Source organism: Phoxinus phoxinus (genome assembly GCF_949152265.1).
Source record: "Phoxinus phoxinus genome assembly, chromosome: 7".
NCBI classification, from domain to species: Eukaryota; Metazoa; Chordata; class Actinopteri; order Cypriniformes; family Leuciscidae; genus Phoxinus; species Phoxinus phoxinus.
In genome coordinates this window covers 1,807,525-1,879,613 of record NC_136882.1, presented here as the reverse complement: position 1 = coordinate 1,879,613, position 72,089 = coordinate 1,807,525, and the positions used below count along the sequence as shown (strand labels likewise).

Sequence of the window (72,089 nt, the reverse complement as noted above, 5' to 3'; positions counted from 1 at the left end):
CTTTTTGCCTTTTCAGAAGTGTTGAGGGAAAAACAGACACATTTATAGAATGTATATAAACACATTTATAGAATGGGTCGAAATACTCAGTCAGACGGACACCGAAAAAGTCAGATAAAGCTTGAGAATTAGACAACCAAATTTCAGGGACATGATAGCGGCAGCGCAGATGAGGAATGAAAACCTTTGTTATGGATTTAAAAGATCTCCTGGTTTGCCTACGCAATACAATTGTCATGTGGTTACAATGTGATTCAGAAATGCATTAACCATGAAAATCCTTTACAAATTGTAAATCCATCACATCTCACAAATCAGCTAAAATGGCCACTTTGCCTTCAGATAGTCTTTAAAGAGACTCAATTAAATGAAAAGGAATTTGAAATCTAACAAAGAAAAAAGAGAAACAGTGAATGTGCCCTGAGCCAAAAAACCTTTTCATATTCAACTATATTGACACGAGAACGAGCAGAGATTTGGCCATGCATTTAGCATGTTGTAACGAGGTTCGTTGTTATGGGAAGAAGGAGGCGGGAACCGGCGAACATTCAACACTTTTAATAACAAAATAAAACAAATACAAAAACTAAAGTTTTAGCCAGCAGCCCCTGGCGGACGACTGCTGGCCACACGAAACAGAAACAAAACACAAGTCCAGGCCTGTTCCTCTCTCCATCTCCACTGTCCTCCGGGAGAGACACGAGACCGGTGCGCCGCGCAGGTGTCCGCATTATCAATCACGCCACCGGCCCCGCGCCGTTCTCTCCCACGGCCCTCGGCCTCGTCCTGCTCGCCACATGTGTGCTTGCGGTTCATTGTGTATTAACAACAACAGAGTTCCTCATTGGCTATCAGCCTCACCGTTGTTGTACATACAATGCTCTCTCTTCTGGCTCTCAACGAAGGCGGTCGCATTTTCTCTCCCTCTCCTCCCCCTTACCCTCCCTGCTTCGCTCCTCTCGTCTAGTCTTATGTCTTAACTTTGAGAGAATCTCTTCGCACTGCTCTCCGAACTAAAAATAATGGATTTGATCAACTGGTCTCTCAACGCAATTGACACCATCTTCTCTACGAGAAGCTTGGGTTCGGGGGAACCTGACTGCCCTGCCGGAACGTTCACAGCTGGCTACACGATGGACGCATGGGAGAGGTGGCGGGTCGTGTGTCTGGCGGCTCTTTCCGTGGAGGACATTGAAGATATCTATCTATTCGGAACCATGATAACAGGTCTTTTGCTGACTGGATTAGGCATTGCCCTGGTTTATCAAGAAATTAAGAAGACGGTGACAGCTGTCCAAAGCCCCACAATGCTGCCCGGAATGATTGAAGCAGTGGGCAGAGCGGTCAGCACTCAGGCACTCTTGCGTTCCTTCCCCAATTTCTCACAGACTCCTGCTGATTGTTGACTCTGTTTGGGACCTAATCAAGGCTGTCTCCATGGCAACTTGCTGTGCTTACGCTATAACATCCTGCGGACAGAGGCACCGAGATTTGGATGCCAGGCGGAGCGAATCTCCAGGCCTACACATACACAAACTCTTACATATATATACAGATATGCAATCACCCACCCACCCCGCATCCCTCGCCTTCGCCGCTTTGTACCCCCCAGGCTGGCGGGCGAGTCTGTGACCAGCGCCGAAAATGGCTGCAGGACCGGATGGCTGCTTGCCTGTGCTGGGTGACCTCCATCCCCAACTCTCCTCCCCTGTTGCAAGTCTTGTGGATTCATGTCGTAGTACTGATTATGTGCTAATGTTGCTGAGGTGTTTTTTTCCTGTTCCCAGACTGTACTCCTCACAGGAGCATAGTCTGGGAGTTGCCTTTTTTCCCCTCACCTATCCTCATGTCATGCTGTATTATTTTCCTCAATCCTCTGTCTTCCTGTCTTGTCTACCCCATTGTCATATTGTATGTATGTTTGTGCATGGACAGGTTGATGGCTAATTTCGCTGGTACTTGTGACTAAGTGACAATAAAGGCTACTACTACTAATGCACTGACCAGTACAGCTGCGACTGCGACTGCAGGGCCAAATCAAAAGAATTGTCTTTTGCAAAACGAACACTTTGACAACTAAGTTGTTTCAGAGACTCTTCAGAGACCAGAAATAATATTATTTAATTTATATTATTTCAAATATAATATAATTGTATTATAACTCACATTATAACATACATTATATTGTAATCGCCAAGCAGGGCATTTATTGGAGAAGTGTGAAATTAATCCTTACAATTCGATTTCATTGGTCTGCTACCCAGTGCCTAAATGGGAGGGGATGTGCTTTTAGTTTTGCATTTACAAAAACACGACTAGAAGTGTGGCACAGGTAATAGCAAACCAAATCATCCTAGACTGGGGAGCACCAGCTAAAGTTAAATCTGATCAGGGAAGGCAAGGCAAGGCAAGTTTATTTATATAGCACATTTCATACACAATGGTAATTCAAAGTGCTTTACATAGAATAAATTAAAATAATCAAAAGAAATAAGAATAATTAAAACAGTTTAGAATAAAATAAATAAAATACAGTAAAAACAGTCGGACGAACAGTGGCACAGTGCTCATTCAGTAAATGCACAGCTAAACAGATGTGTTTTGAGTCTGGATTTGAATGTGGCTCCTGTAACCTTAAAAAGTAAATTTTGAATGTTTCCATATGTTAAAGGAGAACTCCGGTCAATTTTAACATTGAGCTCAATTTTTAGTAAATTTGGAGTGCTGTCAATACAGAGAACAACGACAAAAATCGGTGTTGCCTACACCGTGTTATCCTCTTTTTAAAATTTACACCCTATTGACTTGAATGGGGCAAGTTTTAAACTTAACCAGTTCTTAGTCTTATCATCCTTGATGTGTCATTACAAGTGCCCAGCCATGTTGAGTGATTCCTTCAGAGTGAACACGAGTGAATCTGACTGCAGTAGATGTGAAAGATATGAATAAAAATGATGTTATATCAGCCAGCGCAAATACCTGTATTTAGTTCCTGTTTTCAGTGGAAGTCCAAAGTAGTCGATTGTCGAGTTCACGCGCATAGGTTTAGTTACTATGATCACGCGCGTGAACTCGACAATCGACTACTTTGGACTTCCACCGAAAACAGGAACTAAATACAGGTATTTGCGCTGGCTGATATAACATCATTTTTATTCATATTTTTCACATCTACTGAAGTCAGATTCACTCGTGTTCACTCTTAAGGAATCACTCAACATGGCTGGGCACTTGTATGACACATCAAATATGTTAAGAGGATAAAAGCAGGTTTAAAACTTGCCCCATTCAAGTCAATAGGGTGCAAATTTTAAAAATAGGATAACACAGTGTAGGCAACACCGATTTTTGTCGTTGTTCTCTGTATTGACAGCACTCCAAATTTACTAAAAATTGAGCTCAATGTTAAAATTGACCGGAGTTCTCCTTTAATGGAAGTAACTTTACAAGGAGGGTGTGCAATGCTAAACATCAGGCAGAAGTGCCACAGCCTTTTGCAGGTCACAAGATCTGCACTAACTAAATGTGTGAACGACAACATAAAACAGCAAATGCCAAGCAGGCGACACCGAAACAGGTGAACTCATTTCTACAGATCTGGCAACTTGAAGTAAAGCCATGAGCATTGACCCATTCTCATGACAATATGAAATTTCCCCAGCAGAACTGGGATCTCTAATGCTCATGACACAGCAGACTGTGAAGGCTCAACTGCAAGTTTTATTTTCAAACCGTATGAAATTGGAAATTATTTTAATGATTTTTTTAATAAATAAAATTGATAAATTAAGAGAAGAAATGTTGTTTGGCAGAACCAGTTTGCCAACATTTTGGCACCCCCTAGCGACCGTGCAGTGAAATTTCGAACTTTCTTGTTAATTATTGACAATCAGACTCCAGAGGATCTTGCTGCACTGGTTTGGTTCCGATCAGGCCAAAAACCAAGGAATAGTGCGCAAAAGTAGGTTTTTCACAAAATCCAAAATTACTCAAAATTGTTGCCTGAAGGGCGAGCAAATCAGAGGTGTGCATTTTGTCTGACTTGAGTCAATGATTCCAACGATGTAAGACACTTGAGCCTGAGCCTAACGGTTTAGGAGTTATGAGTCATGTCATACCTTTGACCGCTGTAGCGCCCTGTCAGGCCAATCGGGGCGAGCCCTGCTGACGTTGTAGGCGGTGTGAGTACTACCAGCCCCCAAAGTTTCAAGTCTCTACGACTTACGGTTCGGTCTGCCCGATCACTTTTAGATGGAGAATGCTGCATCATGGGAAAATTAACAATAACAATAGGGTTTCAGCACCCCTAAAAATAACCCGGATAGATCTGAAGTGTGAGCGCTTCAATCAATTACAAAATTTACAATTTAACCCTGTCATCGACTGTGACTTAGCCTGCAACACACACACACACACACACACGCACACACACACACACACGCACACACACACACACACACACCAAACCGTTGCAAGGAATGAACAATCTCCATTCTTGTATGACTACGCATGTTCCAAGTCACTTCTTAGATCTGCATAGGTGGCTTGCATTGGAAGATTCCTGAACAAACACAGTGATTATTTTGGTAACGCTTTAGATTACAGCCCGGAAAGTACTGCGTTATTAAAGCGGTAACAACCAGGAGAATTAAAAAATATATTTATACTGTAAGTATTATAGAACTAAGGAGTAGTTATTCTACTATTATTATACAACAATCTAACATTTGGGAGCAATTTAGCAAGAACATACACTGCGTACCTTTTTGTAATAATGGTGTACCAATACATACTGTATAGGCTTTTTAAAAATTACAGGGTACATATCTACGCATTTATACAGTAAACTTAAAAGTGCACTGAACTCTGTTCCATGTAGTGGTGCTTGTTACCCTCTTGTTCCCTCATGTAGAACAAGATAAAAATATGTAAACCCAAACTTAAACATCTGCACTTTTTGGGGGCGCTAGTGCGCATGTTTGAGGTATAGACGCGTTTGTTCAGGGCTCCTCTCTGAGGCCTCGATAAAGTTATTATTTTGCCGTGTTTTATTTTGTTTTGAGCTATTATAGTGTGTCTTCATATTTCTCTCAAGTAAACTCGTGTTGCGACTCGATAATGCCGAAGCCGAATACCTCTAAAGTTAAGAACGCTGATGACCAAGTCAACGCAGCTACTGCTAAAGCTAACAGCTCACCCGACAAAGCTGAGAAATTACCGGACACTGCTTACGCTATGTGTAAGGAGATCTGCAAAGAGATGTCCGAGTCCATTTTGCGGGGAGTAAACGCCCGTTTTGATGCTTTCGAGCTCAATTTTCAGAAACTTGTGACATCGGAGTCTGAGATGCAGGCTCGGGTGGCTAACCAAGAGTTGGCTATTACTGACTTTGAGGCGCGAATAACCGTGCTGGAAACCAAGTATTCAGAGCTGTCTAAACAAAACACTCAGCTCCGCGCTAAAGTTCTAGACCTTGAGGCTATTTCTCGAAGGCACAATATTAAGATTGTGGGGATACAAGAGGACGAAGAGGATGGTAAACCCACCGAATTTGTCTCTAGGCTGATTCCTCAACTGCTCGGGGAAGAGCATTTCCCTCACCCAGTTAAAGTGGATCGAGCACATCGTTCTCTCCAGCCTAAGCCTGCGGCTGGTGAGAAGCCGCGTACTATCTTGGCGCGCATCCATCATTTCCAAGTGAAGGAGCTGATTCTGCGTCGCGGGAGAATGCAACCTTTAGAATACAAGGGAAGAAGGGTGCTGATCTTTCCCGATTATACCGCCGAGGTGATGTCGCAACAGAACGCCTTTCGGGACGTAATGCAAACCCTGCGCAAAAAAGGAATTAAGTTTACATTGCGGTACCCGGCTAGGCTGCAGATTCACCAGCATGGAGAGAGGCCGCCAACAGTCTTTGATGATCCGGAGAAGGCAGCGCGATTTGTGGGAAAATGTGGTGAGAATTCCGGAGAGTAGACTCGAGTATGGTCGATTGCAATTTCCTTGTGCTGTTGCGTTTGTACTTGAGACTGACAGCTAGTAGAGTCGCTCCCACAGCGGATGAGTCGCTGTGAGCGCACATTCACACAATGCACTAACTATAACAATTATGATTGTGTTGCGTGCCCAATCTGTTATAGCCTATGGTTTGTTCTCTTATCGTTTTTACGAATGCTTAATTTCACTACTTTTTCTTTTCTTTTTTTTTTCTTTTTAAGATGAAAAATAAATAAATAATCTGTACTTCCTTTTTAGTTTATTTTTTAATTTAACTAATTCATTATATTATATTTTATGTATTGATATTTACCTATTTGTTTATTTTAATTTCCTCTTTTTTATTTTATTTTTTATTTTATTTTATGCGGCAATATTCTGTCTGTGATCACATAATTGAGGCCTTGGGGAGGTGTTCTTTTTTTCCGGAGGTATTGTTTTTTGATAACTGCCCGGCAGCTCCCTTCTGGATGGAACTGGGAATTGAAGGCGGGTGGGGTAAGTTGGGGGTTGTTGTTCTTTCTAGCTCGGACTTGTTTATCCTATTTTTATTTGCTGTCTTTTTATTCGTCTGTGCTTTTTACTTTTTTGTTTTGTCTTTTACAACGTATTCTTCGGATGCTGCTAGTCATGTTAAGTTTCCAAAGGTGGATGCCGATTCTAAGATTTAATTTATTTTTTCTTTGTGTATGCCTACGCCTTCTGATAGGGCATTGATTGGGGGGAAAAACGTGACATTGGTCTCTTGGAACGTTAAGGGGCTTGGACATGCTATAAAAAGAGAAAAAGTATTTAGACACCTTAAATCATTATCAGCAGATGTGATTTTCCTGCAAGAGACCGATATTAAAATGACAGAGCAGCGTCGTTTGAGGTGCAGTTGGATATCACAGGTCTATCAATCACCGTTCACTTCCCATGCTCGTGGGGTGGCCATTCTTTTTAGGAAAAGCATTCCATTTAAACTTTCCTCGATGCTCACTGATCCTTATGGCAGATATATTATTGTATCTGGAACCATAAACTCGCTCCCGCTGACTTTCTTAAACATCTATGGCCCAAACACTGACGACCCTAATTTTTTCAAGAAGGTTTTTGACTTACTCCCCGATGGGAGTAATTCCAATATAATAATTGGGGGAGATCTGAATTGTTATTTAGACCCTTACTTGGATAGACTATCCACTCGCCCTCCCCCCGGTATTGCGTCCGTACAGGTTTTAAACAACCTGCTTAAATGCAGGAATTTGGTGGACATTTGGAGAGTTCAGCACCCTGCTGATAGGGACTATTCTTACTACTCTCATGTCCACAAATCGTATAGTAGAATAGATTGTTTTTTGGTTGATTCCCAGTTAATTTCGCAGGTTATTGATACCAAATACCACAGTATATTGATATCTGATCACAGCCCCCTGACCATGTCTGTTGACTTCTCTCTTCCTAAGCGGTCTTATTCCTGGCGTTTTAATCCATCTCTGCTTAATGATGGTAAATTTGTAGAATACATTAATGTCAAGCTGAAAGAGTTTAAAGAGTTTAACGATAATGGGGAGGTGTCAGATTCTACTCTTTGGGAGACTTTAAAAGTGGTTATACGTGGGCATATTATTTCTTATGAATCTGCTTCCAAAAAGGAAAAAGAGAGGCGGCTTTTAGAGATACAAACTATTCTTCCTACTCTTGAATTGGCATATCAGAAGTCAAAATCATCTGACGATTATAACAAAATAATGAAACTCAAGTATGAGTACAGCGGCATTCTTGGTGGTCAAATAAATAACCTTTTCTTGAAAATGAGGCAGAGACACTTTGAAACGGGGGATAAGCCTGATAGGCTCTTGGCGCGACAGCTCAAAGGGATTCAGGCTTCCAGGTCGATCTATACCATTAAGTCTAAAGAGGGAATCCTGTTAACTAACCCCAAGGACATTAATGCTCGCTTTAAGGATTTTTATAATGAACTTTATACTTCTAATAATATAGCCACTAATTCTGATCTAATGGATTTTTTCAACTCTTTTGAAACTCCTAAGCTCGACGACGATGCTAGGGCCGACTTGGACTCTGACTTTACTTTGGAGGAGATAATCAATGCTGTGAAGTCATTTCCAACTGGGAAGGCGGCTGGGCCAGATGGATTCTGTGCTGAATTTTTAAAGAGATTTTGTGATATCCTTGCCCCGCTCCTCCTAAGAATGATAATCTGTTCTAAAAAAGAAAATAATGTGCCTAGTTCATTGTACGAAGCCAATATCTCTCTCATTCTAAAGAAAAATAAGGATGAAACTGACCCAGCCAGCTATAGGCCAATTGCACTTCAGAATTTTGATAGAAAAGTAATTACCAAAGCGTTAGCTATTCGACTTAACAAGCATCTACCCTCTATCATTCACCCTGACCAGACTGGATTTATCCCTGGCAGATTCTCTTTCTCTAATGTACGTCTCCTTCTCAACACAATATACTCCAATCATACAAAAGCTAATGGGGCAGCTATCCTGTCCTTGGATGCGCAGAAAGCTTTTGACCAGGTCGAATGGCCTTATATGTTTGCGTCATTACAATGGTTTGGGTTTGGCGAGGCATTTATATCATGGGTCAGATTAATATACGCCAGGCCAATGTGTTCAGTTTTAACTAACACAGACAGGTCACCTAGGTTTCCCTTGCAGCGCTCAGTGCAACAGGTTTGTCCCATCTCACCTGCCCTTTTTGCCATTGCGATAGAGCCTCTCGCCCTAAGTATAAAGCGTCATACAGATATTGTGGGTCTTGAAGTGGGGGGCAGGGAAGCTCTTATTAGTCTGTATGCTGACGATATAATATTATATTTGCAGAACTCTGAGAGGTCAGTTCCCATTCTCTTAGATTTAATTACTTCTTTTGGGAGACTATCGGGATATACCATTAATTGGTCAAAGAGTAACTTTATGCCTCTCTCTGACACTTACAGCCCTGTTTTTTTGGAGAATATGCCATTTAAGATAGTTAGGGATAATTTCACGTTTCTTGGACTGACAATCCCCAAAGATCCCAAATTAATATTTAAGTTAAATTTTGTGGAGTTTCTTTCTAAGCTCAAAAGTAATGTAGGGAATTGGAAAATTTTACCTTTGTCTATGATAGGCCGTATAAATTCAATTAAAATGGTTTCTCTTCCTAGATTCCTATATCTGTGTCAAAATCTCCCTATTTTTCTTACCTCTGCCTTCTTTAAAGGGGTCATGACATGGGGTTTTTTATTTTATTATTATGTTCCCTTAGGTGCAATTATAGTATTACTATAGTTTTTTTTACAAAAAACTTTTAAAATGTAGTGATTTATGACCTTTTCCCACCCTGTTTCTCATCCTCTGATTCAAACAGTCTATTTTGGGGGTGTTTCCCCTTTAAGAGTTCAGTGTTAACGCCCACTGTTATGATTGGCTAACGTCAGTGCCTATGCATCAATTATTAACGCCCCCAGCCAGAGGATTTGCGGATCAGCGTATTTAAATACATTACTTACAGTTTGCGTCGTCGTTGTTGAGCCCAGAATAGTCGGCACGGACTTATCTTTGAGCAACAGTTTTCTGGCAAAGCCAGATTCATTTTGGGATTTGTTCTCAATACAGTCATCCTTCAAATGGACTGGGACGTCGGCAAACAAATAAAGTGCATCCATTTTTCCCTGACTGGATCTTTCGCAGCGTATTCAAAGATGTTGTTGGTCCACAGCCAGGAACAGCACATCTGCGTGGCATCGTAATTTCCCTGTACACAGACCCACTCGCTGTCCGTCGACTGAACACTTGTGAGGCGCGCGGGCACGGTCGTGACAATGATACGAAATGAGCGTAGTTGTCTTGCGCTTTAAGCGTAGTTGTCTTGTGCCGGAGGTGGTCATTATGCAAACGCGGGTGCGTCACTTCGTACCGTGACGTCACTTCTTACCATGGATCCAGAACGAGCTGTATTTAGAGCTTGATTAAATAAATGATTCGTTTATAATGGGGAGGACGTCTTAAGCTATGAAACTTGCAGGATGTTTTAATGGTACAAAGACCTCTTATATACCAAAAGATCAAGGCAAATTTGGTTTCTCATGTCATGACCCCTTTAAGGAACTAGATTCTATAATCCTGTCCTATTTTTGGAATTATAAGACCCACCGGATTTCTAAGAGTCATCTACAAAAATCCAAGTCTCTGGGTGGTCTGGGTATGCCAGTATTTAAACATTATTATTGGGCTGCCAATATTAGAGCTTTAATGTTCTGGCTGAAGGGGGCACCGGGTAATCAGACCCCTGAGGCCCCCTTGTGGGTACAAATGGAGACGAACCTGGCTGTTGGCAACTCCTTAACTGCACTGCTGTTCTCCAAATTGGATAAGCCCAAAGAGTTGAATAAATTAAGCTTTGTTTTGAAAAATTCAGTCAAAATTATTAATCAAGTGAGAAAAGTTCTGTCCCTGCCGGAGACCTCTTTTCATACGCCGATTTGTTACAACCATTCTTTTTTACCCCCATGGTCTGATAGAACTTATCATGTCTGGAGGGAAAAGGGTTTGGGTTTCAATAAAGATCTTTATATTGAGGGACGGTTTGCATCTTTTAATCAGTTAAGAGAGAAATTTGATTTGCCTCATGCACATTTTTTTCCTTATTTACAAATCAGACATTACGTGAAGTCAAAAATCTGTAATTTTGAACTCCTCCCGGAGCAACATGTTTTTTTCTATGTTTTTTTTAATCCTCCTGGCTCTGTACGTCTTATTTCTAAATATGTTTCTTTATTTGGAAGTTGCCTCCCAGCCCCCACTGTAAGATTTAAAGAGGCCTGGGAGGAAGATCTAGGAGTTGAGCTCTCCGATGACACGTGGGACGGGTGCTTGGCTACGATACATGCTTGTTCAGTCAATAGCAGACACCAACTGATCCAGTTCAAAGTTATCCACTGCTTACATTACACCAAAGCTAAATTGCATAAAATTTTCCCCTCCGTTTCACCAATGTGTGACAGGTGTAAGGTGGCAGAGGATACAGCTTCTCATGCTTTTTGGTTTTGCCCGTTATTGTCTGGATTTTGGTCAAGCATTTTTGACTGGTACTCCAAGGCTTACAATAAGCCTCTTCCACCGGATGCTGAACTTGCCATCTTCGGCCTCTCACAGCGCACCTCTTGCCTTTCAGGTGCATTGAAACAGTCCTTAATGCTGGGTATGGTCGTGGCTAAGAGACTTGTGCTTAAGAACTGGAAGTCACCCTCACCCCCCTCCTTCCAGATGTGGATTACGGATATGATCTCTGTCATACAGATGGAAAGACTTCGACTTGAGGACTGATTCTATTGAAAAGTTTTCCGCTGTCTGGGGTCCATTTCTCGGGTATTTGGACAAGTTAACAGCTCAGTCGGCCCCCAAAGTCTTCTCTAAGGTCTAGGCTGCATATCCCTTCTGGGCACCTAGTCTGTTGTGCAGCTTTTTATTAATATACTTTTATATACGTTGTTGTTGTTGTTTTTTTGTTTTTTATTTTTTGGTGTGTGTGTGTAGTCTGAGCTAGTGTTGTTTGTTCTGTGTATTTACTTGAAAATCTCTTAAAATAAAGTATATAAAAAAAAAAACATCTGCACTTTTGCCTTAAAAAAATAATTAAAAAACGGTATAAAAACATAGAGAAGTACCCTATAATTTTTAGAGAAAAAGATTGTTGTATAATAATAGTAGAATAAGTATCCCTTAGTTCTATAATACTTACAGTATAAAAAAATATTTTTCATTTTCCTGGTTGTTACCCCTTTTTTCCCTTAACTTTACATATTGTTCCCTTGTACGTACATGTAAGTACTTTATAGGTACACTATAATTACAGAAAGTTATGCTGTAAATTCGTCTTAATTACGCAGTACTTTCCGGCTGTAATCTAAAGCGTTGCCGTACCATTCGCACTTGCTGACATGAACCCATTTATTGTTTTTTGTTTTGTTGCATTATGTGTTCCTATGCATTTCCTTGTGGCCTTAAGTTCATCAGAGTTCAGTCGTGAAGTGGCCATCTAAGATGCTTGTCAGGTACCTCACACAAAGCAGTGTGGAACAAAGGAGAAGCCCTTCGTCCACTGAGGTCTGCCCAGACAACCGCACCGCTGGAGGTGACCGGATTGGTCAAGAAGGGGCAGATTATCATCACGGGGAAGGTGCCAGAGGAGCAGAAGTTTCTCCATGAAGGAATGACACGTCAACTGAACAAGTCACAAAGGTCCAGATTGACTCTATGAACTTTGCTCACATTCTATGCTGGACCACAGAAATAAAACCTGAACGCATTCATACACCTGCTGAACTCAAGCTACATGCACTGTAATGGTCAGTTGGTGCATTTACGGGAGTTTTGAGGTAAAATGAGAACTGTGTCAGTAATAGATTTGACAGGTGAGGAGAAGAGATAACCGCTCTACCGACTCTCAGAGATGTACAAGATGGGCATTTGTGGTTAAAAAGTATATGGTGTTGTCTTATTGTTATTTCTTTTGTGTGAAACTATATGTGCCGCTGTCTTGACCAGGTCTCGCTGGAAGAAGAGATAGTAATATCTCAATGTGATTCTCCTGGTTAAATAAAGGTTATATATATAATAATTTTTTTGTGTGTGAAAATAACCGATGGTTTCGCTGGATAAGACCCTTATTTCTCGACTGGGATCGTGTCGAGCATTTGAAGCTGCATTGAGACGGACATATGAACCTTCTTTGAACATTGGAATATTTGGTTGCCATTGAAGTCCATTAAATGGATAAAAAAAAAAATCTGGAATGTTTTCCTCAAAAAACTTAATTTCTTTTCGACTGAAGAAAGAAAGACATGGATATTTTGGATGACATCGGGCTGAGTAAATTATCAGGAATTTTTTTTTTGAAAGTGAACTAATCCTTAAAGCAGCTCTAGGTAACTTTTCAAACTTAATAATATATTTCCAAGTCTCTTGTGATGGTACTTCGACTTACAATAAGTTGAATGACACATCTGCCATAGCCTGACGGGGTCTGTAGCGTTTTTAATCGTACTTTTAAACTTCGGGTTTCGGGTAGTAACCGGCGAACAAAGAGAACTACAAAATTCGACTGCTTTACGGCATATACGTCACTCCACCACCACCCCCACTTCCTTACAATCGGACGTGCGAGCCAAACTAGCGTTTGTTTGCCAAATGTTATAGTCATGGCCGAAGCAGCACAGAAAAGCAAGAAAGCAAAGGTTTTGTCGGAGGAAAGCAAAAAGAGGAAACGAGAAAGTGATCGCATTAAAGGCAGAACGAGGATCAACATTGTTTCTCGCTGGCGTGAGCTGAAGGAGGAGGAGGGGTGCCCGATGCCACCCGTCCCAGTTTTCCAGGGATTGTTCTCTTTTTTGAGCGACAGTCCCAGAAAATGAATATTCTTTCCCGGGACACGAATTGTCCCGTTTTTTTGTGAAAATGTACTTCTAAAGTAGAATTTCCTGGTTTCAAATTAAACCGTTTCCGTCTACTGTTAATGTGTTTTCTTCATAGTTGTGTACAGTATATCCAATCCTGTGTCCGTAAACGGGTAAAAGCCATGGTAAAAACGGATAAAACAGTGGATTGGCCAATGCCAGGCGTTTACTTTTATTTGATTGGAAGCTCAACTTATCGCCTAGCAACTGCCTGTGCTGTCGGTCGGTCGGTCGCGCGCGCGCATCAACACACATCCAAGATGATACAGTGTGAGTTTAGTTGCTAGCTAGCTTTTTAAAAACTGTCTATTTACATCTATTGTGTGAAATGGGGGGAGAGACGGACGAGGAGGATAACACAACAAAATCAGATGAGCCACCAGTGTCAAAGAAAATACTATTTACAACCTACAACTCACCTACAAAAATAATAATAATCTGAGTGTCCCGGTTTTTCACAAATCAAAGGTGGCAACCCACCTCGACCGATGCGGACTTTCAAATATCAAATGAAAGCCTATGTCTAAAGGGCGTGTACAAGTTTGGTAGGGGCTACATTCTTGCAAGTAAATATATAAGATGTACAAAATCATATTTTAGGATACCTAACATGTCTGTGATATTTGTTTGTTTGTCTTGCCTCAAGCTATAATGCAAATCGATTTGTAAAATTTGCAGATTCATCTATGGTAGCTTGATATTATAATATTGACGATATATGGTTATTATCTACCACTCAAACATTGCATTGAAGTATCATATAGATTCAGTAAAACGGTAACCAATAGACTAGGCTACTATAATGACGCTGGCTTGTAAACGTGAGCATCACGATCATTTGTCGTGTGAAAAAAAAATAAAACCAATGAAATTATATTCATATCATGACATGCTGAAATATATGCCACTGTACCTGGATGAAGACATGTCACACGCGACGCAAGCAGAACACCTGCATGTGAACTCCTCCTACAGTGGTTCAGGGTTATCAACAAATGCAGAGTTTACGACAGTAGTAGAGGACAATACTGTTTCCCAACTCTAGGGGGACCCTGAGAGCAAAAGTTACCTGGTGTTACTTTAAGTTATTTTTTTAAACCCGGGGAAAATACGCCATCTCTCGTCTCTCGTGCATCTTTTCCTCCGACACCACATATGGTTTTTCTCTCTCTGGGCAACAACAACATCTCAACTTTGCGTTACAACACCTGTGTGACTGGGTGTTCTGCAGGTGAACACAGCCCTCTCAGCTTCTACAGATGCTAACATTGCAAAGACAATTTTTGAGTTACATCTCAAGGATTACAACAAACATCTTACTGTGACCCCATAAGTGTTCATCCGAGTTTGACCCACGGGTTCAAGGAGGGACTGTAAGACTGGAAAAACTCTGGAGGGCAACTCTCTGAGAGAAGAAAGGAAATTAACATTTGAACTCACTCTTGTGCACCATTCGAGACGCAAGTCTCACCTCAGAAGCATCCTAATTTACATCTCTTAAAGTGTAACCTCTGAATGCAATTTCCCCATTGTTAGCAAATGTTTCCGTGTGAAAGAAGTTTCGGTCTAAATAAGGAAGTTTCGGTCTATATAAGGAAGTTTCGGTCTATATAAGGAAATGCAGCAAGAGGATCGGCGTGTCTGTAACCCAGCCCAGACCGTGATGCGAAGTGTAAGCAAAACACTTCACATCATGTATTTTACAATGTCAAGTATTGCATCTTCCGGAATCCACATTGCGTTTCCGGGAGTGCAGCTTCTGAGATGTACTTAACTAGCCTATTGAGCATGATTTTTGCCAGAACTTTCCCTGCGATGGAGAGGAGGAAGATTCCACGGCTGTTGCCACACACAGCTCTGTCCCCTTTTTGTTTATAGATAACCACAATATCGGCATCCTTCCAGTCTTGTGGAAGGGTCTCACATTCCCAGATATGACAGATGAGGAGGTGCAGGCGGCGTGTAAGGAGGTACCCTCCATGTTTGAAGACCTCTGCCGGAATGCCATCAGGTCCAGCACTTTTATTGTTTTTAAGACTCGCAATGACTTGGCGTGTCTCTAGAAACTGAGGAAGATTGTTGAGGTGTGTGAGGTCGGGGATGTTATCCAGGATAGAAATGTCAACAGGGTTATTGAGGTTGAGGAGAGCCTCAAAGTGGTTTGCCCAACAGGTGAGGATCTCATGGCGGTCCTTGAGGAGAGTCGAGCCATCAGCTGAACGAACTGGAGAAATCGCTCTCTTCCTGGGGCCGTAGAGAGTTTTGATGGCATCATAGAAGCCCTGTGAGTTGTTGCAGTCTGCCATGCGCTGTATCTCTTCTGCCTTCTTCACCCACCAAGTGTCTTCCATGATCCGGAGGGCACACTGGGTTGCAGATCTCGCTGCATTAAAGGTGGCTTTCAAGGTAGGAGATCCAGGGCAGGACAGGAGAGCTTTATGGGCATCATATTTTATTTTAAGGAGTGTCTGTATCTCAGCCGAATTGCTGTCAAACCAGTCCTGATGATGTTTCCTCGACTGGCCCAAAGCCTCTGAGGCTGCACTATGGATGGCTTGGCACAGCGTTGGCCAGTCGGCTGATTCCTCCGGGATCTTTTTGAGGTTATCAGCGAGGAACTGTCGAAGGAGGTCTCGTGAGGTGGGGCTACTGAGTGCTGAGCAATTGATTGTTTGTTTTGGAGCTGTCCTCTGACCACGGGGTCTAAAACTCATGAGGAGTTTGGATCTGACCATACGGTGGTCAGTCCAACACTCTGCTCCGCGCATGACTCTAGTGGAGAGGACATCTTTCCGGTCATTTTGACGGACTATTACGTAATCAAGGAGGTGCCAATGTTTTGAGCGTGGGTGCTGCCAGGTGGTTTTGAATCTGTTCTTCATCTGAAATATGGTGTTGGTGATGACCAGTTGGTGTTCTGCACAGAGAGAAAGGAGCCGGAGGCCGTTGTCATTCATCTTCCGTCCGGCGAGTGCCTTCGGGGACCCCTTTCCAGAAGAAAGTGTACCCTGCACCAACCTTCGTCAGGGAGTCCTCTCCATGAAGTCTGGTCTCACTGAGGGCTGCAACGTCGATATTGTACCTTGCTAGCTCTAAGGCCACAAGTGCTGTTCTACGATGAGGCTTGTCAGGTGTCTCAGCCAGGTCCAACAAGGTCCGGACATTCCATGAAGCAATACTCAGGTGTCTATTTCTTTCTTTCTTTTTTCGACCGCATATTGGGATGCTCCGGTGGTTGCGGTATACCGCCCAGAGTGTATGGCACAGACATTTTTTGAACCACCTTTTCCAGGTCCTTCCCCATCTCAGGGGTGAGTAGCGTGGAACTGCTCAGTCGCAATAGAAGCTGGCGAGGCAATGTGCTGCTCCATCCCACAATTGCAACGACCATCACACCATTGCCGCCTGTGTGCATGGTTTGGCTAGGCACTCCTAGCCACACCCTTGGCCTGTGCCCACCACCATTCCACATCGCCACAGGACTTTTAGGGGGGGGGGGGGGGGGGGTAGATGGTGAGGGGATTAAGGGGGAAGCAAGAAGCTTGCACATAGGTAAGGATTAAGGTGAAGGTGCAGGTGTGCATTCCACACTCCCACCATCTTGGCTCCTTCCAGAAAGATCTCCGGTGGCATGAGAGAACCCATGACGACCTTCGTCTGAAAGGAGTTGCAGGGGGCTGCCGGTAGCCGGTCTGCTGGGTTCCGCCTGTGCCTGTCCCCAAAAGCAGATTTGTCATCAGGGTTTACTCCCCTAGCCACTGTACCCCTCCGGGTTTACCCATGTGGCAGTGGGACTGCCTTCTTCAGACTTTTCCGCCATTTTGGTGGTTCTCTCATACCCACCATTTTCCGGCGACTCCATTGTTGAGGCGTTTGGGATCACTCTTGGTCTGGCCTCTACCCTTTGACCTTCTAATCCACACACACACACACACACACACACCAAACCGTTGCAAGGAATGAACAATCTCCATTCTTGTATGACTACGCAGGTAACACTTTAGATTACAGTACTGCGGAAAGTACTGCGTAATTATAGCGATTTTACAGTGTAACTTTCTGTAATTATATAGCTTACAAGTATAAGGGAACAATAAAGTTTGGGGAATAAAGGGGTAACAACCAGGAGAATAAAAAAATATATGTATACTGTAAGTATCATCTTCTACCCTCATGCCATCCAAGATGTATACGACTGTCCTTCTTCAGATTAACACAAATGAAGGTTTTGATAAAAATAAAAAATAGATCTCTGGGAATACATATAATGCAAGCTCATGTGTTCCTAAAAGTTGGAGCATCAATCAGCACTGCAATAACCGCAGTAATCCATACGACCCCAATGATGGATCAATGTCTGGTGTTTGTAAGACAAATTACAATATTTTAAACTTTTTAAACTGTAGACTATCGCTTCTGACCGACTGTAATACCGGTAAGTTGTTTTTCAAATAAAGGTTTCCGAGTCAGTGATATTAGATTGTGTGTATGTATTTTTATTGTACTTACCCTCTAACTACATAGTTTAAGGCTTGGTTTGTAGAGAATTACAAACATGCGCACATATATTCAAACGCACATAACTATAGAATTAATTCTTGATGCGCACGTGAGGGCCATCAGTGTTTCTCACAGGTTCAGTTTAAAGTGTGTGTAGAGAGAACGGTGTCGTCTTAGCGGTCTCTAATTTAATAACAAATTATCCTTTCGACGGAAGTGAATCAATCAAAACTAACTTTAGCTGAAAAATAACATTATTCAAGAACCGCTATAAAGCCAAAGCAATCAGTTACCTTACATTATACGTTTATCTCTGTAAAGCTGCTTTGAAACAATCTACATTGTTAAAAGCGCTATATAAATGAAGATGACTTGACTTGACTACATGGAACAGGAGTATATTTCCCCAGCATTTTAAAAAAAATCTATAATTTTAGCTTTACTTGCCTTGAAATATGTAAACCCAAACTTAAAAATAATAATAAAAAAACGGTATAAATGCATAGATAAGTACCCTATACATTTTATAGAAAAAGATTGTTGTATAATAATAGTAGAATAAGTATCCCTTAGTTCTATAATACTTACAGTATAAACATTTTTTTTTAATTTTCCTGGTTGTTACCCCTTTATTCCCCAAACTTTACATATTGTTCCCTTATACTTACATGTAAGTACTTTATAGGTACACTATAATTACAGAAATTTATGCTGTAAATTAGTCTTCTTAATTACGCAGTACTTTCCGGCTGTAATCTAAAGCGTTGCCGTACCATTCGCACTTGCTGACATGAACCCATTTATTGTTTTTTGTTTTGTTGCATTATGTGTTCCTATGCATTTCCTTGTGGCCTTAAGTTCATCAGAGTTCAGTCGTGAAGTGGCCATCTAAGATGCTTGTCAGGTACCTCTCACAAAGCAGTGTGGAACAAAGGAGAAGCCCTTCGTCCACTGAGGTCTGCCCAGACAACTGCACCGCTCGAGGTGACCGGATTGGTCAAGAAGGGGCAGATTATCATCACGGGGAAGGTGCCAGAGGAGCAGAAGTTTCTCCATGAAGGAATGACACGTCAACTGAACAAGTCACAAAGTTCCAGATTGACTCTATGAACTTTGCTCACATTCTATGCTGGACCACAGAAATAAAACCTGAACGCATTCATACACCTGCTGAACTCAAGCTACATGCACTGTAATGGTCAGTTGGTGCATTTACGGGAGTTTTGAGGTAAAATGAGAACTGTGTCAGTAATAGATTTGACATTTTTTAATTTACATCTCTTTCCCTCTTCCCCCACCCCCTCTCTCTCATGCTGAGATCAACGAAATTCACCCAAAATTCTGTATGGTTTAATGTGAACAATTATCATACAAGTATTATACATGTTTGGTATAATTTGAAATGTCTCAGTGCGACTGGTACAAATGTCTCATTCCCAAAGAAGTAAACCAAAAGGTAATAAAGTTCTTAAGAGTTTAGAGATAACTTGCACACAGGAGGGTGTGTCTTCCAGGCAAATGGCCTCCTGCTCTCAAAAGGTATGCAATTTCCCCATTGTTAGCAAATGTTTCCGTGTGAAAGAAGTTTCGGTCTATATAAGGAAGTTTCGGTCTATATAAGGAAATGCCGCTAGAGGATCAGCGTGTCTGTAACCCAGCCAAGCCCGTGATGCGAAGTGTAAGCAAAACACTTCACATCATGTATTTTACAATGTCAAGTATTGCATCTTCCCTCTTTATTCCAGAGCATTTGATGTTTTGTATCTATTATCTTTGAACTGATTATGAAATTGGCATGATACATTTTCCTGACATAATAAATTGTAAACATTTGATTTTATTCTAACTGATTATTTTCAGTAAAGAGTTCAAAAGAATAGTCAAACATTCGCTCACATTTCATGATGCTCTGATATCATTAAAACCTTTTATTTTATGGAGTCAGATTAAATAATGAGGTAATTACATATTAGAAGATGTATTTCATATAACCAAAAAATTACTTTGCCACGAGGAAAGACAGTAACACGGATTCCATGGGTAATTTATTTTAAAGTTTGAGATTTGTAGTCCCTCATGATTTGGTGGGATCATTTGTAAATTACCCTCAGTTAGGAGATTAATATATCATTCTGATATTATTGATCATAATTCTATAGTTTCTTAATATTAGTTATGTGTTTATTATATTTTGGAACGTTACTTTGCACTCTAATTTATTTAACCTATAGAGATCTTTATTCTGAAAGGCAGACAGCGCATGTGAAGATCGCTGACAGACCGAGACACAGGACCATGCGGTCACGGATTCACAGAACTGAATTCGAGTGTTAAGGACACTTTTAAGTGAATTTAGGCGTCTAGTTGCTGTTTGTTGTTTTATTTTTGTAGTATTTGTGGTGAAGTGAGTGACTCGTTGCCACGTCACCCTCATTACATATATGGCCAATAGGGTTCTGTCCCTTGGTGTATATAGAGTCTGTGGATGCTCCCTGGGATACGTCATTGAAAGCCCGCCCCCTTGTCATTCATTCCAAGAGATCGCGGAGGTATGTGTATCAGCTGTGCAGTCGGGGTTGTTTAGATGTTAGTATTAAGTGTTGTTTTATGGTGCCTTTTATCTGTATCTGTTTAGTGCGACACTCGGCCATCAAGGCTGTGCGCGTTCTCATGGTGACACCTCCATCGTGGTAAGTTTTAATGGTATTTTGTAACTTTTCGGGTAGTTCGTTTGCTTGAGCGATCTGCAATGCGTTTTAGTGTGGCACGCCTTTGGGCTTCCGTTGGTGTGACGTCTCCTCACTTTCTGCGTCGGAGTATCAGCTGTTTGACTCACTAACAGCATATGAATTCTATGTGCCTGTGATTGTGTGTGCGCGCCTAAGTTGAATCAGGGTGAGTACATTTACTATCGTTTCTTTTAATCTACAACTGTTTTTAATTAGATAGTTAATGACTATTTGTGTTTAGGAATTCTCTTTTGTTCGTGTTAAAGCAAGGCTGAGCAGCTACTTTAACGAACTTGCTGTCAGCAACCCATGCTTTTGTGAGCCACGTCTGCTGCTTTGTGGAAGCCGAATTGTACTGCTGGACTTCACTATCTATTACTCAGGCAATTTATTTGTTCTTTCGGGCTCAAGTGGGCCAGAAGGAGTACTTTATTTGGTCTCAGAAATTGTTTTGTTTATTTCTTATGAATGTGGCTGGTTTAGTTACTTGTCCTCAGCCGCCTGGTCATCATTGTTATAATTTATGACATTTGATTATTGATTGATTATTAGCCTGCTAACCCGGTCCCATCATCTGTGTAGATTGGACTGACTGTGTGACTTTCGTGCTGTGACTGGTTGACTGGTTTATATTTATTTTCTTTGTTTTCATTATAGATGATCATTTATCTCATAGCTTGATTTTGTCTTCATTATTTGTCTCATTTTGATTTGTTTATCTCTAATTATTTCTAAATTTATTTCTTTTCTGTATTCTGCAGGAGCTGGGTTTCCCTGGAGGCAGGCTGGTGGGTTTTAGCTGCAGGCCTTCACCCTAGATAGGGGTTATAAGTGTGGTGTGATTCTTAATCACTATTTTGTAGTGGAGTGATTCTTCAAGGTGTGTTTCATTGCCATAGACAGCTATAGCTAGCCTGCTTCTCGGTGGTCTCGGCCCCTGCAGTGATCATATCCATTTGTTTTGGTTGCCTTCATTTCTTATTACGTAATGAGACAAATTATTGTGTTATTTGTTTAATTGCTTTCTTTAATAAAAAATGCCTGTTTCTATTTGAACTCACGTCTCTTGCCTCTCATGAGCAAACGGACTTGTGTCCTATCTATTAGATTATTTCCCCGGTAATTCGGGGTGGCGTAGTCACTACTAGACGGCCACGTATTGCTACATATTATTATTTTTTGCCTCTGTTGTTTAGCACCTGGTTGGAAAGGAGCACAAGGTATTCATGTATAATTATGCAATTATATGCATAGCGTATCTTGTCTTTATAATTGTTTTTTGTATGTGTTTGTTTGATTTATGAGTAATTTAAGTTGTTTATGATAAATTATAGTATATTGTAATTTTGTTGCTATATAGTCTAATGTTTTGTATCATTTATATGAACGTGAAATATTTACGTTCTCTTACAGTGTTCTGAAGCTTGTCTACAAACCTGAAGGTTGGTGGTTCAATCCCCGGTTCCACCTGACCAAGTGTCGAGGTGTCCATGAGCAAGACACCTAACCCCAGCTGCTCCCGACGAGCTGGATGGCGCCTTGCATGACTGACACCGCCGTCGGTGTATGAATGGGTGAATGTGAGGCAACATGTAAAGCGCTTTGGTGGCCATTGGGTCTGTGAAAGCGCTATATAAATTCAGTCCATTTACTATTCCATTTACCATAAACAGACAAACATCAGTGAGAGACCGAATTTCCTTTATTCAAACCTGCTACAATTGAACATCAAAGTTTGGTTTGAACGCCCCGCCCCCAGCTATTTCTTGAGAGACACTACATAGTTTTTGCTTTTTGCATTTTTGCAAATAACATCCAGGTGTGTGGGAGTATGGTTGACAAGGACCAGGAATGAAGAACCTGATTTAGAGACTTGCAGATTAACCTGTTTTACAGACGTCATTCAAACACAGAACCAGAAAATCAGGAATCACAACCAGGAATCACATTGGAATCACATTCAGAGTTCAGGTCAACTTAACTGTAGTTGAGCTGTTGTGTGTTTGTGTGTCTCATGCAGTAAAATGGCAGAAGCCAGAATTTCAGTGGATCAGAATGAGATGTGTCCAGTGTGTCTGGATCTCCTGAAGGATCCAGTGGCCATTCCCTGTGGACACAGTTACTGTAAGATCTGTATTACAGACTGCTGGGATCAGGAGGATCAGAAGAGTGTCTACAGCTGCCCTCAGTGCAGACAGACCTTCAGTCCAAGACCTGCTTTAGCTAAAAACACCATGATGGCTGAACTGGTGGAGAAACTGAAGAAGACTAAACTTCCTGCTGACTGTTACGCTGGAGCTGGAGATGTGCAGTGTGGAGTGCAGAGGACAGAGAAACAGGTATGAAACTAGACACTGATGAAATAATGTTGACACTGTTTATATTGGCACCGTATGGTCAGGAAACATCATTCACACTGTAGACATCCGATCAGCGGGTGAAGGAATGCGCGTTACTGTCTTTCCTCGTGGCAAAGTAATTTGATTAAGTGAAATGAAAAAAATTATATGTAATAACTCGTTATTTCAACTCGCACAGGCTTTGCAAACAGACGATGTGTCAGTCAATCAAACCAGTGACTAAACGATAAACTTCACATAGTTCCTCTTAGTAGGATAAAAATATTATGTTATTTAAACTGTGATTAAATTATTTATAGAAAGCAATCAAAGTACACTCCCTTCTTTTAATCAAACAGCACAAATTTATTAGTGACTTACGCTGCCTTCACGTGCCTTCGGAATTATTGTAAATACAGTCATGGTCAGAATTAATGGCACCCTGTAACATCTTAGGCTTGTTCGACTTGAACCGGCACTGCACAGACCGATCGGTTTATGAATCAAAGTACCACAAGAGCGATTCAAAAGCATAAGGAGAGTCTGCTCTCTAATAGCTCTCACGGTACTTTGGTGTCATACACCGATCGGTCTGTGCAGCGCCGGTTCAACTCAAACAAGCCTTGTGTCTTGTCATGAGATTTCCCTGTTAGTCATGTGATCCTGCCATGTGTTCCCTTGTCTGTGTCATGTTGTCATTGGTTGATTGTTTCATTGTTCACAGATGTCCCTTGTCTTATCATTTGTCTTGTGTATATTTAAGCCCTCTTGTTTGATGGAGAATTGCAGAGATTAGTTGAGTCTTGGGGTCAGAAAGCCTTTAAAAAAATCCCTACATCACCACATGTTGTTTGGGAGGGTTTCAAGAAAAATCCTCCTCGCTCATCCAAAAGCAAACTCCAGCATATTCAGTTGTCAGACACGACTGGATCTTCACACGGCACAGGGTTCTGTGGTCAGATCAAACAAAAGAAAAGAGCTTTTTGGCAGCAAACACGCTAGATGGGTTTGGTGCACACAAGGATAAAAAGTATGTGTACAATTGAATATACCGTTGGATCTTTAATGTTGTGGGCATATTTTGCAAAACATCAAAATCAACTAAAAAATGTGTTACGGAGCACAAAATGAAGCTTCTGCCATGACCGTCCCAGTTCCCTGACCTGATGAGTGGAGTGAACTGAAGAGGAGAAGCACCAACATGGATCTGGGAATCTGAAGGATCTGGAGAGATTCTGTGTGGAGGAATGATGGATCTGGTGAGATTATGTGTGGAAGAATGAAGGATCTGGAGAGATTCTGTATGGAGGAATGAAGGATCTGGAGAGATTCTGTATGGAGGAATGAAGGATGTGGAGAGATTCTGTATGGAGGAATGAAGGATCTGGAGAGATTCTGTATGGAGGAATGAAGGATGTGGAGAGATTCTGTGTGGAGGAATGAAGGATCTGGAGAGGTTCTGTATGGATGAATGAAGGATCTGGAGAGATTCTGTGTGGAGGAATGAAGGATCTGGAGAGGTTCTGTATGGATGAATGAAGGATCTGGAGAGATTCTGTGTGGAGGAATGAAGGATCTGGAGAGATTCTGTTTGGAGGAATGAAGGATCTGGGGAGATTCTGTATGGAGGAATGAAGGATCTGGGGAGATTCTGTGTGGAGGAATGAAGGATCTGGAGAGATTCTGTGTGGAGGAATGAAGGATCTGGAGAGATTCTGTATGGAGGAATGAAGGATCTGGAGAGATTCTGTGTGGAGGAATGAAGGATCTGGTGGGATTCTGTGTGGAGGAATGAAGGATCTGTAGAGATTCTGTGTGGTGGAATGAAGGATCTGGAGAGATTCTGTATGGAGGAATGAAGGATCTGGAGAGATTCTGTATGGAGGAATGAAGGATCTGGGGAGATTCTGTGTGGAGGAATGAAGGATCTGGAGAGATTCTGTATGGAGGAATGAAGGATCTGGGGAGATTCTGTGTGGAGAAATGAAGGATCTGGAGAGATTCTGTGTGGAGGAATGAAGGATCTGGAGAGATTCTGTGTGGAGGAATGAAGGATCTGGAGAGATTCTGTATGGAGGAATAATGGATCTGGAGAGATTCTGTACGGAGGAATGATGGATCTGGAGAGATTCTGTATGGAGGAATGAAGGATCTGGAGAGATTCTGTGTGGAGGAATGAAGGACCTGGAGAGATTCTGTATGGAGGAATGATGGATCTGGAGAGATTCTGTGTGGAGGAATGAAGGATCTGGAGATGTTCTGTATGGAGGAATGATGGATCTGGAGAGATTCTGTATGGAGGAATGATGGATCTGGAGAGATTCTGTATGGAGGAATGAAGGATCTGGAGAGATTCTGTGTGGAGGAATGAAGGACCTGGAGAGATTCTGTATGGAGGAATGAAGGATCTGGAGAGATTCTCTATGGAGGAATGAAGGATCTGGAGGGATTCTGTGTGGAGGAATGAAGGATCTGGAGAGGTTCTGTATGGAGGAATGAAGGATCTGTAGAGATTCTGTGTGGAGGAATGAAGGATCTGGAGAGATTCTGTATGGAGGAATGAAGGATCTGGGGAGATTCTGTGTGGAGGAATGAAGGATCTGGAGAGATTCTGTGTGGAGGAATGAAGGATCTGGAGAGATTCTGTATGGAGGAATGAAGGATCTGGAGGGATTCTGTGTGGAGGAATGAAGGATCTGGAGAGATTCTGTGTGGAGGAATGAAGGACCTGGAGAGATTCTGTATGGAGGAATGAAGGATCTGGAGAGATTCTGTATGGAGGAATGAAGGATCTGGGGAGATTCTGTGTGGTGGAATGAAGGATCTGGAGAGATTCTGTAAGGAGGAATGAAGGATCTGGAGAGATTCTGTATGGAGGAATGAAGGATCTGGGGAGATTCTGTGTGGAGGAATGAAGGATCTGGAGAGATTCTGTATGGAGGAATGAAGGATCTGGGGAGATTCTGTGTGGAGGAATGAATGATCTGGAGAGATTCTGTGTGGAGGAATGAAGGATCTGGAGAGATTCTGTGTGGAGGACTGAAGGATCTGAAGAGATTCTGTATGGAGGAATGAAGGATCTGCAGAGATTCTGTATGGAGGAATGAAGGATCTGGAGAGATTCTGTGTGGAGGAATGAAGGATCTGGAGAGATTCTGTGTGGAGGACTGAAGGATCTGGAGAGATTCTGTGTGGAGGAATGAAGGATCTGGAGAGATTCTGTATGGAGGAATGAAGGATCTGGGGAGATTCTGTGTGGAGGAATGAAGGATCTGGATAGATTCTGTGTGGAGGAATGAAGCTTCTAGAGAGATTCTGTATGGAGGAATGAAGGATCTGGAGGGATTCTGTGTGGAGGAATGAAGGATCTGGAGAGGTTCTGTGTGGTGGAATGAATGATCTGGAGAGATTATGTGTGGAGGAATGAAGGATCTGGAGAGATTATGTATGGATGAATGAAGGATCTGGGGAGATTCTGTGTGGAGGAATGAAGGATCTGGAGAGATTCTGTGTGGAGGAATGAAGGATCTGTAGAGATTCTGTGTGGAGGAATGAAGGATCTGTAGAGATTCTGTGTGGAGGAATGAAGGATCTGGAGAGATTCTGTATGGAGGAATGAAGGATCTGGGGAGATTCTGTGTGGAGGAATGATGGATCTGGAGAGATTCTGTGTGGAGGAATGAAGGATCTGGAGAGATTCTGTATGGAGGAATGAAGGATCTGGATTCTGTATGGAGGAATGATGGATCTGGTAAGATTCTGTATGGAGGAATCTGTGTGGAGGAATTAAGGATCTGGAGAGATTCTGTATGGAGGAATGAAGGATCTGGGGAGATTCTGTGTGGAGGAATGAAGGATCTGGAGAGATTCTGTGTGGAGGAATGAAGGATCTTGAGATGTTCTGTGTGGAGGAATGAAGGATCTGGAGAGATTCTGTATGGAGGAATGAAGGATCTGGAGAGATTCTGTATGGAGGAATGAAGGATCTGGAGAGATTCTGTGTGGAGGAATGAAGGACCTGGAGAGATTCTGTGTGGAGGAATGAAGGACCTGGAGAGATTCTGTATGGAGGAATGAAGGATCTGGAGAGATTCTGTGTGGAGGAATGAAGGATCTGGAGAGATTCTATATGGGGGAATGAAGGATCTGGCGAGATGCTGTATGGAGGAATGAAAGATCTGGAGAGGTTCTGTGTGGAGGAATGAAGGATCTGGAGAGATTCTGTATGGAGGAATGAAGGATCTGGGGAGATTCTGTGTGGAGGAATGATGGATCTGGAGAGGTTCTGTGTGGAGGAATGATGGATCTGGAGAGGTTCTGTGTGGAGGAATGAAGGATCTGGAGAGATACTGTATGGAGGAATGAAGGATCTGGAGAGATTCTGTGTGGAGGAATGATGGATCTGGAGAGATTCTGTGTGGAGGAATGAAGGACCTGGAGAGATTCTGTGTGGAGGAATGAAGGATCTGGAGAGATTCTGTATGGAGGAATGATGGATCTGGAGAGATTCTGTGTGGAGGAATGAAGGACCTGGAGAGATTCTGTGTGGAGGAATGAAGGACCTGGAGAGATTCTGTATGGAGGAATGATGGATCTGGAGAGATTCTGTATGGAGGAATGAAGGATCTGGAGAGATTCTGTGTGGAGGAATGAAGGATCTGGAGAGATTCTATATGGAGGAATGAAGGATCTGGAGAGATACTGTATGGAGGAATGAAGGATCTGGAGAGGTTCTGTGTGGAGGAATGAAGGATCTGGAGAGATTCTGTATGGAGGAATGATGGATCTGGAGAGGTTATGTATGGAGGAATGATGGATCTGGAGAGGTTCTGTGTGGAGAAACGAAGGATCTGGAGAGATACTGTATGGAGGAATGAAGGATCTGGGGAGATTCTGTGTGGAGGAATGAAGGATCTGGAGAGATTCTGTGTGGAGGAATGATGGAGAGATTCTGTGTGGAGGAATGGAGGATCTGGAGAGATTCTGTATGGAGGAATGATGGATCTGGAGAGATTCTGTATGGAGGAATGATGGAGAGATTCTGAGTGGAGGAATGGAGGATCTGGAGAGATTATGTATGGAGGAATGTTGGATCTGGAGAGGTTATATATGGAGGAATGAAGGATCTGGACAGATTCTGTGTGGAGGAATGAAGGATCTGGAGAGATTCTGTGTGGAGGAATGGAGGATCTGGAGAGATTCTGTATGGAGGAATGATGGATCTGGAGAGGTTCTGTATGGAGGAATGAAGGATCTGGAGAGGTTCTGTATGGAGGAATGATGGATCTGGAGAGGTTCTGTATGGAGGAATGAAGGATCTGGAGAGGTTCTGTATGGAGGAATGATGGATCTGGAGAGATTATGTATGGAGGAATGATGGATCTGGAGAGGTTCTGTATGGAGGAATGAAGGATCTGGAGAGATTCTGTATGGAGGAATGATGGATTTGGAGAGGTTCTGTATGGAGGAATGAAGGACCTGGAGAGGTTCTGTGTGGAGGAATGAAGGATCTGGAGTTGTGGAGGAATGAAGGATCTGGAGAGATTCTGTGTGGAGGAATGAAGGATCTGGAGAGATTCTGTATGGAGGAATGAAGGATCTGGAGAGATTCTGTGTGGAGGAATGAAGGATCTGGAGAGATTCTGTGTGGAGGAATGAAGGATCTGGAGAGATTCTGTGTGGAGGAATGAAGGACCTGGAGAGATTCTGTATGGAGGAATGATGGATCTGGAGAGGTTCTGTGTGGAGGAATGATGGATCTGGGGAGATTCTGTGTGGAGGAATGATGGATCTGGAGAGGTTCTGTGTGGAGGAATGATGGATCTGGAGAGGTTCTCTGTGGAGGAATGAAGGATCTGGAGAGATACTGTGTGGAGGAATGATGGATCTGGAGAGGTTCTCTGTGGAGGAATGAAGGATCTGGGGAGATTCTGTGTGGAGGAATGATGGATCTGGAGAGATTCTGTGTGGAGGAATGATGGATCTGGAGAGATTCTGTGTGGATGAATGAAGGACCTGGAGAGATTCTGTGTGGAGGAATGAAGGATCTGGGGAGATTCTGTATGGAGGAATGATGGATCTGGAGAGATTCTGTGTGGAGGAATGAAGGACCTGGAGAGATTCTGTATGGAGGAATGATGGATCTGGAGAGATTCTGTGTGGAGGAATGAAGGACCTGGAGAGATTCTGTATGGAGGAATGATGGATCTGGAGAGATTCTGTATGGAGGAATGAAGGATCTGGAGAGATTATGTGTGGAGGAATGAAGGATCTGGAGAGATTCTATATGGAGGAATGAAGGATCTGGAGAGATACTGTATGGAGGAATGAAGGATCTGGAGAGGTTCTGTGTGGAGGAATGAAGGATCTGGAGAGATTCTGTATGGAGGAATGAAGTACCTGGAGAGATTCTGTGTGGAGGAATGGAGGATCTGGAGAGATTCTGTATGGAGGAATGAAGGACCTGGAGAGATTCTGTGTGGAGGAATAAAGGATCTGGAGAGATTCTATATGGAGGAATGAAGGATCTGGAGAGATACTGTATGGAGGAATGAAGGATCTGGAGAGGTTCTGTGTGGAGGAATGAAGGATCTGGAGAGATTCTGTATGGAGGAATGAAGGACCTGGAGAGATTCTGTGTGGAGGAATGAAGGATCTGGAGAGATTCTGTATGGAGGAATGATGGATCTGGAGAGGTTCTGTGTGGAGGAATGAAGAATCTGGAGAGGTTCTGTATGGAGGAATGATGGATCTGAAGAGATTCTGTATGGAGGAATGATGGATCTGGAGAGATTCTGTATGGAGGAATGAAGGATCTGGAGAGATTCTGTGTGGAGGAATGAAGGATCTGGAGAGGTTCTGTATGGAGGAATGAAGGATCTGGAGAGATTCTGTGTGGAGGAATGAAGGATCTGGAGAGATTCTATATGGAGGAATGAAGGATCTGGAGAGATTCTGTGTGGAGGAATGAAGGATCTGGAGAGATTCTGTATGGAGGAATGAAGGATCTGAAGAGATTCTGTGTGGAGGAATGAAGGATCTGGAGAGATTCTGTATGGAGGAATGAAGGACCTGGAGAGATTCTGTCTGGAGGAATGAAGGATCTGGAGAGGTTCTGTATGGAGGAATGAAGGATCTGGAGAGGTTCTGTGTGGAGGAATGAAGGATCTGGAGAGAATCTGTATGGAGGAATGAAGGACCTGGAGAGATTCTGTGTGGAGGAATGAAGGATCTGGAGATATTCTGTGTGGAGGAGTGAAGGATCTGGAGAGATTCTGTGTGGAGGAATGATGGATCTGGAGAGATTCTGTATGGAGGAATGATGGATCTGGAGAGATTCTGTATGGAGGAATGAAGGATCTGGAGAGATTCTGTGTGGAGGAATGAAGGATCTGGAGAGATTCTGTGTGGAGGAATGAAGGACCTGGAGAGATTCTGTCTGGAGGAATGAAGGATCTGGAGAGATTCTGTGTGGAGGAATGGAGGATCTGGAGAGATTCTGTGTGGAGGAATGATGGATCTGGAGAGGTTCTGTATGGAGGAATGAAGGATCTGGAGAGGTTCTGTATGGAGGAATGATGGATCTGGAGAGGTTCTGTATGGAGGAATGAAGGATCTGGAGAGGTTCTGTATGGAGGAATGATGGATCTGGAGAGATTCTGTATGGAGGAATGATGGATCTGGAGAGATTCTGTATGGAGGAATGGTCTCTGATCTCTGGTCAGGTGTCCTCCAAACTCATCAGGCATTATAGGAGAAGACTCAGAGCTGTTATCTTGTCAAAATGAGATTGCAAAAAGTATTTAATGTTTTAATTTTTAATTTAATTTAATTTAAAAGGGTGCCAATAATTGTGGCCAACGTGTTTTAGAGAAAAACCTTTATTTCATAACGTGATTTCCCCCCCACTTTCAATTCTTTTACTTCAATGAAAGGTTAGAATTTTGTCCATTTTTTTAATGAAAGATCAAAAGGATAAACAATGCAGATTTATTTTTTACTTTTTTTTTTTCATATTTACCAGGGGTGCCATTCATTCTGAGAACGACTGTACTAGTTTCTTATATAGCGCCGTTGCGCTTCGGGCGACCCGAGTTCGAATCCTGGCTCATGGACCTTTCCCGATCCCGTCCCCCATCTCTCTCCCACCTCGCTTCCTGTCAACTCTATACTATCCTATCACAATAAAAAAAAAATAATAATAAAAAAAAAGAAAAAGAAAAAAGAAGGGGGAAATGTGAAATTTCCGATAGCACGTGAAGGCAGCGTGAGTTCTGGACTCTTGCCAAAACTCCCGTAATAAGAAAACGAATCTCTTATTTACATTGTGTTTACACTGTTAGTAATGATGAGAGCATTCGTTAGTGTGCAGAAATCGAGTTACAATGACGAGATTCATGCTACAATGCTCATCATTGCAACCTTTCATGCCAGAATCTAAATATAATGCTATGGATCTAATTATAATGCTATAATCAACACATTTCTTGATTAGTTAACCTTGAGAGCTGTAATAGTAAAAACGTGCTAAAAGTTTTTGAGAGAGTTCCACATGTAATACTATCCATTTCATATGCAAAAAAATGTTAGCCAATCAAAGCAGTGGGCATTTACACTGAAGTCTCACAGCAGCCAATCACAGCAGTGGGCGTTTACACTGCAGTCTCACAGCAGCCAATCACAGCAGTGGGCGTTTACACTGCAGTCTCACAGCAGCCAATCACAGTGGTGGGCGTTTACACTGAAGTCTCACAGCAGCCAATCACAGCGGTGGCCGTTTACACTGAAGTCTCACAGCAGCCAATCACAGTGGTGGACGTTTACACTAAAGTCTCACAGCAGCCAATCACACACTGAAGTCTCATAGCAGACACGCCCCTTCAAGCAGAAGGGTGCCAATAATTGTGGACACGTTTTTACAAGTTAGGACCTTTCTGTAAAAATCCCACTAAATGAATGCGTTTGCCACAGTGGTTTCACGGACACCGCTTCGAAAGGGCCGATCGACTGTATATGAGGTCATTGGCGTATCTCGAAAAACATGGCCGCCATCGGCCAATGAATTTGAGCACCTATTAGACAAGGTTAACGGAGGCCGATCGTAGCGAAACTCGGTGGGCGTGTTTGACTCCTGGCCCCAGAGGTCTGTAAAAGTTTTGAAATAAATCGGACACTAGTTGGCGCTAATGAGTTTTAAGGCTCTGTAATCACGTGGTGTTACAAATATCGTCACAATATGCATATCATTTAATAGATCTCCTCATGTTGAACATATTTGCCTTAAGAACCAATGCTGTCAATCAAACCGTTTATTAAATATTCACGAATATGTTAAAAACCTACTGTTGCGAACTAGTCCCTGGTTTTTCGCCCAATCAGAACCAAACCAGTCTAGGACAATTCTCTGGACTCTCTAGATCAATAGTTATCGAAAAAAGGTTGAACTTTTGCATTTGGTTGGCTATAACAGGGTCATTTAGAAAATGGGTGTGTCAGAAAGAACTCAAAAGCCCATAAATCCTAAAAGAAAACTCAGAACTTCACAAAAATTGATGAACTGGAATAACTCCCGGCCCCAATCGCCCACCAACACCAGGATGGTCTCATTACACAGGGCACCTCGAGCACTATCTAAGCTCCGAGTTTCAGATTTTTTCGCCATCTCGTTCCCGAAATATAAGTGAGAAACCAAATTTCCATTCATTCATTCATTTCAACTGTAAGATGGAGGCTGTAACACTGTTGTCCACTAGAGGGAGCAGCAGGATTATATTTGTAATCTTTTTATCAGCTTTCAGCATTGGCTAACAAACAGCTGCTTAAAGCTATATATTTGTTATTGTGACAGACGTGAAATATGTGTGTAATGCATGCATAATGGAGTTAACATGGAAAAACTGGTTTGCTTTAGTGCAAAATACTGGTAAAATCAAGACTTGTAAAATGAAAGTGAGCCAATAAGTGGTCTTCTACTGCCCTCTGCTGGACATTCTACTTATTAATAGTCTTTTCACATGTGCTTTTGCATTCATATATTTAGACACTAAAAAATCCCTTATATAAAAATTACTATTATAACACAATCATATTTTGTCAGAGTTTATCACTTCATTTGTTCTGATGCTTCACATAATTGCTACCAACGTGGTAAATCGTGGTAAATAAAGCTAGAAACATGGTAAATCATAGTAAATAGGGTAAATCATGATAGAATCCTGGTAAATCATTCTAGAATGTGGTATATCACGGTAAATCATCCTGTAACATGGTAAATCAAGGTAGACTAAGATAAATCATGGTAAACTATGGTAAATCATGCTAGAATCATATTAAATCATACTAGAATGTGTTCAATTGTTGTAAACCATGTTAGAACAGGGTAAATCATGGTGAATCATACTAGAACTTGGTATCTCATGGTAAACTATGGTAAATCATGCTAGATTCATGGTAAATCATCATAGAACATGGTAAATCATGGTGGATCATAGTAAATAATTATAAATCATCCTAGAACATGGTAAATCATGGTAAACTATGCTAAAACAGGGTAAATCATGGTAAATCATGGTACTGATACTGATAGTTTATTCAGGAATACATGGTCTCTCGGCCCATAGTTCCAAGATTACAATATCATGACAGATGCTCTTTTTTCATTCCATGATATATGTACAGCGCTAATCTCCATGCATGCTTCGACTCACAAACCTGTGACACATCAACACAAACATCACCAACAAGTGTGAGATCACTCAGATATTTCTTACGCAGATCCATATACAAAGAACAGTCATACAAAAACTGTTTCTCATCTTTAATCACAGAGATATTAGTTAGTTTACAATGACTACAGACTCTTTCTGTCATTGGTGTATTACTCCATCGACCCGTTTCTATAGCTAAACAGTGTCCTGAGCATCTGAATAACAATAAAGATCGTAACAACTGTATGTTATGTACAGATGCAATGTAGCTCTCCTATACCACCTTTGATTTGCATTGTGAATATATATTTAACTTCTTATTATCTAAGACTGATGTGTACCATGCATTCTGTGCCGTTTCTCTCAATCGTTGATTCAGAATAGATGTAAATATTCTCCTACACTTTGGGCCTCCCAAGCACTAGAAAAACCATTGAGATACAATAGAACTCGAATGCAGGTCACGCATGTTTTTCCACTACTTCATCCAACTGAACGAGCATATTATAACATTTTCTTGGATATCGATAATTAGGCATGGACACTTATTTTATCCAATACATTATACACCTTTTAAATGTAGTGGATAATGCAAATCTACCCAGGTCGCCCAAAACCGCTCCATTGCTCACACTCGTACTGATACACAAGAGTCTCTTACAGAAGGACAACTGAACATCCTCAACACACTCCACTGGCTCAAAGCCTCATATCTCAGATCCATAATACAATATGGGTACAAATGGTCGAACAAATACAGCGCTTGGTGACAGCTGCTTTTCTGCTTACGAACAAACCTTAATAAAGAAAGCATTGCCTTCTTTCCTTCTTTCCTTGTAAAGTGTTGTCTGGTTTTCCACCATGACAATTTTGGTGTAAACCACATACCCAGATATTTATAAGCATTAACCACTTCAATCTGCTCTCCAGCAAAATACCATTTTTCGTTCTTATTTAAAACGCCCCCTCTTCTGAAAACCATAACTTTAGTTTTACTCAAATTCACTCTCATACCATATCGGTTACAGAATATTTTGAGCTCTTCAATTTCCTTCTGCAATCCACCAATTGTATCTGACACATTTGTCATATCATCGGCATACAACAAGGTCTGCACTTCTGTGATACTTTCAGTCTGAATACCTTTACAGTTTTCCTTTATCATAGTTATATATTCGTTTAGGAAAAGAATAAACAACAGAGGACTCACCATACAGCCCTGTCGTACACCAATGGTACATCCAAAATACTCAGTTAACCCATCAATTCCTTTCACACATGATTTAAGTTTAGAATACATATTTAAATCATGGTAAACTATGCTAGATCAGGGTAAATCATGGTAAACTTTGATAAATCATGGTAAACTATCGTAAATCACGCTGAATGTATGGTCAATTGTGGTGAATTGTACTAGAACGTGGTAAATCATGCTAGAATCATGATAAATCATACTAGAAAAAGGTAAATCATGGTAAATGGACTTTTCTATCTATTATGTCAGTGGTTAAAAGCTTGCTAAATAAAACACACATGCTGCTTGCAGCTTTATTTATTATTATAAATTACAGTGCTACTACTACTCCTATTATTATTATTATCATGAATGTTGTTTATGTTGCCACTGCTACCGCTACTATTGCTACTACTACTATTATTTTTTATTCTATTGCTTAAACTTACTAATGTACCTGCTGCATACATCACTATATCGATACATTTATATTTAGCTGTTTTCTTTCCTTTTTTTGTGTGTGTGTTCCGTTTACGTCTTTCTCTCTTCTGTATGTGTATATATTTCATTGATCTTTTACGTTGTATAAGCTACAATGTTTTGTTAACTTGCAATAAAAAATAAAATAAAGAATCGGGGTAGCAAAAATGCCTTTTATTTCTAAATTATGTAAATTTTGTATGTCAAAATCATACTAACATTATAAGTGCACTCTAGGAAACATTATAAAACAAAACAATGCAGTTCATGACCCCTTTAATAAAGAACCATAAAATAATGGAAAATATTCACCTGTTTATAAAACAAAGGCTCTTAATTACATTCCCTGTGTATTCAAGTTGTTTTGAGTTCAATTTACACAATATAAAACAGCTAAGATATATAGATATATACTAGAACTAATGAGATAAGTGATGAACAAGGCACAGGTGAATGACATTGCTAATTAGACAGACTGGGGAAAACTATGGATCACATGGACCGTATAAATGGAGCAACTGCGGAGGGAGGGCGGGGGCTCTTGAGGAGGGCGAGGAGCAGAGGAAGGGCAAAACAAAAACAAGTCCAAAGAATTATTCCATGGGGGAGTGGAAGGTGGGAGGAGCCAGGGGACAGCCAGGAGCTGAAGGGGTCTGATGATGTCCCAGGCCACAGTCAGCACGGTGTACCCGCGTTGCGTCGCAGGAGGGAGGAGTCGTGGATGAAGCTTGGTCGATGGAACCAGGGAAATGAACTTCTGCAACAAAAGTGGCCATGATGGAGCCGAAGAGACACAGAGCCAGAGTGGCACCCGAGGGTCCGGAGGGCCAATGCCGAGCTGATGGCTCATGGGACAGAGGTGGAGATGGAGATCCGGAAGACCGCTGCAGAGCCAGTGCGACCGAGGATACCGGTGGAGGCGGAGGGAAGGCGGAGCCGGTAGAGCCAAAGGGATGGAAGGCAGAGATGCAATATTAGTACTTGCAGCCTCTTCATTCTCCTCATTTTGCGAGATTTGTCAAAGGTCCCCGACTGAAAACTGCTTTTAAAAGAAGGCAAGGCAAGTTTATTTATATAGCACATTTCATACACTATGGCAATTCAAAGTGCTTTACATAGAAAGCAATACAAATAATCACAAAATAAAAGCAAGGAAAATTAAAACAGTTATTCAAAATGCTTTACATAGAAAATAATTAAAATAATCACACTATGGCAATTCAAAGTGCTTTGCATAGAAAATAAACAAAATAAAAGCAAGGGAAATGAAAACAGTTATAAAATGAATGAAAAGAGATAAATGAAATTAATTAGAGTAAAATGAATTAAAGTTGTAAAAAGAGGATCCATAGAAAAAACTTCTCATCTGGCAAAACACCCATGTATCTTATTTTGCATATAGTTTTACTCGTACACTGTGTCTGTAGTGTTTATTCAGCGCGCGTAAGAATTCCATTGGACGATGGACCTGATTTTTCCCTAAAATTGGACAGGTGGAGCTCTAGGACTGACTCACGGGGTAACATCGGGTTCACTGCCCCATCAGTCCGCACTTGCCCCATCAGTCGATCCAGTCTGCACCCCACAGAACCTTGTGTTTAATTGACACATCAAACTCACTACTCCACCACAGACCCAGGTCATTAGCATTGTTTCATCTTTCAATTTCCCCAATTAAGTGCCATTTGAGTTCAGTTTAGAATCAAAAGTAAGAATACAGTGCAGTCAGTTGGACGTACAGTGGATACAGATCGAAAACCCACCACTTCAGGTCGACTTTGCACCGGAGCCATCCTTTCTTTTCTTTTCTTGTTTTTCCATGAGAATGCGAGATCTTATCTGTTATCCAGATACAGAAGCCACTTAATGTCGACAGGTGTAAACGCATCGTGTCCTGATTGGCTTATGATCCGATTTGATCGCGGTTGATTGCATGTTAATGCCAAGTGTAAGCGCGGCCATAGAGTATATACTAAAACTAATGAGATAAGTGATGAACAAGGCACAGGTGAAAGACATTGCTAATTAGACAGACTGGGGAAAACTAAGGCTGCGTTCCAGTCCACAATTGTCATGCCTTTTACTTGCTAATATCCCTCCGCCTCGTTCACTTGGATGTACGTCATTGCTTACGTTGCACGAGTGCCAACTTCTGGCAGAAACGTTCCGGGTTACTTGACTGTAACCCTGTTCCCAGAAAAAGCGGAATGAGATGCTGCGCTGCTTAGCGCATTGTGAACGTCTTTAATCGTGACCCGATGTGAATATAGTGTGTAAACACGTCGATGGAATCGACCGGAAGTAATATAGCCTCGGTCTGAGCCTTTTGTCTGAAGAGCAGTCCTGGGACATCATCAGCACGGCAAAGCAGCACAGCATCTCGTTCCGCTTTTTCAGGGAACAGGGTTACAGTCAAGTAACCCGGGACGTTCCCTTTTAAAAGCTACAATCGATGCTGCGCTGCTTAGCACATTGGTAACGAGAATGCCCACGCCGCTGTGCTTGAAGGTGTCTGAACTCCTTACGGTTGTGTAGGTGTGCTCACAAGAACGCAGGAAAGCCCTAGACATTAGCTTGCGATGTCGACTCAAGGACGTGAGAGCCCGGAGTGGCATGAACATCCAAGCTATAAAATCTTATGAATGTGTGCGGAGAGGACCAGCCTGCCGCATCACAAACAAATTGCAAGGGAGCACCCCTTGCCAAGGCAGCAGAGGAGGCGACCCCTCTGGTGGAGTGAGCCCTTAGACCCGTTGGCGAAGCTTGGCCGCGCGCCTCATAGACAAGAGCAATAGCATCCCTGACCCAATGTGACATGGTCTGTTTAGTGGCGGCAGCACCTCTGTTACTGCCCCCATAACAAACGAACAGTTGCTCTGACTTACGCTACTGGCTGGTGCGGTGGACATAGGTCTGAAGTGCACGGACTGGACAAAGTCTGTGAGATCTCTCCTGCGCCGGCATTATGAACGGTGGAGGGTAGAAGGCCTCAAGAGTGACCGGATGTACAGCCGAGAAAGGTACCTTAGGCAGGTAATCAGGATGAGGATGCAAAATCACTTTCACCATTCCTGGGGCAAAGTCTAAGCAGGATGGCGATATTTACAGAGCCTGCATGTCCTTATTCTTTTTAGAGAGGTTATAGCCATAAGAAAAAACATCTTTAGGGTCAGAAGTTTATCAGACGCTGACTCTAGAGGTTCAAAGGGGGTCTCAACCAGACCCTTGAGGACTATAGCCAAGTCCCACGAAGGGATCTTGGTTCTTACGGGAGGTCTCAGTCGTCTGGCCCCACGAATGAAGCGAGCGAGCAGAGGATGTCTCCAGAGTGGCACCCCGTCAACCAAGGCGTGGCAAGCCGAAAGAGTGGCCACATAAACCTTGAGAGTCGCGGGGCATGTGCCTGTTGATAATTTTTCCAGCAGGAAGTCCAGAACTGAAGCAATCTGGCAGTTGACCGGATCTGCATTATGTACGACACACCACCTTTCAAAAACACCATTTGTTGGCATAACTCTTTCTAGTGGAGGAGAAAGAGTTAGCTAGCACTTAGAATGGTCTCAATAACGGCAGGCGAAAGCCCAGTGTCCCTCAGTTGGAACCCATCAGGGGCCAAACATGAAGGTTCCACAGGTCGGGCCTGGGATGGAATATCGTGCCCTCCGCCTGGGACAGAAACTGAAGGAACTGGAGGAAACGCATACAGGCGCATTTTGGGCCATGTGTGCACCATCGCATCCAGATTCAGGGGGGCTGGGTGACTCAGAGAGAAGTAGAGGGGACATTGCGCTGTCTGCTGGGAGGCGAAGTGGTCCACCTCTGCTTTGTAAAATCTGGTCCAGATCTGTTTTACTACATCTGGGTGGAGTTTCCATTCCCCCGTGTGTAATTTCTTTCTGGACAGTAAATCTGTTCCCACATTCAGATACCCCAGAATGTAAACTGCCCTGAGTGACAGGAACTTTTCCTGGGCCCAGAGAAAAATCTACCTCGCTATTCTGTTCAGATTGCGTGAGCGCAGACCTCCCTGGTGATTTATGTAAGAGACTGCCGCTGTGTTGTCCACACGCACTAGGACATGACAACCTCTACACTGGTTGAGAAAATATTTCAGGGCCAGAAATACAGCCATCAACTCGAGGCAGTTGATGTGCCAATCGAGCTGATGACCCTCCCATTCCCCTGAGCTGGACGACCACTTAAGACCACTCCCCAGCCCATCAGGGAGGCGTCTGTTGTTAGCAATCTGCGATGACATGGCACCCCTAGAGTGGGACCCAAGGCGAGGAACCGGGGTCTGAGCCACAGAGATAGTGTACGAAGCCCGCGGGGCGTCACTTTTATTTGCCTTTGAGGATTGGCCCTTGGATGAAATCCCCTGGCTTTTAGCCACAACTGAAACGATCTCATGTGCTACAGCCCCAAAGGAATCACCGTGGATGCTGAAGACATGAAATGAAGGCTGATGGCCCCTCCCCTTGACTGCGGTGAGAAAGGAACTGAACAAACGCCGGGGAGTCCAGAAGAAAGACACGGTCCTTATCTTTTATACCCGTGAGGTTGAGCCACAGATGCCTATCCGTTCTAACTAAAGCAGACATAGAATGGCCGATGGCACGGGCCGTTTGTTTAGTGACACGGAGAGAAAGGTCTGTGGCTCGGCGCAGGTCAGAAAACGCTTCATCTATCGTAATGCCTGCACTGAAGTCCTTCAAGAGGTCAGCCTGGTATGCCTGTAACACAGTCATTGTGTGCAGCACAGCACCAGCCTGACCTACAGCTTGGTAAGCTTTACCCACGAGAGCCGATGTTGTTCTGCACGGCTTTGTGGGGAGGGTAGGTCTCTTTAGCGAATATGCAGACCCAGGCGAGAGATAGCTCGCAAGCGTCTCTTCAACCTGAGGCATCTCCGCATATCCTCGCGCCTTCGATCCTACGATAGTCGAAAAGTTCGACGTCAAGGGAACAAAAACACGAGAGGTATATGGTTTTCTTCATGACTTAGATAGCTCATCATGGAGGTCCTCGAAGAAGGGGAGAGACTGATGTTGTGGTCCCTCCCCCTTGCCACCGGACAGAAACCTATCCTCAAGCTTACTGTGGCGTTTGGGGGTCTCTTGTTTGCGAGGCCAGTCAAGCTATAATCTGGCCACCGCGCGAGTAACCACCTCAAATAATTCCTCGACGGATTTATCGTCATGCGAGGAAATGCTCAGAGATTGGTTGCTCGAAGTCCGCAGACCCAAGATATTTATCATCGTCCCCCGCATGAGCCGAAGAAGCACCAGGGTCACGCGAGGGAACTTGTGGATCTGGTGAGCGAGCAAACGTAAGGGACGGACCCGTCTCTTGCTCATCAGCCAAATCCATTCGGGAGCCCCACGATGTTAATGCGGGTGCAGACTGAAAGTAGCCAAGACGAGCACAAAGCATTTTAACTGTGAACAGTTCACAATGCTCGCACTCTCCTGACTCCAATGCAGCGATCGCATGCTCCTCCCCCAAACACACAAAGCAGTATCCAGTTCTGACATAGGACGAGAACATGAAGGGACACAGCACTTACTCTGTTGACTCATTTCTCTTTCTCTTTTTTACTTTTTCTAAACTCTTTTTAGATCGCTGAGAGATGAGAAAGAAAAAATCTGCACACTGCCCGTGATAAACTAAACTCCTAACAAAGATCTGTAGTAGATAGAGAGGAGATAATGCTTGCACACCAAACACAGAGAGGTCTATGAAGACAAAAGAACTGACGACCTGACGCGTCGTCACCGACCGAGGCTATATTACTTCCGGTCGATTCCATCAATGTGTTTACACCCTATATTCACAGCGGGTCACGATTAAAGACGTTCCCAATGCGCTAAGCAGTGCAGCATCGATGGTAGCTTTTGAAAGGGAACTGCAATGGGCTGAACTGAAACGTCCTAAGCCCTTGATCACTTGGAATCAGCTGTGGAGTTGATTTATTATTTACATTCCCTTTACATTTATTACAATACATCCCTTTAAGAATGTGTTTAATACAGCATCCAAATGTATATAGGTTGGTTTGGGTTGTTTTAAATTAATTTGTTTGTGGTGGTGGTGATTAGACAAGATCTGCGGTGACGTCACAATCGTGTTGCATTGTGGTATATGGAGCTGCCTGAAGTGTACAGCTGAAGTAGACTCGCTCCCTCGGGAACGAGGGTGTCTGTCCATATAAACTTCCCTCGTCCACTTCACGAAGTGGAACAGACTTCAAAATGGCGGCAGGGATTCCCCCGAGGGGAAGTGCTTAGGGAAGTTTGCAAGTGCGTGTCTAAAAGTGGACTGGAACGCAGTCTAGGTCACATGGACTGAACCAAAAACACAAAGATACATGTAACAAGAGCTGAAGTGTATTGCATATTGAAGCATATTGGCTGAAGTGTGTAGGTGATGAGCTTTGTTTTCTGTTTTCTCTAGAGTTTCCAGTCTCTCTCAGCTCCTCCTGAATCTACAGACGTAAATGACAATCCCTTCAGGTCTCTCTCCTCTTTTGATGGCGTGAGAGAATCTGTCCCTCAGCTAAGAGACAAACTGGAGGATTTCTGCAGACAGAAGAGGATCTCTGACAGAGGTAAAGTCCTGGAGATTCTGCTCTCAGAAATGATCCTCCATCATCTCAGATCATGTAGAAGATCATATTAGAAACGTCTGAGGAACGGATGCAGTATCATTTTCTCTTGACATGATAATCACACTCTTCATGTCTGTTGATTTCCACAGTCACTCTCTCCAACATTGTTCCCAGGACCAGAAACGACTTCCTACAATGTAAGTCACTAAGAAAACCAGCAGAAAACTCAGTGTGTGTGTTCATGTTCTTCCTGGAGAAGTGAAGAAAACATGACAGAAGAGTTTATAGTTGATCATGTAAAGGATGATCTGCAGGATATCTGGTAAACTTTACTGAGACACTGATGATATATTGAACATGAAGAGTTCAGATGCATTAAAAGATCAGCCAGGGGTGCGTTTCCCGTACAACTATACAGCTCGCTGCTTTACTACCATAGTACGATGCATTGTTGGAGAAATCAACAAGCTAGTCACGACTGTTTCCCGAAACCGTATGTCGCAAAGTATCGTTCAACCACGTTGGTTTATGACGTCTCGCACGTGGTGGACTAATAAATGATTTTAATTAATCTGTTTGAGATCGAATTAACGCTAGATTTTGTCATATAAGTTACAGACATGGCATCTGAAGACCATTTCTAATTTTTCTCAGTTATTTTGCTTTATTACCAGACTCAATATTTGGCTCGTTCTTACACAGTAGAGCACGTTCGCACATGCGCAGTCTTCAAAAACGGTGCTTTAAATCTCTTGACAAACTAAAAGACGTGAATTACATTTGTATGTATTCTAAATAAATAACACGGGTTGTACTGAATGTCAGCTTGCTTATTTTGCTAAAGATAAGGATGTATTCAGTCTACATCTCATGTAAACTAGAAACTATGCTTCTAACCACAGCTCGAGAGCTGACGTTCCAACCACACAAGTTTGCGATGCTGTTTGCGAACGTTCGTTGGAACGATGGTTTCGGGAAACACCAAATCGTTGAACTGCTGATCACAACGGAACTTGCGACCATAGTTGGCTAACGATGCTTTCGGGAAACGCACCCCTGATTCATAATTCCTGATTCTGATGTGTTTTATCTCCATCAGATTCCCATCAGCTCACTCTGGATCTGAACACAGTGAATAAACACCTCCGTCTGTCTGAGAGGAACAGAGTGATTACTGACACTTTCCCAGAGTTTCAGTCGTATCCGGATCATCCAGACAGATTTGATCATTATGCTCAGGTGTTGTGTAGAGAGAGTGTGTGTGGACGCTGTTACTGGGAGATTGAATGGAGTGGGACTAAAGTGTTTATATCAGTGTCATATAAGAGCATCAGCAGGAAGGGGTCGGGTGATGAGTGTTGGTTTGGATCTAATGATCAGTCCTGGAGTTTTTTCTGCTCTTTCTCCAAATTCTCAATCAGACACAATAACATACATACTAAACTCCCTGTGTGTGTGGATCACAGTAGAACAGGAGTGTGTGTGAATCACAGTAGAACAGGAGTGTGTGTGGATCACAGTAGAACAGGAGTGTGTGCGGATCACAGTAGAATAGGAGTGTATGTGGATCACAGTGCAGGAACTCTGTCCTTCTACAGCGTCTCTGACACCATGAGCCTCATCCACACAGTCCAGACCACATTCACTCAGCTGCTCTATCCTGGGTTTATGGTTTATTATGGATCATCAGTGAAACTGTGTTGATGAATCAGAGTAGATTGTAGAGATCTTCTACCCATAATGCTTTAAGCTGCATGATAAATCACTGACTGTCACATGCTGGCTTGACTACATAATCCACAAAAAACTACACTTACCTCGGCATCAACATTACATACACAGGGAACCTCTACATGGCTGTGAAAGATCTGAGGGACAAAGCAAGGAGAGCTTTCTATGCAATAAAAAGAAACATTAAAATCTATATTCCAATTGAAATCTGGCTAAAAAATTTCCAATTTGTACTAGAACCAATAATTCTATATGGTAGTGAAATTTGGGGGCCAAAACTTAATAATGAATTTGACAAATGGGACAAAACAATCATAGAATCTGTCAGGGACCAAAGCAGTGAGGCAAGAGGACACAGGAGACTGTTTCTCAAAAAGGGGGTTTTATTACCCAAAATATTGAGAAGTTTACATAAGGACCAAAATTAATAACTAGGCCTTAAAAGAGGTCAACAAAAAAGTAACTGAATATAAACTCAAATACATAGACTCATAACACAAGGTTAACTGAACAAACAACTGACCTGCCACAAAGAGACAGCAGGGAGCTTATATAACAGTTTGACAAAACCAAATAACATAGAAGGGGTAAACAAACTAACACTTGAGAACTCAAGAGCTAACTAAGGACAAAATCCCCCTGGCACATGGTGAGACATGGTATGGCCTAACGAGCTGGCTTCCAGATATAAGTCTCCTCAGCCCTTAGCCACTCCTTTCGCCCAACCAGGAAGGGACCGCCCCCAACAGTCCAGGTAACTCAACACAAAGAAACATGTGATTAGTGCATTCCCTGTAAATCAATGTAAAACTAAAGCAAATAAACCAAATCAAAAAAACTGCATTGGGTTCGTTATTTAGATCTCATAGTTTAGATGACTGTAAATAATAATCAGTGCAACAAACTAAAGAGGTGAGATACTAAAACGGTAATCAAATGTTCAGAACTGAGGTGATATTACCTCTGTGTGGCCGTAGCCATCACACACTCCCCCCCTTCAGGACTCTCGCTGGTACAGCGAGACAGGTAGTCAGCTGTCTGGTTCTCTTTTCCTGGGATGTGTTGGATGCTGAAGCGGAATGGTTGCAGGGCCAGGTACCACCGGGTGATTCTTCCATTGGTGTCCTTCATCCTCTCCATCCACTGCAGTGCTTTATGGTCGGTCTCCAGTGTGAATTCTCTACCCAGGAGATAGTAGCGGAAGGAGTCCAGGGCCCACTTGATAGCCAGTCCCTCTTTTTCCACGGTCGAATAACGGACCTCCCTGGGGAACAGCTTTCTACTGATGTAAGCAACCGGATGGCGGTTCTCAGGGGGCCCCTGAAGAAGCACAGCGCCAAGACCCCTGTCGGAAGCATCAGTCTGCACAAAGAAATGGTCGTTAAAGTTTGGACCATACAAAACTGGTTGCATACTCATTGATTGCCGGATATCATGGAAAGCTGCCACAGCCTCCTCTGTCCACTGGATCTGATTGGGACTCCGGGACCCGGTCAAGTCTGAGAGCAGAGCCGCCCTGGTGGAAAACTGCGGAATGAAGCGACGGTAGAAGCCTGCCATGCCCAAAAAGGATCGGAGTTGCTTCCTTGTTTGGGGTAAAGGACATGACTCAATGGCTTGGATCTTACTAACCTGTGGCCGTATCATCCCATTCCCAATGATATGGCCCAGGTACTCAGTCTCAGATGCAGCAAAGGCACACTTTGCGGGATTTACGGTCAGCCCAGCAGCGTGAAGACAGCCCAAGATGGTGCGCAGATGTTCCAGATGTTGCTCCCAGCTGTCACTATACAGAACTATATCATCAAGATAGGCTGCCGCAAATGCAGAGGAATCACGAAGTACCTGGTCCATCAGCCTCTGGAAATTTGCTGGTGCTCCATGAAGGCCAAATGGGAGCACCGTAAAGTGGAATAAGCCCCATGGAGTCCGGAAAGCAGTCAGCTCTCTGGATCGCTCGGTCAGTGGTACTTGCCAGTACCCTTTGCTAAGATCTAATGTGGTCAGGAATTTTGCCTTTCCCAGCCGTTCAAGTAGATCGTCAATCCTTGGTGTTGGATAGGAGTCAAACTGAGAAACTGAGTTCAAGTACCTGAAATCAATACAGAATCTTATGCTACCATCCTTTTTCGGTACAAGGACTACCGGGTTGCACCATTCACTCTTTGAAGCCTCTATGATACCCTGGGACAGCATGAGATCCACCTCCTCCTTCAGTGCGGTCAACAGGCGCTCAGGGATCCTGTAACTGAGTCGTCTCACAGAAGCACCTTCTTTAAGGACAATATCATGTTCAACAAGGTCAGTCCTCCCAGGATTCTCCTGGAACACTTCAAGATTACAGATGGCTCTCACCTGCTGCTGTCTGTCTTCAGAGAGATGACTGAGATCGAAGTCCACTGGAACACCTTCAGAAGGTAAGTATTGCTCATCCACTTCCTCCTCTTCCAGAATGTTTCTGACGAGCATCACTTCTGTTTTCTTTTCAGGTCGTTGCACCCATTCCTTCAGGAGGTTCACATGCAGTACTTTACTGGAACGTGACTGACCTGTGGTCAATATCCGATAGGTGGTAGGCCCAAGTTTCTTCTGGACCTCAAAGGGTCCTTGCCACTTTGCCAAAAGCTTGTTGTCATCACTAGGGAGAAGCACTAGCACCTTCTGTCCAGGGCTGAAGGATCTCTGGCGGGCTGACTGATCGTACCAGGACTTCTGCCGTTTCTGGGCTTCTGCCATGTGTGACTGGGCAAGCTCGCTCATTTTCTCCAATCGGTCTCTCATCTGCACAACATAGGATACCACATTAACAGAATCCCCTCTCCCCTGGTCTCCCTCCCAACTCTCTCTCAGCAGAGAAAGAGGGCCTCTGACATCATGCCCATAAAGAAGTTCAAAGGGAGAAAAACCAGTGGAGGCTTGGGGTACTTCCCTGTATGCAAATAAAAGATATGGCCGCCAGAGATCCCAGTCTGTACCACTGCTGTTCACAAACTTCCGCAGCATCTGCTTCAGCGTCTTGTTGAAACGTTCTGTCAGCCCATCCGTTTGGGGATGGTAAGGTGTGGTTCTCAAGCTCCTGATGCCAAGTAATTGATAGACCTGCTTCAACAGAGTTGACATAAAGTTAGTTCCTTGATCAGTCAGTATTTCACGAGGGAAACCCACTCTTGAAAAAACCTGTACTAGACAAAAAGCAACAGATTTAGCTTTTATGGACTTCAATGGGAACACCTCTGGGTACTTGGTTGCATAATCTGTTATAACCAGCATGTAACGGTTCCCAGCTTTACTCTTCTCAACAGGACCAACAATGTCCATCCCAAGGCGTTCAAATGGAGTAGCAATGATGGGGAGTGGAAGGAGTGGAGCTCTGGAGGGAAGGCTAGCAGATGTCATTTGACACTGAGGACAACTTTTGCAGAATTCAGCAACATCTCTATACAGTCCAGGCCAGTGAAAATGATGTTTAATGCGGGCTGTGGTTTTGTGCTTACCTAGGTGGCCAGCCCAGGGAACAGAATGCCCCAACACCAGTATAGCCTCTCTGGCTGCTTGGGGCACCACCAGCTGCAATACGAATTCCTGTTGACGATAGAGAATGCCATTTTGCAAGACGTACTCCTCTTTGCTCACGTCCAGCTCATCTCCTGGCTCTTTCTCCTTGATTTTCTGAAAAAGAGATGCTAAAGATGGATCAGATTTCTGCATGTTAATGATACTGGCTGGCATTTGAAATCCTAAAGGCAACTCTGGCTGGGTATTCGTTTGGGACTGCACAACTGTGTGAAGGAATTTCTCCTGTCTTCTCTGCTTACGAGTTTTACGTGCCTTCCTGGGTGCTGCCTCGTCACTATAAAATGGCAAGGTACTGAGGATCTCCAGGTGCTCATTAGACGACTTAGCCTGCCCCCTGGTGACAGCAGCATAGCATTTTCTGGTTTTGTCTGATTCGAACAAATCAAAAAGTACTGGGAGGTCTCGGCCTAGCACAACAGGATAAGGCAATTTATCAGCTACCACAATGTTCAAGAGATATGTTTGATTGTCAACTTTGATATACATGTCAGCCGTTGAGTAACTCTTCTCATCACCATGCACACAACATATAGGGATGGTATCTCTGGTGCTGATAATATTGGTTGGTACAAACTTCCTGTGCACAAGTGTCTGATCACTCCCGGTATCAATTAAAGCTTTGAGAGCAGTTCCATTAACTTCAACATCAGCCATCTTTACAGCCTGATCATTCTTGGAAATAGCATCCACATGAGGGCGTGGTACAACACACATCTGAGTCAACTTTGCTGTATTTTTAGGGCACATGGGCTTTGTATGGCCTTCTATTCCACAGAGATAGCAAATTGGTTTTCGACCTGAGGGGTGCGATGGTCTGTTAAACAACTGGTTCTCCCTAGTGGGAACCTTACCCCCGCTGGCCTCTGGCTTTGGTTGGTACTGCTGGGTGGATTGATACTGCTGAGGGGGTTTACGGCTGTCTCTTGGGGTCATCCCTGAGTTGTAGCTCCATGGCTGTCCTTTACTCCGCGCCGCCACAAACACATCCGCCAGTTTAGCAGCCTCCATGGCAGAACCTGGATCATGCTCTCTGATCCAAATCTGCAGCTCAGGGGACACCATTCTCAAGTATTGCTCCAGCATGATCATTTCACCAATTTCTTGTGTTGTTTTACCTTTTGGCTGGATCCACTTTCCATACAGTTCCTTGATTCTTGCATACAATTCCTTTGGGCTCTCGTCAGGGCTCACCTCTAGGGAACGGAATCTTTGCCTGTAGGTCTCAGGGTTAATGTCATACTTGGAAAGAATTGCACTTTTAACCCTATCATAATCAAGAGAGTCATCAATGTCCATATGCACATAAGCACTTCTAGCTTTACCAGTTAGCAATGGCATTAAATGAAAAACCCAGTCTGGCTTCTGCCATCTGCAGGCTAAGGCAATACGCTCAAATGCAATGAGAAAGTGTTCAATATCATCATCATCAGTAAATTTCTCTAGTCTGGGCACATGGTGTGGATGGACTTGACCTGCTGCTGTCGTAGTTGAATCAGTCACATCAGTGGGATCCATTCGGGTTTGAGAACGAGGTCTGTTGGGTGAAAAGGTCCCCAGATCTTGAACAGAATCTGCTGGTGGAGGCTCTGACAGTGGAGATGTTCGGGCTTGTACTTCCAACTGCAGCATCTGAAATTGATGTTGAAGGGTTTTAAACCGCTGTTCTTGTCTTGAACTTGCTTCCCTCTGCTTCTCATCTCGGGCCTCCTGCTGTCCCATGTGTGCTTGGAGAATGGCTGCCAGGTCAGACAGGGTTGGCTCCTTTCCTTCATCTTCAGTGTTTTCCACTCCAAAAGCTCCATTTTCTCCTTCTTCACTAACAGGTTGCTTGTCCGATGCAGTTTGACTTGCAGCTCCTCCTTGTTGTCTGCCTTTTCCACCTCTTCCACCACGATTCATTTCTTCTTGTTGGAAAAAAAAAAATAATAAAAAATAATAAAAATAAATAATAATAATAATATCCTGTGTCCGTCACTGGATGATCCCACCGCTGCCACCAATTGTCAGGGACCAAAGCAGTGAGGCAAGAGGACACAGGAGACTGTTTCTCAAAAAGGGGGTTTTATTACCCAAAATATTGAGAAGTTTACATAAGGACCAAAATTAATAACTAGGCCTTAAAAGAGGTCAACAAAAAAGTAACTGAATATAAACTCAAATACATAGACTCATAACACAAGGTTAACTGAACAAACAACTGACCTGCCACAAAGAGACAGCAGGGAGCTTATATAACAGTTTGACAAAACCAAATAACATAGAAGGGGTAAACAAACTAACACTTGAGAACTCAAGAGCTAACTAAGGACAAAATCCCCCTGGCACATGGTGAGACATGGTATGGCCTAACGAGCTGGCTTCCAGATATAAGTCTCCTCAGCCCTTAGCCACTCCTTTCGCCCAACCAGGAAGGGACCGCCCCCAACAGTCCAGGTAACTCAACACAAAGAAACATGTGATTAGTGCATTCCCTGTAAATCAATGTAAAACTAAAGCAAATAAACCAAATCAAAAAAACTGCATTGGGTTCGTTATTTAGATCTCATAGTTTAGATGACTGTAAATAATAATCAGTGCAACAAACTAAAGAGGTGAGATACTAAAACGGTAATCAAATGTTCAGAACTGAGGTGATATTACCTCTGTGTGGCCGTAGCCATCACAGAATCTTTCCATACCGAGTTCTGTTAGAGCATCCTACAGGTGCAGAGAAAAACACCAAATAACCTGTGCAGAGCAGAGCTCGGCCAATACCCCCTCTTACTAAAAATACAAAAAAGATCAATTACATTTTACAATCACTTAAAATCAGTTAACCCCCAGACATATCATCACAGAGCCCTAACACACCAGGAGCTGAAGCCAGAGAAGAGTCCCCTCAGCCAGCTGGTCCTGAGGCTCTCTGCAGTGACAAGTACCCAGCAGCCCCAGGACAGCAACGCCAGCTCAAGCAGACCAAACCACATTATCAACAAGCAGAAAGAAAAATATATTGAATACTGGAAAGAAACGACAAAAACACAAAGTAAAGTACAATGTTATCTGACCCTAAAAAAGAGAATTCCCACTGGCAAATTACCTGAGAACAATAAAATGCCCTAAACTAAGAAAAATGTTGACAACATACAGACTGAGTGAACACAGCCTGGCCATAGAGAAGGGTCGCCACAGACAGAGCTGGCTCCCACTGGAGGAGAGACTCTGCTCCCAGTGTGTGTGTGTGTGTGTGTGTGTGTGTGTGTGTGTGTGTGAGTGAGTGAGTGTGAGAGAGAGAGAGAGAGAGAGAGAGAGAGAGAGAGAAAGAGAGAGAGAGAGAGAGAGAGAGAGAGAGAGAGAGAGAGAGAGAGAGAGAGAGAGAGAGGGGTCGCCACAGACAGAGCTGGCTCCCACTGGAGGAGAGACTCTGCTCCCAGTGTGACAGGGCACAGGTCGAGACAGAGCTGCACTTTCTAACATCATGCCCCAAATATAATACACTAAGACAAAAACACTTTGCAAACATTTCCCAAATATACCCTGAATTCGAATCCATATCAGACACACAGAAACTCCCATATGTACTGGGAGAAATGCCCAAATGTGAGATAATTGCTGCAAAATATGTATTTTCATGCCATGAAATGAGGACAACCAGTGGAACCTCAGATGGATAAATAATTGTATATTTTGATTGTTGTTGTTTTTTGTATAAATGTATTCATGCATTTGTTTACTGATTAATTTTATTGATTATTTGTTCATTGCCTATGTAATGGCCAATGCTTTGGCAATACTGTACAAGTCATGCCAATAAAGCTAATTTGAATTTGAATTTAATCCAAGATAAGAGGCTTGACGCAGAAAGACGACAAACACTCACATTTAATAAACACCAGCACGAAACATTAAAACAAGACAATTTCAATTTTAATTTTAATTCATCAAACAAAATGAATAACCATTAAATAAAATACAGACAAAGACACAAGTAAACAACAAAGCATAAAGACAGAACTCATGTATTATAAGCCAGATCAAATAAAAAAGATTTTAACTTAAGATTTAAAAGAGATAGATATTGTGGGAGCAGATCTGATTTGAACAGGACATGAACATCAGATGACTGAGGGTTTAAATACACTAGATAACAAGAGACTGCCCTTGTGAAAAAGAAGTGTGCTTAATTGTATTGAAAGTGTACTTTTTGTGTGCTTAAAATCATAAAAGTATACTTTTTGAAAAGTGCACTTGCAGATAATAAAATATAGTTCAAATGAAATACCACTTAAGTGTACTTAAAGGGAATGCACTTTAATGACAATATTTCTTAACACACTTAAGTGCACTTTTTACAAATGCACTTTGTAATAATGTCTAATTAAGTTTAACTTAAAGTACACTTTCATCACAATATTTCTCAACACACTTAAGTGCACTTTTTACAAATGCACTTTTTAATATCTAATTAAGCTTAACTTTAAAGTAAGTACACTTTCATCACAATATTTCTTAACACACTTAAGTGCACATTTTACAAATGCACTTTGTAATAATATCTACTTAAGTTTAACGTAAGTACACTTTCATCACAATATTTCTTAACACACTTAAGTGCACTTTTTACAAATGCACTTTGTAATAATATCTACTTAAGTTTAACGTAAGTACACTTTCATCACAATATTTCTTAACACACTTAAGTGCACTTTTTACAAATGCACTTTTTAATAATATCTAATTAAGGGTGCTTTCACATCTGTAGTTCGGTTCATTTGGTCCGGACCAAGGGAGAAAAATTATACTTTGTAGCATTTTTCAGGCGTTTTGGTTCCTTTTCACACCACACTGATTGCTCTGGTCCGAATCAGTTTATGAAACGAACCAAAATGCAGTCACGTGACAACATCCACATCACTCGTTGGCCAGATGGGTCTTGAACGTATTTTCATAACTGCACTTTGATTGTCAGAATTAACGTGCGGGAAAACTCCAACAGAACTGACGGAAGTAAACAAAGAGGAGGAAAATCTGGCAGACAACACGCCGCTTTTTACTGTGGAGAAATGACTTTGTGGGCTGATTGTATCCCTGGCCATAGTTAATTATATTAGTTTGTCTACACCACTTTAGGCAAACAATAACATTTGAGAATGAAGCGAGAATGCGGCTTGAAAATAATTTAAATAAATAATGCATGCAGCGAGTCACTTCAGGAGGAGGCAACGCGTGCATTAATGTTGCTAAACATTGACATAATGCACAGCGCGGCTGACTACGGCAGCTGGTTTAGTCCAAAAATGCGCAGTTATTTGCCAGTTGGGTCTGTTCAAGGTCGGATCACGTTCTCACCACAAACGAACCGCTCCAGAGTTCGTTTGAAAGCGTACCGAGACCACCTCTCCTAGGAGGTCTCGGTACGCTTGTTTGGTCCGCTTTTGGTGCGCACCCGCGTGCGATTGCTGCATTCTCACCGGCCCAAACGAACCGCACCAATTCGGAAAACGAACTCTATTGCGATTCAACCGAACTAAACAAGGCAGGTGTGAAAGCACCCTAAGCTTAACTTTAAAGTAAGTACACTTTCATCACAATATTTATAAACACACTTAAGTGCATGTTTTAAAAAGGCACTTTGTAAGAATGTCTAAGTTTTACTTAAAAATACATTTTAAATAATTATGATTTTATAGTGGTTTTAAATAAGTACAGTTATTTTGATGTATTGACTAATATACTAAATAAAATAATAATTTTAATGGAAAACATGGAAAATAATTGTTTTGAATTTCAACTCAAGTGTGTTGTCCAAAATTATTTTGTTGATGTATTTTAAATGTGTTTAGTCTATAATATATACTGTGTGCATTAATACACTTGAAATGTATTTTTCCTCTAAACTGCAACACATTTGTTTATACAGTATATTCCAGTACAACTTATTGTTGACATTTTTATCATCAGCTTCTGCTCTATGAACTCAATTAAAAGTGTCAGTTTTCTACATAATATTTAACAATAAAATGTCATTTATGAGAGGAGTTCTTATTGTAGCATCACAGCAGACAATCACGTGAGAGGCTGGTGGAGAGAAAAGTTACTCAAAAAAACAGTGACATGGATGACAATCGTCTTATTGTGGAGGTGGAAAAATACACCATTCTGTATGATCCACGGAATATGCTGTATAAAGATTTAAATGCCAAAGAAAGGGCATGGGAAGCCATTTCCTCGGCTATTGGTGTCGATGGTAAGTTTTAAAATGTTTGTTTCAAGTGCGATGTTTATAGGCCTTTAGTTGACTAATGAATACAAAAAGTTATTTATATGATTATTGCTTTTAAACGAGAATATAAATATATATTATTGCTGCATGTTGTTCTATTTAAACAATATGTAACGTTACTGTGTTGCCCTTTTTATTTATTTTGTTTATCGTCACATTCAACCTTCATGTCATGCGAATTTATTCAATGTTAATGAACAGCAGAATATGTAGTTGTAGCCTATATCTGAATTCATAAGTAAATCATATTATATAGGCTAGTTTTATTTTTGAATATACAGAAGTTAAACAGGGTGTAATTATAAGTTTGTTATAGTTATGTAGTTATAATTAATTTTTACTATGTAATTGTAAATCAAACTGTTTATCTATTTGGTGCTACAGCCAGCCTTATTTATAGCAGAGGAAAAATACTCGTTTTAATGTAGATAAGTGGCATGTACTAACAATTATATAAAATGTTAATTTCCAAAAAGGACCTTTGTCTTCTGGGTGCTAGCCGTCTCTCCCGGTTCTTATATTTTTTTCAATCTTAAAATATGCATTTATATCAGTATTTATACATTTGTATTCTAATTTAAAATATATGTAGGCTAATACAAATGATAACTTATATATATATATATATATTAGGGCTGTCAAAAGATTAATCGTGATTAATCGGATCCAAACTAAAAGTTTGTATTTACATAATATATGTGTGTGTGTTGTGTATAATTATTTATATATATATAAAAACACACACAATCATGTATATATTTAAGAAAAATTGGTTATAATTATATATAAAATATTTATATATAACATAAATGTATATACAGTATATAAATGCAATTATTCCTTAAATATATACATGAATGTGTGTGTATTTATACATAATAATTCTACACAGTATACACACATTTATTATGTAAACACAAACTTTTATTTTGGATGTGATTAATTACGATTAATCTTTTGACAGCCCTAATATATGTGTATATATGTATATATATATATTTATGTGTATATATATATATATGTATATATATATGTGTATATATATATATATATATTATATATATATATATATATATATATATATATATATATATATGTTCTTACATTACAAAAGAATTGAGACAAGAAGTGGTTAAGTTGTATTTATTGGTATTTGTACTTTCTCAAATTATTTTTTTAACTATTAACTATTTACAATTCAAAATGTTCTGTAAAGATTCGGTACTTGGAGAAGGTTAATACAGATCTTAGATCATCTGTTCTTGCCAGGACACTCTGCCTTCTGGGGAGTTGAAAAATGTGCAAAGCCTCTCGCGTACGTCATAGGCTTCCCTGCATCCCCTGTTGCCACCCATACTTCGCACAGGTGGTAGCACTTCCCCTCTTTCTTCTGACTCCTCCAGCCACCTTTGGTTTTCTGAAGGATTTAGGAGGTAGTTGTGTAGGATGCAGGCTGCAGTGACCACAGAATCAGCATTTGACGGCTTCACATTCATCTTTGTGTGGAGCACTCTCCATCTGGATGATAGAATGCCAAAGGCACACTCAATAACCATCCGTGCCCGAGACAATCTGTAATTGAACATTCTGCGCCATTTTGGAATTTGTTTCCCAGGAAATGGCCTCATCAGATATGTCTTCAGGGGAAATGCAGCATCTCCCACCATGGTGTGTGGCATCGGACCTTGTGCCCCAGACCCTGGCAAAGGGCAGTCTGCAGGCACAGACAATGTTTTGGCCTCCATTGCTCTTCCAAGTGCTGAACCACTATATACTCCTCCATCACTTGTTCTACCAAAGTCACCCACTTGTAGAAAAGTGAATCGGTAGTCAGCATCAGCCAGTGCTAAGAGAACAATAGAGAATGTTCCCTTGTAATTATAATACAAGCTCCCAGAATGTGCTGGTGACACTAAGGTGACATGTTTTCCATCAATTGCACCTATGCAATTTGGAAAATTCCATTTCTCCCAAAAGTTGGTGGCAATATTTCTCCACATTTCCTCAGATGGTTTTGGGAACTGGGAAGCCATCATTTGCCTCTCAATAGCTCTGCATGTCATGTGGACAGATTCAGCCACGGTACTTATTCCAAGCCTATATTGGAATGCTAGGCTGCGGAAACTCTCCCCTGTGCCAAGGAATCTGTGAACATAAGAAACAATAATGTATTTTTTTTTTTTAATTCACTTTTTTTCAGTTAATGAATGTAAGCGGAGATGGAGACTACTGAGAGATGCCTTTGTAAGATGTAAAAAGCAAAAGAAAATGCCTAGTGGTTCTGCTGGTGGCACTGTCAAGGAGTGGAAATATGAACGAGTGATGTCTTTCCTGTTGCCACATATGCAGACAAGAAGGTTAGTATTTTTGTAATGTTGACAAAATAACTCAACAATTAATTAGGGGAAACAAGAATTGTTTAAATAATTGGTAACACTTTACAATAAGGTTTGTTAGTTGTAACAAACCTTCCATTCCCGGGACCACAATGGAAATAAGCCCTAGGGCTTTATTGTGTTATCCTGACTTTGTTTTGTTTCTTTTTAATGTATGGTGCAAAGATGTATCGTATTTTAAACAAAAGGGTCAAATAAAATCAATCAATCAATCAATCAATCAGTTACTATTAGTTAACTACATTACTTAACATGAACTAATAATGAACTGCACGTATACAGCATTTATTAATCTTTGTTCATGTTAATTTCAACATTTAATAATAATTTATTAAAATCGTGTTAACATTATTCATGCACTGTGAACTAACATGAACAAACAATGAACAGCTGTATTTATGTTAACTAACGTCAACACAGATGAACTAATACAGTAACAAATGTATTGCTCATGGTTAGTTAATACATTAACTATTGAACCTTATTGTAAAGTGTAACCAAATTATTTTTTATTACTAATTTTTGAATATTGTTATACCGTATGTTTTCAAAATACAAAACTAATGTGTTGTAATTATATTAAATTGTAAATGTAAATTAACAACACCTGTTATTATTTCAGTTCAAAAACCACTTTACAACTAGAGGATGAACCAGTGGATATGAGTTTGGTTGAGGAGGATGTGGATCCAGAGATATGCCAGCTCAGCAGACCATACAGTCCCCTCACAGTTATTCAAAGGCCTGCAACACCTGCACTGGAAAATCAAATATGTTTAACCCCCACAGCACCCCCAGCCACCTCTACTCCTCCATTATCAACACAAATCGCTGACCCCCCTGCCCATCCCAGAGTGCAGACAATAGTGAATGAAGGCCGACAGAGACAAAAAAGGAGAAGAGTTGCATCACCAAGTCCAACAGAACAACAGCTTCTGGATATTATCACTCAACCAACAACTACAGCTCCACCTCAAGTACCAAGACAGGAGGATGAGATGTACTATTTTGCCCTTAGTTTAGTCCCTAAACTAAACAGGCTTCATCCAAGGAACCAAAATAGGGCACAAATCCATATCCTCAACTATCTTGCGAATTTGGAGGATGAAAATCAACGACCTCAAGCCACACAAGCCTGGTCCTGTGTTCTCACATACCCAGTCCCCACAAACAACAGGATTTCAGCCGATCCACCCCACCACCTCTTGCCATGAAGTCCAGACCCATCACCCCCACCATATGACACCTCCCCCAACAACATCCTACCATCAGCATGGATCAGAACAGGATTCCTCTCATGTTTATCATCAGTTCCCTTAGTTAAAGTTCTTGTACACTACATTTAATGTGAATTATTAATAAGTTTGCAATATTTGTTCATTTAAATTATGGCAAGTTATTACTTTAATGTTTTTTTAAAGTACTCTTTTTTTTTTAAGTGTTAAAGTTCTCATAATAATATGTACAAAGTTATCCCATGTATGCATGATTGAGTTGTAATGTTTGGATATTGTACTTAATAAAAATATTGAAATTTTTACAAATACCCTATAGTTGAAAATGTCACTTTTGTATTTTAAAATATGACTAATCAAATCATTTAAAAACAAAACAAATTTTAAACAAATATATAGCATTCAATTTATTAATTTATACATGTAATTAATATACTTCTGACGTCCTGACCTCAGTGTAACAGCAAGTCTCTGCTTGGGTTCGATGGACACACGATAAGTTGTGGTTTGCCTTGTGATGTCTGCTCCAACCAGAGAAAGAACATTGTCCATCTGTTCAGCACTCATCCGAAAGTACTTTAGGTGCCGGTCACTGTAAAGCCGAAGTTCTGAGACAAGATGGTAATAAGCACCAAACTGTCTCCTGCACTGGTTGACCGAGTGAACCCAAATGCGTCTCTTTCTTCTCCTTCTTAGCAACAGATATAGCGCGATAGCTTTTCTTCTGTCAACAACTCGAACTACGTAAAACAAAGAATCACAATGATTAAAATTAATTTTCATACTGTTTCAATGTCTGTAACAATATCAAAGCTAAAATTTGGATTTAAAATCAAAATTACTTACCCATTTTTTATTTTGTGACACACAGAAACTGCGTATCAGTAGCGCACTGCAAACGCAGCATATGTGAAAGCACTATAGCGCGTGCTGCTCCAGTACCGGACACGCACTGCAACACGCACCGCACACGCACTGCACACGGAGTATGTGTGAAAGGGGCGTTAAAGGAGAAGCAATATAGTTTCCGTAGGTGTCCCACTAATTAACGCCCCACATACAACAATTAATAGGAACTCCCGATCGGAACCATTGAAAATTGAACATTGAAAACATGTTTTGCTGAAGTTAACATTTTATACAACATTTCTCCTTGCACATAAAAAATATAAAATTAAGTAGTCACATGTCTAAATCGACCAGCTACATACTTCCCCATTAACTTCACAAAACTTGAGCTTATACTTTTGTCAGTTGAATAAGGGAGAAAATAAGGCAATTAATTTGTAACTGACAACACCATTCTGTCATACAACATACATGTTACACGACACTCACGGGAAAAAGAACAAAAGAAAGTTGATCAGGCTCTCAGATATTCTTTTGCTAAAGAGGTGCCTTATACACCACTCAAATGACTTAAATTACTTTTTTGTTGCCTCACGTTCTTATTACTGGGCCCACATAACTTAAAACCTCTTAAAATAAAAGTTCAACTTTAACTGCGTTGTGAGTTGTTCTCTGAGTCATATTTTGAATCAGTCTGTTTACCGGTCTAACTAACCTACCAACCCGTGTTCGTTCCTGGGTCACTATTTCAGATACATTAGGGGGTGCGCTAGAGATAGACAGGGTGCTGGTGGATATCAACTGCTTTCTAGCACTGGGCATCGCGTCAACTGCACGCACTTGGTCTTGAGAGTCTGTAAGATTTGGTGGGGTGATTCGTGAGTCGAACTGAGGGCAATTAATTTCAGACCCTGTGTCCGGGTTGTCTGATACACTCTCAGGCTCTCCAGGATCCATTACACTCTCCTGTCCTCCTGCATCTAATCGCCCATCCACTGAATCATCCGTGTCAGGTAATGAAGCTACCCATTCAGCAGTACGCTCTGTTTCAGGAAGGCCGTTCCCCAGTGCAGAATTCTGTGTCAAAGCTTCATCTGACTGCTCCTGGCTGGTTAGTGAGTCGTCCTGGAAAGTCTCATCTTCATTTTCTCCTTCCTCAGAAAGTGGCAGAAAGTTAGCTTGCAACATAAGGTTACGGTGTACTACCTTCTCTTGACCCGTACTGATATTCTTAACACGATAAGTGTGGCATCTGGGGTCTTTAGAAACCACCACATAGGGCACTGATTCCCACTTATCAGCCAGTTTTCTCCGTCCTCTTTCACCCTTGTTGGCTAACAGTACTCGGTCTCCTTCCTCAATGTCGCATCCCTTTACTCTCCTATTGTAGAATTCAGCCTGTCGTTGCTGACTTGCACTAGCATTAGCCTGAGCAAGGTTAAGAGCCTCCTTGAGATCATCTCTCATTTTTGCAACATAGCTGCCATAGTCTGTGATGTCGTCATCTCTTCCAACACTATGGAACATAACATCTATTGGCAGACGAGGGATCCTTCCATACATCAGATAGAATGGTGCGTAACCCGTTGATTCATGAGCGGTGCAGTTATAGGTGAACGTCAGTGTTTGTAACATTTGAGGCCACTTTTGCTTAACTCTTGGGGGTAAGGCTCGTATCATACTGCCAAGTGTGCAATTAAACCGCTCAGTGTGACCATTCCCCATAGGATGATAAGCCGTCGGTCTCGACCTCTTGACACCTGCAATCTGCAGCAACTCCTGGATCAGTTCACTCTCGAAGTTTGCACCCTGATCTGAATGGATCCTCTCTGGGAATCCATAGATGCAGAAATATCTGTCCCACAGTTGGCGAGCTACTTGCTGGGCTGTTTGGTTTTTGCATGCAAAAGCGTGTGCCATTTTGGTGAAATGGTCTGTAATCACCAACACATCAACACTTCCACCTCTGCGATCTTCTGCAGCACACCAGCTCTAGAGGCCTGGTTGTCTTAACACTCTCGAGTGGGGCTCTTGCTTCTGGCTCAGGTGTCTTGCTCACCACACAGCGCTTACAGCATCTAACATGTTCTCTGACATCCCGCTCCATGCCTACCCAAAAGAACCTTTCTCGGGTCAAATGAAGTGTTCTGGCCTGGCCCTGGTGACCAGCATCGTCATGTACTCCCTGCAGGACTTGTTCGGTGAGTGAAGCTGGGACAATATATTGCCAACGTTTCTTTCCTGTTAGCTGGTCTTTGCACACACGATACAAAACTCCATCCAACATTTTCAACCTCTCCCACCGTTTGAGAGTCTTCAGGATTTTTAACGAATATTTTGTCCTCTCACGTCTTGATGGCCTCCTGCCACGGGAGACATAAGAAAGAACTCGAGCCAAAACAGGATCTTCTGACTGTTTATCCTGAAGCTCTTTCAGTGTAAATACTGGCAGCACACTTTGCCCAGCTGGAATTAAGTTGTGCACATCCTGAGTTAGCCAATAATGCACTTCACCCTTTGGCCCTGCATTCCACTCAACCTGGTTCATCAGTATGGCCGACACTTCATCTGAGGAGAACGAGAAACCATTTGGCTCTTGGTCAGAGACAGGGGGTTCAACACTTTGACACTTAGCACTGATTCTGAAAGCATGCTGTACTACGTCCTCTCTGAAGTGATTGGCCTCCTCCAGCAGTCTCACGTAAGGCTCTGTTACCAACCTCCGACTTGCACGTCCTTGGACAAAAGGTTGTCGACTCATGGCATCTGCCACCACGTTCTTGCTCCCGGGGATGTACTGGATACTAAAGTCATATGGTGCCAACTTGGCGACCCACCTCTGCTCACACGCATCGAGCTTTGGCTTCGTCAGGATGTAGGTTAGCGGATTATTATCCGTCCAGACGGTGAAGGAATGGCCTTTCAGCCAGTGGCTGAATTTGTCACAGACAGACCACTTTAAAGCCAGGAACTCCAAGCGGTGGGCAGGGTAATTGCTTTGTGCACGTGAGAGGGCCTTACTAGCGAAAGCGACAGGACGTGCTCTAGTTTCGCCTTCCGAGACTTGAGAAAGTACAGCGCCCAATCCATCCAGAGAGGCGTCTGTTGACAGGATGAAAGGGCGGTTGAAATCTGGGTGTGCAAGCACTACTGACTCCAAAAGGGCTGACTTTAGATGATTGAAAGAGTCACGCTGTTCCCTCTTCCAGTCGCTTGGGTTCAGCCTCCTGAAGGCAGATAGCTTTGTTCCGCTATTCTTTTGTCCCCTCGGTGCAGCGGTCAGTGCGAACAAGGGTTTAGCTATGCTAGAGCAGTTCTGTATGAATCGCTGATAAAACATAACCATGCCCAGAAACGACTTTATCTTTTTTTGAGACGGCGTAACCCCATCTTCCATCATAAGGTCTGTTTCGGTTATCGCTGTAATGGCTTGAACTTTGTCGGGGTCAGCCGTTACCCCTCTCTCATCAATCACATGACCTAGGAACCGTACAGTCCGACGTAACAGGTGGCACTTTTTCGGGGCAAGTTTTAGACCATGGGCTCTCAGGCGGCCAAACACCAGCTCAAGACTCTCCATCATCACACTCTCATTTGGTGCAAATACTAGAAGGTCGTCTAGGTAACAAAGTATGGTAAGAAAGTTCTGGTCCCCGAATATGCCCATCATGAGACGCATAAAGCTTGCAGGGCTGTTGCACAAACCTTGAGGGAGCCGGTTGAACTCATAGAGTCCCATTGGTGTTGTGAACGCAGTGAATGTTTTATCTTCCTCTGCCATCTCTATATTGTAGAATCCTGAGGTAAGATCCATAGCGCTGAATATGGCATTGCCGCCAAGCGCAACTAGACAATCTGCCTGGTGTGGCAAAGGATGGGCGTCTTTAGTAGTGTGGGCATTCAGCCATCGATAGTCGACACAGATGCGTAAATCTCCGCTTTTCTTCCAGACGAGCACCAGCGGGGAGGCCCACTCACTTGAGGATTTACGAATTATCTCAAGCTCCTCCATTTCTGAAAGAACATGTCTGAGCTTGTGGTAATGGGCGGGTGGCACACGTCGGTAAGGTAGTCTAAAGGGGCGACTATCTGCAAGATGTATTCGGTGAGAGAAATCCTTCGCTTTGCCGCAGTCTAATTTACTCTTTGAGAACACGTCCTCATATTTACATACTAGCTGTACAAGTTGTTCCTTCCAATGCGATGACACCTCACAAGATTCAACATCAAGGTCGCTTAGACCGAGTTTGCTCAGTCTATCGCAGAAACTTGAATCAGCGGATCTACTGTCAGAGACTGAAACACCTGCAGTTTGGTTCATGACTTTCAGCTCATTACTGGCTAGATGCTGGGGACTGATATCCAGGTCCTCCAAAGCTACACAAGGGTATACATCAGCCAACTTGGTGTTCCTCCGCAATGTTATGGGCTTTTCTGTAACATTTAGCACCTTGACTGGCACCCATCTGTCACCACTCATGGAGGCTACCACCCGCCCAATGACAATGTTCTTATGTGACTGAGACTTTGCAGGTTCCACAAGGACAGCACTTCCCTCGGAAACAGGTGTGGAAGCAGGTAGGCGTCCCCAGATGAGGTGTTCTTGCTGAGGACACAGCACTACGGCCTGGGTGAGTTTGGCCATTCCTATCTTGTTGGGCATTTCAGTGCCTTTCCACCTGTGGAGGCCAGACAGCATGTCCAGAAACTGCATAATGTCTTCCTCTCCTGAACTTTCAGGTCGATTTAGGACACGCCAGTACTCATGTGTACTCTTCATCTGGCTGATGATGTACTTGATAACATTAGTGCCCAAGATCATTTCGTCTCGCTGACCAGGTACGACAAGAGTGGGAACACTAACCTCATGTCCATACACTTTCATTTCAAGCTGGAAAATACTCTCTGGTTGAATGCTAACACCACCGCAACCAACAAGGACGATATCGGGGCGCATTTCACTGGGGGTGAGCGCAACTCCTGCACTCTTCAACTTGCGTTCAGCCTCCACATTCATAGTACAGGCCATGGACCCACTATCGAGCAGTGCACGTAATGTAACTTGGGCCCCTGAAACGACAACATCAGTGTAAAACAGGCTGTCAGCTCTTTCCAACTTCATTACATTTTGATATAGAACACTTTTATCAGGGATTGCTTTGCAGCTTTCTTCATACACCCGAAGGTCATCTTCGCTGTTGAGGGTTTCACTTTTCTCGCTCACATAGTCCCCTCCCCAATGTGAGCAGGATAGTTTTCCGGAGTGTGAGGCACCATGTTCGGCTGGGAGGCTGGTTCTGTAACACTAGGACAGTCTTTACGCTGGTGTCCAACCCTCATGCAGACAAGACACCGTCTCTCCCGCATGCAGTGTGAGCGAGTGGAGTGTGTGGTGTCCCCACAGACGCGACAAGAGAGAATGCGAGCTCCATGTGTTTGGAAGGGCCTTGAGGGACTATGCGCCGCCCGACTAGTCCGTTCAAGCACTCTCTCTAACATGCTGAGGACACGTTCTAATGCATCAGGATTGACTGCATCACCTGTCTTAGGATGGCTACTTGGAGTGCATGCTGCGGCATTGATAGCAGTGATTTCACTTTCCATGACTTCAGTGCTAGGGACTGCGGTAGCTGTCGATACTTGCAAGGTGCGAGGCATAACTGCTCTGGGAACTCTACAAGACTAACTTTCCCTCTGATGTTCATCAATAGCCTCCTGTATCTCTTCGACTGACCATTTGCTCATAGGTTTGCATTTAAACATGCTAGACAGTTCTGGGTCAGGGCAGTTTCGTATGAACATCATGGCTACTTCTGCACTCATGTTCTCCATGTTACCCCCACTACGTTCTAAGTGACCATTGACTCGTTCAGCTGCTGAGTTCAATCTCACCCAAAAGTCTACGGGCCTCTCCTTAGCTTTAGGCTGTGTTGCATAGAAATCTGCCAATGGCAAAAGTGACACAGGGTGATCGCTAAAGTAGTGTCTCAACATGTCATAAATTTTCTCAACACTAGCTGGACTAGAAGAAGCTGTGCGTTTTAGTCCCACTTTGATTATATTTTTAGCCCTTCCTAGGAGGTGACTCATGACAGTGTCAGCTTTCTCCGCTTCGGGGCAACTGCTTTTTTGCAAGTACAGTTCCATAACATCTATCCACTCTTGGACTGTGTACTTGTCACTCGCATCTCCCTTGAACATGGGTGGTTCTTTGATGTCAGACCTCACTATAAAGTTGACTTTGGGGGATTCAGGTTGGAGCACATTCTTGTTTAGCTCTGATGGACTTGTGGGTAACGGGTTGACTACACTCTGACTGGCTAACAGATGGCTGATTATGGACTCACCAATCTGACTACCCAACTCTCCTATTAACTCTCGTAGCTGCTGTGTGGCATTGGGGTTGGGATCAGATGGAGTGGAACACGCTGGCTGTTCTAACTCTGGATGAGAATTTACTTCTGGCTCTGACAAAGTACTTGGGAATAACAGTTTCGGTATGGCCCCTGTATTCTCTCTAACACTATACAGACCTCTACCCCTCCCAGCAAATGGAGTGAATATATCAGATGCGTCTCGACCTCTTCCGGCCATTTTGAATGGTAAGACAAAAAATAATCCCAAAAAAATTAACAGAAATTTGTGAAATATGTAAATATACAGTGGCTACAGATTTGCAAAAAAAAAAAAAAAAAATGAAAATATATAATTTGAGATGAACTCAGTCTTCAAAGGAATGTAAATGTGAATGTCAACGTCCAATATGTGCAAATGTCCGATGTAAAGTGTTGCGTGTAAAGTGTACGGCACAGTCTGGAATTAAGTGGAACTTCACGGTGGACAGGTAACCGCGTGTGTGTGTGTGTGCAAATGTCCGAATAACTTCACTTGAATATCTGCTGTGTGTAGATCCGTGTAGATCCTCTGGCCACGCAGAACACGTCACAGCACACTGCTAGACCCCGGCGATCGGCTGCAGCTGACCAAGTGGATCCGGGTCACGGCACCAGTTTTATGTAGCAGACTTCAAGTGGTAACCACAGGACACCATGGAAACACGACCACACAACGGCTGAAGTGATGATACCCAGGGATATTTATTCACCTTAAACAGAGTAGTGAGGCACAATTAGGGACATAGAAGGCCTAGCAGTACTCTCTCATTCCTCCGCTTCCCCGTCTGCATACACCATGCGTCTGCGCACGAACGCTTTAACAAAGGTATTATATAGCATTTAACGTGTAAACAACGGTGTTGAATTACCCCACATAACAGGACAGCACTCACAGGGAAAATAAATGGAAATAAAATAAAAACATTTGAGAAGGTTAACATACACACGTTAAATTCAGTTAAATGCACATATAAATGTTCTTTAAACTGATTGTTGAACTACTGTGTGTAATAAAGTTCCTTTTTTACACAAACAGTCTCATTGCATGAAGATATACACAAGGCATTTTAGTATGAAATTAGCCCTAGTATATACTGGAGGTAAGGTTACACAACTATCAAGTTTAACTCACACTTTACATAGTAAATCAAATGACGTAGTCAAATGAAAGATCACAAATTGAAAAAAAAACATACCTTAAACAGAGTAGTGAGGCACAATTAGGGACATAGAAGGCCTAGCAGTACTCTCTCATTCCTGCATTGAAAGACGCACGTGAAAATGAGGCTCTAACTTTAACACGGTTAAAAGAGCAACTTACAAAGAAAATAATCGAATCACACTGATGCACATTATGACATAACCTCTTAACAGTGTTTTGACATCATAAATAAAGTGATTTCATTACCGAAAATCAGTCAATACAAGACAAATAGAAGAGAGAAAAACTACCTCCGCTTCCCCGTCTGCATACACCATGCGTCTGAGCGCGAACGCTTAAAGGGCACCTATTATGGAATTTTGAAATTTACCTTTCATGTAGTGTGTAACATAGATCTAAGTGAACAAAAACATCCTGCAAAGTTTGAGATATGAAAGTGCACCGTATATAAAGTTATTGTCTTTCAAAAGTAAGAGTCGACTCGGAGTCATTTTTATGAATCGTTAGAAGACCGAAGCTTGTTCTCTTACTAGATGACGTCAACTTGTCAAGTTATTTGAATACGATACGCCCACTTATTGCGCTCCAAGGCCAGGGAAAACTTGAAAACGTCATGGCGACGAGACGCTGTGTTCTGAAGTGCGACTCAAAAGCAAACTTTTTTCATCTTCCCAAGGAGGAGCATTTGAAGACTAAGTGGCTACAATTCATATACACAACTATACCACAGAAGTATAGTCCGAGCCTTGTGCTTTGTTCGCGCCATTTTGAAGACGATTGCTTTACCAACTTAAATGCAATCAAACTTGGATTCGCGAGCCGGCTGATATTGAAGAAAGGTTCAGTTCCAAGTGTATTTGCATCAGCTTCCTCCTCCGTATCACAACCTGTAAGTGTTATTAATAATTGTTGCTTTTATGTTTTATGTAGCATGCTTAATAATTATTTTGTCTGTTGTGTAAGCACCGTTTAGCTTCTAGGTCTTCAATGGCAAGTGTATTGAGATATGTGAAGTGCTTGTCGTTGTTTTCGGAGTTGTCTTATAGAATAGATTAATACCTCGTAACATAACTGCATTTTTTTTTTTTGTAAAAACGTTATGTTTATGCATCGGGCTAACGCAAACAAAGACTGATTGTGCTTTTACAATATGAACTCTGGGCTATGCTTGCATAACATTAAATTCTTTATCTTATTTTTAGTTTTTTACTACAAACTACAAAGCAGTGGACTATAATCATTATTATAACACAATTTAATTGATAAAAGCATCATTGTACTCCGTGTTAAACAATAAGTATTATCTCTGTAAACACTGCTGGGTCATCTGACCAATCGCAGATTAGCGTCGCGCAAAGGCGGGGTTTGGAAAAATGAGTCGTTGAACGATTCATTTGGGAGTCGGTGAGCAAATCAGGTAAAAATAAATGCATATTATACGACAACTAAAGTGTTTTTTGTCATTGCATGCACGTAAAACTGTTGTTGGGGACTCCCTAAACAACATTAGGAACATTTTAAATGTCATAATAGGTGCCCTTTAAAGGAGAAGCAATATAGTTTCCGTAGGTGTCCCACTAATTAACGCCCCACATACAACAATTAATAGGAACTCCCGATCGGAACCATTGAAAATTGAACATTGAAAACAAGTTTTGCTGAAGTTAACATTTTATACAACATTTCTCCTTGCACATAAAAAATATAAAATTAAGTAGTCACATGTCTAAATCGACCAGCTACAAATATATTAATTAAACCGACTTTTAAATAATTTTAAAATGACTAAATGACTTAGTCAAATTTGCTAAATGCAGATCCAATATTGTAACATTCGAAGACATTTACATACATTTAATACATATAATCAATGTTATAACCACCATAAATATATAATATCACTCTAGAAATAATGCTTGTAATGTAGCATTATTTTTTTATTTTTGCATTTGAAGAGTGAGTTGTTCAGTTACTATTTGTTTTGGAATATGTAATATTTTTGTGCTTATCTGGAGTTAAACGTTCATTTTGCAGGATCAGTTCATATTTGTGATTGGAGAGACAGTGCATGCGGTGTGGAATCGCAGGCCCGTATTGATGAGGTGATGTTACATGATTTGTCATGAATTGTTGCACAGACAGCACACCCTGATCGAGCTGAAACACTGCTATCAAGTCACTTACTATCCCTATAGCTTTTAAATACTTTGAATCTTCTCCATTTGAAAGTAATAAATTCCCACCTGTGCATTTACAGATGCCCATATAATCATCATATATTTTACAGGTATCAAACCACAGGAAGAGGGCAGCAGAACTGCTGTGTCAACCGTGATAAATACAGAAACATCCTTCATGAAGATGTGCGCGGTAAGCTGAAACTTACAAGCCAAGATGAGGAAATATTTGCATGGGTCTTGGGTATGGAAGTAAAATAATGCCAAATGTTTTTGAAACAAAAAAGCCTGTTGAATTGCACTACTTGAAAAAAAAAACAACAACATTGCATTAACTATGCTTGCATTTTAATGCATTGTATTTTTAGGGCTTGCATTTTGGGTTGAAATTTAAGCTGTGAATATTTAAATTAAAAACATTTCAAACACATTTTTACTATTAAAAATCCAATAATCCATATTCACCTTCAATATTTCACTTATATTTCACAAATATTCAAACGGTTTAAAAATACAACCTATAATATTTAACAGGCCATTTTCGGTCCATCTTTTTTTTCCGCTTTGCAAATTCAGTGGTTCGAATTTGACACTTAAATTCAACTTTAACATCCAGGAACTGCTAGCCTGGAAATCCAGACCCAAATCCGAAAGATTAAGGGTCTGGCAACGAGTAATATAAATCACCCAACTCGAGGGGCGGCACCAAGCATGTATTTTGCGATGGATTTTCACGATTAATACCGTTCCAAATTATCCTACATCCTACCTAGGATATATGGATAATCCCGTGGTAACTAAAGAGCCCGTCCTTTAGTCGTGTCCTCAAGAGTTAAGCGATCAGTCTATACAATTAGTTTTCTATTATAAAGATAATAGATTTCCCCTTGTATTATAAGTCTACTTTTTAAGGTACTCTTCAACCGTGTTCGCACTACAACAATCATATACGTAATCTCAATACATACACCTGTCATATGCTGCCTCTTTGGCTTACATTGATCAATCAAATCTCACAGTGATTATTCTTACTATTATTCTTATTCTCACTGCATGCAATTGGATAATACTACGACCAGCGGAGTTAACTGGTAGATTAGACTCTTGCCGGCAAAACAGTAAAAACATCCTTCTTGCAAAGGAACGATTCGAGCGCCGTCTTCTGTTCCTCTTTTAGATAAAAGTCTAACTCGTTCATTGTAGCGGCCAAAGCCGTTTCAAACAACTGGTGTTCATCCACAGCCATCTTGCAATGTCACAGCGCTGTCGTCATTGGTTCAGCTCGCCTCTGGCCCGCCTATATCAGATACACCGATGTGATTGGTGCAGCTCGGCTACAAGGCAGTGTTAATTTCGTTGACGAATAATTTTCATCATTATTTTCGTCAACAACATTTTTTCACAGACGAAAACGAGACGATAACTAAATAAAAAACAGTTTTAAATGACGACAACTATGACGAAAATGTATTGACATTTGATTGGGGAATGAATAAACTGCTTCATCAGGGCAGTACTAAATAAATAAAAAGAGAACACAATTTTTTGTTATCCCTCTTATTACTATAATTATTAACATTTTGCAGATACTGCAAGGTCTATATAAACTTTAAAGCGCAACTGTATATCTCTCACTTTCATTCAATTTAGCCAAATATAATAATGGACTGGATCTGTTTTTATAAACAATTGTTTTCCTTCTGTTTTTGTTTTCTTTCTTCAAGGTATTTTTCTGACTTTCCTGCTTCTCTTGAACATTTCCATTCACATATACAGTACTCTGGAGAGCTTCTGGGACATTGACATAAACAGCACTTGCTTTAAAGCATTTATGCGCGATTAGACTAAAGAGAACGCTCTGTATGTGAATGTCCTGATGCGCAAACACTCATTCATTCATTCCATTCCAGCAATGATGCACACACGACGCGCAGAAAGACGCGCAACAGTAGTGGCCAGACAGCACGCCGGAATGGAATTCTCTTTCGCACTTGAACAAACAATATTGGGCCGATATTGGGTCGGTTCATGTTCACATCGTAAACGAACCGTACCAGAGTTCGTTTGGAACTGTACCGAGACCACCTCTTCAGTTGGGTCTCGGTTCGATTGTTTGGTCCGCACCAGAGTTCGATTGTTTGGTCCGCACCAGAGTTCGATTGTTTGGTCCGCACCAGAGTTCGATGGTTTGGTCCGCACCAGAGTTCGATTGCTGTATTCACACCTGCCCAAAAGGTCCGCACCAAGGGGGGAAACAAACTAGAGTTCGATTCAATCAAACCAAACAAGGCAGGTGTGAATACACCCTCAGAATGGACTTCCCCGAGAGAGAGAAGGCAGAACTCGCATCATGTTTATTTATTTTTATTTGGCGAAAGACACAACACTTTGTTTTTATTGTGAGTATACACACAAAAAAAATAGAAACTTAACTGGATCGAATGATGTAAAACACTTAAATGTAAGATCAAAACCAACTGAGTATTTTGAATCTCTTTTGCACTGATAAGAAAAAAAGCGAGCAGATCACGCCAGCGTGATTGCCGACCCCAGGGGGTTAATCACAACTTCACCATTCAGCTCGTCATCCATAACTCCATCAAGATCAGCCAGGAACTTTGGAGTTGTAATTGATGACCAATTGAGCTTCACGGACCACATTGCTTGCACTGCCCGGTCATCCAGATTTGCCTTGTACAACATTAGGAGGATCAGGCCCTTAGTGAGTAGTACTGATGATTATTGATTATTAGACAAAACTGATTATTTTCAGTAAAGAGTTCAAAAGAATAGTCAAACATTCGCTCACATTTCATGATGCTCTGATATCATTAAAACCTTTTATTTTATGGACTCAGATTAAATAAAGAGGCAATTATATATGAAAATGTATTTCATTTAATCAAATTACTTTGCCACGAGGAAAGACAGTAACACAGTTTCTTTCACCCGCTGATCGGGAACCACCATTGGGCCGATTGAGTCGGGCAAAGTGGTGACTAGCCTCCGTGATCTCTCAATACAGGCGAGCAACATCTTTCCAGCAAAGTATTGGCATTTTAAAATCAACAAGAGGTTTGATCATCTTCTCTTCCTTCCGCTGTTGTGGTCAATTCTTTTTGCCTTTTCAGAAGTGTTGAGGGAAAAACAGACACATTTATAGAATGTATATAAACACATTTATAGAATGGGTCGAAATACTCAGTCAGACGGACACCGAAAAAGTCAGATAAAGCTTGAGAATTAGACAACCAAATGTCAGGGACATGATAGCGGCAGCGCAGATGAGGAATGAAAACCTTTGTTATGGATTTAAAAGATCTCCTGGTTTGCCTACGCAATACAATTGTCATGTGGTTACAATGTGATTCAGAAATGCATTAACCATGAAAATCCTTTACAAATTGTAAATCCATCACATCTCACAAATCAGCTAAAATGGCCACTTTGCCTTCAGATAGTCTTTAAAGAGACTCAATTAAATGAAAAGGAATTTGAAATCTAACAAAGAAAAAAGAGAAACAGTGAATGTGCCCTGAGCCAAAAAACCTTTTCATATTCAACTGTATTGACACGAGAACGAGCAGAGATTTGGCCATGCATTTAGCATGTTGTAACGAGGTTCGTTGTTAGGGGAAGAAGGAGGCGGGAACCGGCGAACATTCAACACTTTTAATAACAAAATAAAACAAATACAAAAACTAAAGTTTTAGCCAGCAGCCCCTGGCGGACGACTGCTGGCCACACGAAACAGAAACAAAACACAAGTCCAGGCCTGTTCCTCTCTCCATCTCCACTGTCCTCCGGGAGAGACACGAGACCGGTGCGCCGCGCAGGTGTCCGCATTATCAATCACGCCACCGGCCCCGCGCCGTTCTCTCCCACGGCCCTCGTCCTGCTCGCCACACGTGCTTGCGGTTCATTGTGTATTAACAACAACAGAGTTCCTCATTGGCTATCAGCCTCACCGTTGTTGTACATACAATGCACTGACCAGTACAGCTGCGACTGCGACTGCAGGGCCAAATCAAAAGAATTGTCTTTTGCAAAACGAACACTTTGACAACTAAGTTATTTCAGAGACTCTTCAGAGACCAGAAATAATATGATTTCATTTATATTATTTAAAATATAATATAATTGTATTATAACTCACATTATAACATACATTATATTGTAATCGCCAAGCAGGGCATTTATTGGAGAGGTGTGACATTAATCCTTACAATTCGATTTCATTGGCCTGCTACCCAGTGCC

The 72,089-nt window shown here is 41.9% G+C and overlaps 1 protein-coding gene across 1 annotated transcript; it reads left to right on the top strand.

Moving 5' to 3' along the window:
* Positions 1-22,501: 22,501 nt before the first annotated feature.
* Positions 22,502-44,610, top strand: LOC307002146 (tripartite motif-containing protein 16-like protein). The gene is made up of 4 exons (XM_079619450.1): positions 22,502-23,021; positions 41,895-42,048; positions 42,198-42,245; positions 43,148-44,610. Exons 1-4 carry the CDS (start codon positions 22,707-22,709, stop codon positions 43,750-43,752), a joined length of 1,122 nt encoding a protein of 373 aa, XP_079475576.1. The 5' UTR covers positions 22,502-22,706; the 3' UTR covers positions 43,753-44,610.
* Positions 44,611-72,089: the final 27,479 nt, after the last annotated feature.

Bases quoted from the DNA above. Each gene is read 5' to 3' on its own strand.
- LOC307002146 (XM_079619450.1), top strand. From the start codon at position 22,707: ATGGCAGAAGCCAGAATTTCAGTGGATCAGAATGAGATGTGTCCAGTG. The intron at 23,022-41,894 runs GTATGAAACTAG...TGTTTTCTCTAG, and splicing joins TGCAGAGGACAGAGAAACAG to AGTTTCCAGTCTCTCTCAGC. The intron at 42,246-43,147 runs GTAAGTCACTAA...TATCTCCATCAG, and splicing joins CAGAAACGACTTCCTACAAT to ATTCCCATCAGCTCACTCTG.